The sequence below is a fragment of the Dipteris shenzhenensis genome, chromosome 11 (genome assembly GCF_047967505.1).
Source record: "Dipteris shenzhenensis isolate YYH24624 ecotype China chromosome 11, Dip_SZ_1.0, whole genome shotgun sequence".
NCBI lineage: Eukaryota > Viridiplantae > Streptophyta > Polypodiopsida > Gleicheniales > Dipteridaceae > Dipteris > Dipteris shenzhenensis.
The window spans coordinates 51862744-51934832 of record NC_141606.1 but is presented as its reverse complement, the minus strand read 5'-3'; the positions used below and the strand labels follow the sequence as shown (position 1 = coordinate 51934832).

Genomic DNA, 72089 nt, shown 5'->3' with positions numbered 1-72089 from the left:
AAGAATCTGCAAAATCTGCCCCACATTGGAGGTAGAAAATGAGCAGCATGTACTCCAGCCTAAACACATCAGAGAGTGTTATGGGGACAGCAGAATTAGCTTGGAAAATCTGCTGAAACTAGGGAGCTACAGAAAAGAAGTCCTAGAACACCACAACAAAGTACTAGGGCTAGCCCACAAGCTAGCTGAGCACGTACTCAATATATAGCAAGTTCATGTACTATCTACTATCATTGGATGTAAGGGATCACTATTAGTTAATAGTGATCGCTAGTCCCATAGACCCTGAATGGTCTCATGCTGACTTTAATAGAATCATAATTATAATAATAATAATAGACTCTCTCTCTCTCTCTCTCTCTCTCAGGCCGCACGGGCTACTAGGCCCCCCCCGTACCTAGTGTTTAAGCTCAAGGCTGCTCCAGGCCTGCCAACGTCAAGGGGCTGCCACCAGTCCCTGTCTAGCCAGGACGAGGTCTCTGACCAAGACAAGGTTCACAGCCCTTACAGCCCTCATGCCTCGACTCCAGCCCTATACCTCTGCTCCAACCAGCTCCTGACCTGCAAAAATCAAGAATCAAATCAAGAAAGACTTGCTATGGGCAGCCCTTAGGTGGTGGGCAGTCCAAAGAGCAGAAAAATCAGTAAAAATCAGAGAAAAAAGAGAGGCCATGGAAAGCTCACCCGATCAGAAAACCAAAGGGGACAAAGACAGAAAATACAGCGTAATTTGGACCAAAGGGCAGAAAGTAGAGGATGGGAATGTAAAGCATGCCTATCTACTATCAAAGAGGTATGTAAGCTACAAGATGCTGAAATTAAATGCTTACAAAAGAAACTGGAAGAATACAAGAAGGATGAGCTTTCAAACATACGTGCTCAAATGAATGACGTTATGAAGGGATGGCAAGAAGAAATGCATGCAAAATGGGCAAAAAAAATTGGGAAAATGCAGATGGATATGATGCGGGATATGGATGTGAAAAACAGTCTTCTTACATCCAAGATAGAGAGCTTTGATTAGTCTTCAAGATGAGAATGCAAAACTGAAAGCAAACACACACGGAGATGAAGGGGAGCTTCAGCCATCCCTACATGAGGAGCTGAACATCATTAGGAGACAAATGAAGCAGCTCAAAGGGGCAAAGGGGACTTCAGAAGAAGGATGCAAGATCATAAATGAACTGAAATCTGAGAATGAAAAACTCAGAAAAGACTTGGCATTCTTGCAAGACACTATGAAGGGTAAACGTGCTGAATTCACCCAGAAAATCAAGAAAGGAGAGGCTGCAATCTTGGAATGGAGCGATGTCATCAAGAAAGGTACTGCTGTCCCCAAGAAAGAGTTCATTTCAGAAGCTCTAGAGGAGGATAAAAGGAGAAACAGTAAAGCCCTAAATGTCTTAGTCCGAGGCCTCATAGTAGGAGATATTCTTATGGCAGATGCAAATGCTCTGTTCACCAAAATGGGTGTGAACCTGACATGTGAGACAGCTTGGAGAGTTGGTAAGCCTGATGCACCCACAAGGCCACTTGTGATGAAGCTCCGAACAGCCATGGATAGGAAGACCCTCATGAGCACAAGGGTGACCTTGAAAGGAACCCGGAGTTACCTGGACGATGACCTCACCCTCCTACAACAGGAACACTGGAGGGAAGGTATGGTACACGTCATGGCAGCGAGAGAAGCAGGAAATGGGCTGCATACAGAGATGGTAGGGTGATCATCCGAGAGAGAGGAGATCAGGACCAGGGGGAGAAGGAAGATAAGGAAGAAAAAGAAGAGGGTGAATTATGACAGTGTCGGGCCAGAGGGACACAAAGTGGACTGAGAATTGCAGTGTGGAATTGCAATGGCACACTCTAGTCTAATCCAGGTGGTTTCTCGGAGACATACACTGATAGAGACATGGTCTTCTGCACTAAGACACATGAGAGCCCCGAGAGAGGACTGCCCACCGTGACAGGATATACATGGGAGTCATCTCATAGGAAGGAGACGAGGAGAGACACTGGTGTGCGGGGTGCGGAGTGGCTATCCTCTTTAGATCACACATGAGACCTCTCATATCAGTGGCATGGAGAGAGGAGCATGCGTGACACATGTGGATAGGAGTCCAGCTACCAAACGCACGACCGATTCTCATAGCAGTGTGTTATTTCCCTCCACATACTTCATCCTATGCACGTGAGGTCACCACAGAAGGGCACAGCCCATATGAGTCGATTCATGATGATATCATTGAATTCTCCAGGCAGGGGGACATCCTTCTTCTTGGTGACTTCAATGCACGCACAGGGAATAGGCAAGTAGGCCTACTGGACTTTGCATCGGATTCCCTCATAGTACCAAAACTGAATGCAACTGAGCTCGGGATAGTGAGACACTCTGCAAATGCACCACAGGTGAAAGAGTATGGACGACATCTACTTCAGCTAGGGGCTCATAATTTGATCATTTACAATGGTCTACAGAGATGGCCATCATCCGGTGGTCTCACTTGTTTCCCACATGGCGGAGGGACAAGCACAGTAGACTACCTATTGGGTCCCTTGGCCTTTACCTCACGGATATACGACTTTATTGTGCCCCCTCCCCCACTCGGTGCTGATCACTCGTACCTAGCCTTTTGTATCTCTACCATTATGCCAACCACAGAGAGGGTCCCCCCCGCGCCACTCGTGTACAGGTTCACTTTGATCGTGCCCTGGACCCCATCTATGTGAGCAACTTGGCAAAGGGACTTCCAGCCATACTACTTGGAGATGTTGTTGACCTCGCCCACGCCCCAGACACCCTTTCCACAGTAGTCATGGACGCAGCCATCAGGTCTTTCCCCACGACTCGATCTGCACGTGCCTCACTAGGGAAGATGCCACAGAATCCTTGGTATGGTGATGAGTGCAGAAAGAAAGAAAGAAAGAAAGAAAGTTTATTAAAGTCTTCGGAAGACCGATGGGTCTATGAGATTGTGAAAATCGTGATACAAGCTATGCTAGTGAAGCTACTAAACGAGCAGCAAGATATCAGGATGGATCAAGCAGTGTAGGCATGAAGTCGGCAATAGAGTGCTGTCGGCCACTCAGAGCTACAGTCCTGGCACGTCTCCTGGTTGTAGCTATGCGTCTGACCAGGGCTACTGTGACCCCCGTCGGTCGGGGTACGACTCTAAACAAGGAGGGGATGTCCCCAAGTGTGATCTGTGTGTCGACCCTCTGTCTGAGCTGTCGGGTCATAGGCTCTGAGTCACGGTCATGTCGAGGCCTCGTCTCGTGGGGGTCCATGTGATCTAGCTAAAAGAACTCCGTGATAGAGCTCTGAGAGGGATCAGCCGAGGAAGAAGTCTGCTCCTGTCTCCGTGCTCGGAGTATCCTCTTGCGGTGTCTAAGTGCTCATGAATGAAACCTGCCAAACAACGCTGGTCTAGGTAGAAGAGGAAATGGGCCAAAATCCCATAACTATCCCTGAAGAGGCAAGGGAAATGCCCTCGGATCTCATAGTATACATGACACGTTGATAAGGAAAAAAAACGAAAGACAACCAAGAATTATGTACTTCACCACGTCAGATAGCTAAGACTTCATAGGGATCAGCTGCAATGTGGGCTCGTAGATGATGAGCTTATGAACCAGGTACCAGAGCATGTGTCTTTGTATTAGGCAGCGAGACAAACCCCCCACAAAAACTGACTGAACATGGATCACACAGACTCAAAGAGAGCCAAAAGACTACACAGTCCGAAACAGATAAACTTAGAACTGAACTTCCCCCCAAAACTCAGAGAACAGTCAGCCTCAGAACACTATGAACCCACAGCCCACACTCCTAAGCTTCCATCAAGAACAACAGCTCGTAACTCCCACCAAGCTGCAACAACGCCACCTCCTCTCCTTCTCTATCAGTACCCAGCTCGTTTAGGACAACCATCATCGATGAAAGGTCACGTTCCATTGCCCTTAGCCTGCAATTTCTTAGTCCCTCTATCTCTTGCATACGGAATTCATGGAGTCTCTATCGCTAAGATTACTCCATGCTGCATCGTAGCATCACCAACAGTCCTTTAGATGATCTTCTGTTCATCAGCTCACGTGCAAATGACGACTGTCCTGCCTGTGTGGTAGCCATGCTCAGCCAACTACAAACAGCTCGCTATTTCTGGAGATCTCCAGCGCACACAAGCTCACAAATCCGCTTACGTGAAGACAATCAACAGCATCCGCAATAGCCCTTCTCTCCCATTCGATCTAAATTCATCACGTAGCTGTAGCCTAAGAGCACCCAAAGCTTATCCTTTCCAAACTTAGAGTCCCTTTGTGCCAAGCATGCAGTCGGAAATCCCCATCCCATCACGTACGTAGGCCTTTTTTTGATGGGCGCTTAGCCTTTCGCTTATGCACACCCTCTCTTTCATCTACGAGACTCCCCAAATCTGGTTGTCCAGCCTTCTCTTCAAGGAGCCCCCCTTGCATCATAGATCCTTCCAGCGTAAAACCGAATCAGCAGCTCCCACCCGCCATCTTCACGTAGCTCCAGCTCATAGTCTAGAAGCTCCGCTTCATCCTTTCACGTAGCCACCTTGCATGTGCACATTCCCTTCCAGATTTTCCAGCCACGTCATCACGTGGAATTTACCACTCTTCCATTTAAAAATTGCAAATATCCCCCCCCCAAGGCACATTACATGCACATTTTGGACCTTTAGTCACACAATTCCCACACACATTAGCATGCACATTAAAGCTTGCATGCACCCTTGTACACACACATGAAAAGCCCCTTGACGTGGGCACCAAAACATGTCAAATTCCCGTAACATGCAAGTGCACATTGACTTAGGAAAATATTAAAAAACCCTTCATGACTTGACTTTACATGACCCCAAAAACATTTCACTTGACCACACGCTGGACACCCTTGCGCTGGAAGTCTAGTACAACCACATTGCATTTCATCATTTCCCATGAAGTCCCTGCAAAACATACTTTATTGTCTCAAAAAACTATACATTAGCCCATCATACTTGTGAAAGAAAATCCACAAATGCCAAAAGCCCACACCTACCCTAGATGTGTACAACTATGTGCCTACCCACAGCTATATACAGTGCTCAAAAACTTGATATAGATTTTGTCCTATCATTTTGCCCATCCCCAAGTCTGCAGACATTCATGTCTTGCAGATAGGGGTATATAAGATTTGCATTTCTTCAGAGATATCCTCATCCATGAGGTCTTCCGGCTTGTCTGGTTTCATCACAGTAGGTCCACAGCTGCCCACACTCATGATCCTATGAAAGTATTTCTTTAGTTCGAAGCCATTGACTCTATTCTTATGCTGTTGACCATCCAAATTCTCAAGTTGGTATGAGCCATTTTTGAATTTCTTCGTCACACGAAAAGGTCCATCCCATTTGGTCACAAATTTCTTCTTCAAGGGGAGAATCTAGACTACTGTTGTATCTCAAAACTAGATCACCCTCCTCGATTTTCTTATCCCTGAATTTCCTGTTTGCTCTCTTCTGATTCTCCTCTTGAATTGAAGCATAATGTTCCACCACCTTTTGTATGTCTAGTTGTGCTTCCTACAAATCCAATAACCGGTTCTGGAAAGTAGAATTTGAATCCTCGTTTATCTTCATTAACATCTGTAATGCAGGAATTTCTACTTCCAAGGGTAATAGAGCTTCTTTCCCGTAAACAAGATGAAATGGTGAAAACTGGGTGCTTCTTTTACTGCAACTCTGTAAGCCCATAAAGCCCAGTGCAAAGCAAGGTCCCACTCCTCATGTGTTCTCATGATCTTTCCCATGATATTAGTACACACACCATTAAATTTTTCATTCATCCCATTACATTGGGGATAATAGGGACTTGCATATCTATGTTTAATCTTCAGCTTACCACATAATAAATCCATTAGTTCACTCCTGAAACCTGGACCTCTATCAGAAAGCAACTCCAGTGGCACACCAAATCTACAGCAGATATCCTCATACACAAATTTACATACAGATTTTGCATTGACAGCCCGCACTGCTCGTGCTTCAGCCCATCTCGTCAAATAATCCACAGCTATCAGCACATAACAATTTCCCCTGGCTGTCATGGATAGAGGACCGATGGCATCTATTCCCCATTTCTCAAAAATATTATAAGCAAGCATGATATTTCTGAGTTCTGGATGTAAGATTCTCTTACTCATCTGCTGACACTGTAGGCATGACCTGCACCAATGCCTTACGTCTCTCTAGAGGGATGGCCACACATACCCTTTTGTAAGTATTTTCCTCAACATGATTTTGAAAGCAAAATGTCCTCCACATACTCCCTCATGATTAGCTTGTAGAATATGAAAAACTTCCTCATGCCAGGGAATTCTTCTGAGCACCAGATCAGCCCCTTTCATGTAAAGAACATCATCTATCAAACAATAATAAGTACAGCTTTTAATAAATCTGTATTTTCTTTGTTTCGGAACTTCTTCAGGCACTTTACCAGTTAATAGGAAGCTTTCCTCACAAGCCAATGTCTCCCTTCCTTTGTATAAGGGCTCCGGCACTCCTACTGCATCAACATAAGCTGCTGTAATTTCCTGCGCAGCATCATGTGCATTTACATTCTTACCTCTTTCAATATGCTGGAGTGTCCAAGCATCCAATCAATTTAACACTTTCTTCACCACGCTTATCCATCTCTTGAAATGAACATGCTTAACCTTCCAGACACCTAAAGTTTGCTTCACAACCAACAGAGCATCTCCCTTAATCATGAGTCTCTTTATACCCAGACTAATGCATACTTTCAAACCTTCGAAGAGGGCTGCATATTCAGCTTCATTGTTACTGCTGGCTTCGAGCTGAATTCCCATTTTTTGAATCTCCTTTCCTCCAGGATCATAAATGGCAATTCCTCCTGTACTTTTATTCAAACTTTTTTTGTAAGATCCATCAAAGTGTAAAACAAATGCATCCTCTAGTACTTTTTCTTCATTCATGTCAGTGTTCTTCTCCACATCTTCAACTAAAATAGGTCCTTCCTTATAGGTGAGGAGATCAACCAAGGAAGCTCTCGTAGAGTTCTCAACCGAGAAGGTAAAAGAGTACTCCTGTAACTCTACTATCCATTTAATCATGCTCCTGGAGATGTTTGTACTATTCAACATATGAGGCAGTAGTGAACATGAGGTGAGAACCACAAAAGGCCTTGACAATAGATAAGACCGAAATCTCCTACAGGCATACAAGAGGCTAGCCAGGACCAATTCAGCCGCTGAATACTTCACTCTTCACCCTGCTGGCATAATAGACTAGCCTCATATATCTGGAACCCTCTTCCTGCTGCAAAAGAATAGCACCAATAGCATCTGGTCCTACGGATGGATTCACATAAAAAGTCCTGGAATAATCTGGTGGCTTTACACTTGAAATATGAGTCAAGGATTCCTTAACTGCCTCAAACACCTCTTCACTCTCTGTCGTCCATTTCAAAGGCTCAGATTTTACCACTTGTTGAAGAGGATACAAAATCTGAGATAACATATGAATAAATCTCGACAGATACTTCACCTTCTGAAGAAAGGTATGCAACTGCTTGGTATTCTCAGGAGAGGACAGCATAACTAAAGCTTTCACTTTACCTGGATCTGGCTCAATCCCATTCTCAGATACAATATGCCCCAATATTTTATTGCTGGTCTGAGCTAACTGAGTCTTCTTAGGATTTAATTGACCACCATTATTATCAATCTCATAGAATACCTAATCCAGCTTGCCACAGTGCTCCCTTCTTCCACTGTAGACATAGATGTCATCAATAAACACTTTACAAAATTTATCCAGGAAAGGTGATAAAATCAGATCTGAATTCTCCTAATAGTGCGAGGGGCCATTGGTAACTCCAAAAGGCATTTTCTTGTAACAAAAACAGCCCCAGGGGGTAATGAAGGTAGTCTTGATTTGATCTTCCTGGGCTATGGCTATCTGGAAGTACCCTGAATATCCGTCACACAAGCTGTACATTTCATGACCCGCCACTTTATCAAGAATATCATCCAGAAAAGGCAGAGGATAGTGGTTTCTCTTTGTCACTGCATTCAGAGGTTTGTAATCGACACAAACTCTCCATTTGTCTACACATTTTGGCACTATGACCACAGGACTTATCCAATCAGAGTGAACTACAAGATAAATTATTCCTGCCTTGAGAAGCTTATTTACCTCTTCCTTCAGCACATCTCTCTGTTCCGGGCTTAATCTTCTTATTTTCTGAAAAACAAGTTTGGCACCTTCCTTCAGCTCAATCCTCAAAGGCTTCCCTTTAAATCCCCTGATCTCCTCATAAGAGGTGATAATTTCTGCAACATCTTCAAATATTCTTCTTTCTCCTCAACATTGAGATTAGGATTCAATGATTGCTCAATCAACACCTGGGTCGATTCTTGAGAACATTTGGGCTGCATTAAATCCTCGATAACCTCAAACCTATCCACCTCTTCCTCACTGAACCCTGCTGACCCCACAAAATCTACCTGTGAATCCTTCTACCAAATCCACCAATGTTATTGTTCCTTCATCACTTTCTGAAGTCACCGAGCTCTCATCCTCACTGCTGGTTTCACTTCTCTCTTCCTCTCCACTTGTTGAATCTGAAACTTCAGCCCTGCTTACCATATCGAAATTCAATTTCTTCCCATTCGTATGTACAGAAAAGATTCCTCTCTGCCAATTCTGAATTGCACCTACCTTCCTCAACCACGGCCTTCCAAGAATCAAAGGATAGGCTCCCAACCCCGCAGGCATCACATGACAATCCACTCGACATGAAACACTGAATGCCTCAACCTCCAAGCCAAGTACTATCCCTAAAGTCTTCACCTTGGAGTGGTTTGCCATTCTGATGCGATAACTAGAGGAGCGGGATATCTTCAATCCTAATCTCTCCACACAAGCCTGAGTAATCACACAAATCTATGCACCCCCATCTATACAGGCCTCTCCAAAACCCTTTTCTTTATGCCAGGCTTCTACAGCAGGTAAAAGATCTGGCAACTCTGAGACAGACATCAGCTTCATTGTACCTTTATGAGAGTTCTTCTTTGCTGGATTCACAGCCCGCCTCCATTCTTTTTTAAGCTTTGGGCATAGACCATTCATTTGGGCAAATGTAATGTCTGGTTTCCCCGCTGAAAGATCTTCCACAAAATCATAATCTCCCCACTCCTTCCCCATGGGATAATCTGCAGTTCTGTACTTCCTTCTGGGCTTCCTGCTCTTCTTCTTTTGGTAGGTCATCATCTCCTCAGAGTGCTTCCCCTTCTTTGCACTCGGACCAACCTCCTCTTCTCTATCTCTCTTCCCTAATGGCATGACATCTTTAACTTCCTCCGACTCCAACAATCCAAATGTAACTGCCTTACCTTTCCCTTTCTCTTCTGCAGTGGCTTTACGGATTCCAGAGGTACTAGGCTGACCTGCATCTTTTACTTCTACACTATGATCATTCACCCTATTATTTAACCCTGTTGGCAATGGATAAACATCACCTCCAACACGAGGAGGCTTATCACAGTGTGTGCTGTAATATCCCCACTCTCCACAATTAAAGCACTGGACACAAGGTGCAAATGACCCTTGACCTCGTCCTGCCTGCCACGGGCCTGAATTATTTGAAGAAGGCACGCTACCTCTGCCATAACCACCTGATGATCTACCTCTTTCCCTACCGTTCATCAAATTCAAACTCAAACTCTTCATAAGCTCTGACATTTCATGAATTTCTTCTTTTATATTCTCCTCCTTCCTGACTTCAGGCTTCTGTATTTCTGGCTTCACATGAGAGATAATTTCAGGCACATGCTGAACCATTGGCATCTCCTGCATCATTTGTGACAATCTTATCGGCTTCCTCTCCTCTTTTGCTACCCTGAGAGCATCCTCATAAGTGACCAGCTCTTTACATTCAATCTTTATCTTAATCTCCGGCTTCAGACCAGCAACAAACCTATCCTTTTTAATGACTCTGGGAGGAACTTAAGGTAATAAGGCCACCTGCCATTTATTCCACAACACAGTGAACTTACCGACATACTCATCCACTAACTAAGTCGGCTGTTGCTGCAATAAACATAGCTCTCTCCAAATGCCATCAGGATCTCTAACACACATAAGCCTGTCCAGGATAGCTGTCCTCACCTCTGGATAAGTCGGGTTTTTGTGAGCACCCTGATCATCACGCATCCTTGCAGAGAAAGTCTGCAGCCAAGTTCTTGCTTCTCCCAACAGACAAAAGGATAGAATCTGAAGAAGGACTTCTGGAGCATTCCTGTCTTTAATAAGAGCTGTGAACTCCAAGCACTCTAAAAACCTCTCTGGGTCTTCATTGGGCAACCCGTGAAATCGAAGCGAGCCACGATCACATCTTATGGACAAGCCTTATTAGATCTATGCAGGATGTACGTATGAGATTAACCTCCTAGCCCCGATCTTAGCAAAGCTCTTTAATGAAGCTGTTTGTTTGGGGTTTTCACATACCTAGACTGCTAACACTATCTCACCCATTCACAAGGCAGGGGATCCCATGAGCCCACCAGAGAACTAAAGAACCATTATGATCAGACATGTCATGTCCAAGATTTATGCATCAGTGCTTGATTCTGAGGTCAGTCGATTCGCAAAGTGCCGGGGACTTATAGCAACCAGACAAGCCAGATTCCGACGCGACCATGGGACCATGGATCACATTCTCACACTCAGAGGGCACGGAAGCAGACAGTATAATGTTGCTTTGTGGATTTTTGCAAAGCCTTTGATATGGTTTCGAGAGCCCGTCTCCTCCGATGCCAATAGAATTTGGGGTATGACCAGGAGATCATCTGGGCCATGAGTCTCACAGGCAGAGTCCAGACAGGGACAGGGTGGGCAGAGGAGATCATGAGCACTATTGGGGTCAAACAAGGGTGTCCTTTATCACCCACCCTATTTGGCCTCTACATTGACAAGCTTGAGACAGTTATGCACACACTGGGAGGAGATGGGTGCTCTCTAGTTGGCACGCTGATTGGGATCTTGCTATATGCAGATGACGTGCCACTTTTGTCTTCATTGGCACAGGGCCTCCAGAGACATCTTGATGCAGTACAGTCCTTTTGTGAGTCCCATGATTTGAAGGTCAACCTTGGTAAAACCAAGGTCATGATCTTCAATACATCTCGAGCACTTATGTACAGCAAGCCGTTCATGATTGACGGGTCGTCTATTGAGATTGTTTCATCATATACATACCTTGGGGTTATCTTCTCTGGACCTATCTTCACTATGAGACCCGTGATGCACGCCCGCCTGAGCAAGGGATATGCTTCATTGGTCAGATTAGAGAGGCAGTGCTTCCGCTCACACTTTTAGGACCCGCGGACCAAGGGATTGCTATTTGACTCTTGGTCCGTCCAACAGGGATGTACGGTAGCCCTTGTTGGGAGCCGGATCCATCATATATACAGTGGGCTTGTGTGGAGCGGCTACAGGTTCTCATGCTATCGCGGATGATCCACGGTAAGCTGTCCGTCCCTCACCAGATTATTCAGACCGAGTTTGGGTCATCCCCACTACAATAGGATGCAGTATTTCAGTTTGTCACCTACCTTTACCGGGTCAAGGGATACGGAGATTACACTTCTGAACACAGCAAATTCCCATGGCTAGCATTGTCCCATTCTATGGCACTATCAACAACAGGTGACCAAAGATGCTGGTATGCAAGCACAGAGAGATGGTTTGAGCGACTGGGGCTCCACATGAATAGAATCCCTCCCTTCCAGTATAGCATTGACGCGCCGTTCTCTCCTCTCTTGTCACACGAGGTCAACCAGGTCATCCGCAAGGATCTCTTACAGCTACACACATTTCGCACCTGGTTAGGACCGAACAAGCTTCCACTGAAGCTCAGCTTCTACAAGGATCATATCACAGAGGAGGGTTTCATTGACCCACTAGGATATACACAAATTCACTTACCCCACTCACTGAGGATATCTATTGAGCAGTTTCGGGTCTCTTCACATAGGTTGCACATTGATAGTGGCACGGCAGAGGGTCTAGCCTGAGAGAGATGCATATGCACATTATGTGATACACAGGAGGTCGAAGGAGCATTTCATTTTCAGGTGCCCATTTCATGTGATATTATGCACATTATGTGGCACACACAAGGTCGAGTCGAAGGAGCATTTCATTTTCAGGTCGAGTCGAAGATGTAGGCCATCCTCTGGTGGTTCTAGTGATGCCCTATAGGCCATGGTATGTGCCTTGTAGGCATAAATAAAGACACTTATAGTGTTAGTGTCTTTTAGGCCACATAGGACACTTAGTCCTATGTGACACCTAGGATACTTAGTCCTAGGTGTAGGTACTTGTACCTTGTACTCTTTAGTTTTGGATAATCTAAGTTTGACATGACGGGTGTTCTTCTGCGACCCCTTTGCTACCTGCACTCTCTCTCTTCTATTTGATCCTACAGTGGTATCAGAACTCAGGGCTTGACTCGTCTTCCTGCTGCAACTATCCGTACTTCTTCCGTACATCTGCCCGTACATTTGACGATGTACAACAATACCTGCGCCATTGTACGTCCGTACCTTCACTCGTACAGGACTGTACCTGCATCGTCGTACGTACGTTCCTGTGTACGGAAGGTGCTGTAACTTGTTCGTACACTCATCGTACAAGGCTGTACCTACGCCCTACAGTGGTCCGTACTGTACCTGCGACGTACAATCACGTATCTGCGTTGCTGTACATCCGTACAGATCTGTACCAACACTCCGTACTTGCCCGTATAGGTATCGTACTTATGCCGTATAATAATACGTGCATCGTCGTACAGTCGTCGTACCTGTGATCCATACACTATACCGTACCTACGTTGTACTTGCGTTGTACTTTCGTACAATCGTCCTTGCAACTGTTCCGTACAAGATACCTGCTGTATTCCGTACGGGTATTTGCAGTGTTGGGGCTTTTGCAAGACATTGGCAAATTTGGGGTTTTCAATACCTTTCATTTCCTCTAGTTGCGACTTCTTGCAAGAACACTAGAGTTTTGGGATTTGGTGTGCAATTTCTTTTTTGATTGCAATACATTGGTTCAAGTTGCAGAACATTGAGTCACATTTGTAGGACATTGGGTCATTTTGTAGGACATGTCATTTTACAGGACATTGAGTCACTTTTGCACTCTTTTTGGCCTATTTGCCCTCAATATATATTCTTGTTGCAAAGCATTTGTGGAATATTGTTTCTGGGGCTTATCTGAGGCCAGCCAATGCTACAGTGGTTGCCTTTATTGCTGGTCCTTCTGCAGGGGGTACTCCTAATGCCTCTTCCTCTAGCACTCCTGCTACTGCTCTTCCAACTCAAGAACAGTCAAGATGGGATGCAAGAGATGCAAATGCACATTCATGCATTGCTTTATCATGCAAGAGAATCATTATTCCACACATCCGGTCTTGCAGGACAGCAAAGGATGCTTGGGATAAATTGGCTTCTCTCTATCAGATTCGCAATGAAGCTCGTGTTGCATATTTGAGAAGGCAATTACAGGAAGTCAGTATGAATGAAGGTGAGTCTATGGATGCATACCTGACACAGGTCAAGGACCTCATGGAACAGCTTGCCAACATTGATGAGGTGGTGCCAAATTCACAGCTTGTCAGTACCACATTGAATGGACTGCCAGATACATATCAAGGGTTTGCTACAACCCTTCGATTGGTGGCCATGGGTAATCCAGACCACTATTCTTTTGATCAGCTAGTTACTTTGCTTTTGCAGGAAGAGCAAAGTAGAGCTAATAGACAAGCCATTATTCCTGATCATGCATTTGCTTCACAACAGACAGGAAGAGGCAAGGCTTCCAAGCCTATGGGCAAGCCAAAATCTGCGCATAGCAGCTGCAATTCCTCCCATGCATCTAAAAATACAGCAGATAAGTCAAAGAAGAAAAGATGCAACTATTGTCGCAAGTGATGCACCTCGAGGGGGAACTGTTACATGTGCTAATAATGCTTCATATGCTGTAAAAGGAGTTGGAGATGTGCAGCTCACATCCATTTCAAGCCATCCTGTCACTCTGACAAATGTTCTTTTTGTGCCTAGCATTGAAGTCAACTTGATTTCAATTTCAGCAATTGCTACTTCAAGTTTCAGAGTGATTTTTGATGGCTACAGATGCCTAGTTTATTGTTAACGACCTTCTCTGTTTCCTACTGCAGATCACGGGAGTAGCACCGATATTATTCCACCCAGCCTTTCTTGCTGAAACGTGAGAGCTAGCTAAGAATCAGAAATTCCAAAAATCACGTAAAAAGCACCATCTCCTTCTCTCACTCGCTCCAGCAAGCCCCAATCTCCCTAAATGGATCTAGATGCCACATGTCATCATTATAGGGCCTTACTAATGCAACATTTCACCCCTCTCTTGGGATGCTTTACTTTCCTTTGCCCCTAGGCACATTTATTGCATTAGACCCTTAGCCTTAGATCCACCTAGTCTGGTGCTATCAACCCTCACCTAGGACCTTGACATTAATTCCCTCCCGATCATTTACATGAAGCGCAAATAAATATATTACAAATATAGATCCTTTAAGGGAAATGTCGACTGATTCTTTCGAGGTCATGCTACCTCGGCTAGAGCGTAACATTCCTTCCCTCTTCAGACATCAGCGTCCTCGATGATAAAGTCTGGGAACACTCTCCGCAATTGGTATATGGATTCCTAGGTAGCTACGGATAGAGGCTGACCATGCCATGCAACCAACACCGTGGGTATCTTCCGATTTCGTATTTGCATTGTTCCTCGGTCCAGGATTCTTGTTGGTTTGCGCCTCGCATTATCCTCTATCTCCTGAAACAAAACCACACGTTCGATTAGTGAGTCACCTGTATGTAAAAATTTCTTTAAGCGCGAAACATGAAAAACCGGGTGCACCTTACACCCCTGTGGCAATTCTAATTTATAGGCTACCTTGCCTATTCTCTTTAGAATTAACCACGGCCCACAGTATCGAGGTGATAACTTAGCACACTCTCCTGAAGTTAACCACTTCGAGTGCGAAGGAACTCTGAGAAAAACTTTTTCTCCTTCCTTAAATACTCTTATAGACCGGTTTTCATCCGCATACACCTTGGCTCTATCCATAGCCTGGCGGATATTAGCTCTCGCAAGTGCTAGCATCTCTCGCATCTGAACCACAAAGTTCGCGGCACTAGGCACTTTCTGAGGTACTCCAACTATAGTTGGATTTGCTGGTCTATAACCATAGTTCAGCTCAAACAGACTGAACCCGCTAGAGGAATGTTTTCTATCATTGTAGGCAAACTCTAATAATGGCAACCACTTGTCCCACGTATGTTGCCTCAATGACACATATGCCCTCAGCATATCCTCTAAAGTCTGGTTGACTCTCTCCGTCTGACCATCCATCTCAGGATGATCCCCACTACTCATTCCCAACTCAGTCCTCAGTGCCTCCAATACCGCTGTCCAAAAATGACCGGTAAATCTGACATCTCGGTCTGACACTATGGATCTAGGCAATCCATGCAGACGAAATATATGTCTAATAAACAAATCCGCCACTTGCGGGGCACTAACAGACTCCCTAGTCGGAATGAAGTGAGCCATCTTGGTTAGACGATCAACCACCACAAGGATAGAATCATACCCTCCTTGTGTTGTAGGCAGCCCTACAATAAAGTCCATGGAAATGCTCTCCCACTTACTCAGTGGTATTTCCAAGGGCTGTAAAAGTCCGGGTGGCTTCACCCGCTCAGCCTTGCTTACCTGACACGAAAAACACCGTGTCACATATTCATGAATATGCTTTTTCATCTTTGGCCAAAAGAAATCTCGCTTCACGAGATCATGTCTTCTCGACTCCTGGGTGTCCCGCACATGGGTTATCATGGCACTGTCGAATGACTCTCTGCCTGAGATCATTCTGACTAGGTACTATAACCTTGCCATTGCTTTTCAACATACCATCCCTTATGGTATATCTTGCATAAGTTTGGCCTTTTCTGGATGCCAGGTCATCCTTTTCGTTTTCCCCGGGTTTTAACACATGAGCTTTAGGCCATAAGCTCTGGACAAACTCGTCCACCTTTTGAGTTTCTCTGATCTCGATCATTAGAGCACTCTCTAATACCGTAAAACTCATATTGTGCATAATGCAAGACAACGCATCAGCAACCTTATTATCCTTCCCTCTTCGGTACCGAATCGTTAAATTAAACTCCTACATGAGCTCTGCCCACCTAGCTTGGCGGCCCCTCAAGTCAGGCTGTTTACAAAAATGCTTCAGAGTATCATGATCCACATCCACATAAAACTCTGAACCATACAAATAATGCCTCCATGTTTTCAAAGCATGGATAACGGCATACAACTCCAATTCATGAGTTGGCCAATTCCTTTGAGAGGGAGAAAGCTTCTTGTTTTCAAAGGCTACTGACCTTCCCTCTTGAAGGAGAACTGCTCCTACCGCAATGCCACTTGCATCGGTTTCCAGGAACAACGGTTTCTGGGGATCAACTATTTTTAACACCGGTCCTGTGACCACAGCTTGTTTTATGGTGTTAAAACTTTCTTGTTGATTCTGTCTCCATATAAAAGGTACTTTATCTGAGGTCAGATCAGTCAATGGCGATACTATTTCGAAATATCCTTTGATATGCCTTCTGTAAAACTGGACAAATCCCAAGAATGATCGCAACGTGGTCAGACTCTGAGGGATTGGCCAAGTCAGTATCGCAGCCACTTTCTTTGGATCCATTTCTACCCCCTCTGGAGTAATTATGAATCCTAAATATTCAAGCCTAACCATACACAGTATAGTTTTCTTTTTATTTACATACAGACTGGCTTTCCTGAAAGTACTGAACACTATTCTTAAGTGTTCACGATGCTCAGTAATACTTTTACTGAACACTAAAATATCGTCAATAAAATGTACTACAAACTTTCCGATATACGGACGTAGTAAATCGTTCATAAGCATGACGAATGTAGCTGGAGCATTGGTAAGTCCGAAGGGCATTACCAAAAACTCATAATGACCAAACCTGCTTCTGAAAGCGGTTTTATGCACATCCTCGGCTCTAATCCGGATCTGATGGTAGCCACACTTAAGATCTATCTTACTGAAAATCACGGCTCCATGTAATGCATCTAGCAAATCATCAATCCGAGCCATCGGATACCTGTGCTTAACAGTGATATTATTCAATGCTCTGTAAATCTATACAGAGGCGAAACGTATCATCCTTTTTCTTCTTTAATATCACTGGTGAAGCAAAAGGTGAGAAACTTGGTTGTGCCCCAACTTGAGGTATTCTTCCAGTTGTCTACGCACCTCCGCCTCTTCAGTAAAACTCATTCTATAGGGAGGTCTATTTACAGGTGCTGTCCCCGGAATCATTTCAATCTTATGCTGAACATTCCGCTCTGGAGGTAACCCATAAGGTAGTTCATCCCTAAAACATTCAGAGAACTCCTCTGTTATAAGATTAGCCAGCTTGGCTATCTCACCATTTTGCGTAACATCAGTGCTAGCCGAAGAATCATCAACCGGCTCTACCGATGCTGTGCAAAGGAATAAAAACTCTTCTTGAGCTTTTCGGATTTCCATCACGGAAACCAACGGTCCCTGAGGTATATCTTTCTCACCTCGCAAGACATAAAGCACATCATTCATCTTGAATTGATATTAGTGCTTTTTCCAATTAATGGCTGGATTCTTCCTAGAATGCCACGCCATACCCAGGGCTATATCTGCATGAGCAAGCTTGGTCATTTCAAAATCAAGCTTCTCAGCATAGTCCTGAATACGAAGCTCCAACTGGGTAACCCTTTGGTCCCATACTTCAGTTGAACTTCCATCTGCCATCCTGACTGTATACGCATAGTCAGATGGACTTGTCTTTAATTTCAGCCTCTTCACGAGCTTGGAGTTAATCACATTTTGTGAGTTGACGCTGAATCAAACAACACAATGACATCATGATTGGCCACTTGCCCTTTCATTTTAATTAACTCCGTATCATTAAAGGCTGTATACCCCGTTGCTGCGGGCTTAGAGAGGATGTTATCAGGTGCACTCGTTACTAGCTTAGCAACAGACACACATAACAAACAAGGTACTGACCTCTGAGAAGATCCCGCTAGCTGAATCTGCATCTCTTCTGCTCTGGGACTTCCCTCCATTTCCACGTCGCATTCTGAGACTACCATCTCAGCCATCCGACGATCCTTATTACGTGGACAATCCTTCCACTGATGAGGTTGAAGGCAACCAAAACACAAGCCTTCTCTCCTCGCTTTTTCTCTTTGTTATGGGTTTAAGGGAGACTTTGACCAAGCCCGGGCTGCCATTGGGGTTACTTTCCTCTTCACTCCAATGGTGGTACTTGGTTTAGGAGTTTCAGCTGGTTTCGCCTGCTTGGTTTGACCACTCGGCTGAGAACCACTCCCTTTACTAATCCATTTCTTCTTAAACCCAGATTTCTTTTGGTACCCATACTGGGTTCCGACCTGTGCAAACCCACTTGGCCTGCTGCCCTTGGCATCCTCATAGTTCAAGGCTATGGCTATTGCATCATCTAACGTGTTCGCGTACTTAGCCCGAAATTCCATTTTTATCCGATCATTCAATCCAAATATGAAATCTTTCACTTGGATTGATTGAGGCAGGGGTTCATCGACCTTCATTACGCTCTCTCGGAACTTATCAGTGTATTCTGCCACTGACAAATTTCTCTGACCAAGGTTCCTATATTGATCCCAAGCTCGGGATGCTTCGTCAGGAGGTAAGAAGTATTTCCTGAATTCTCTTTTAAACCCCTCCCAAGTAGTGGATGCTATACCATCTTTTTGTTGCTTAATCCACCACCGATCCGCTGCCTCACTAAACATGTGGGTGGCCTCGCGGATCTTCTTGATGTCATTTCTGATTTCACAAATGGCGAACGCCTCGTCCCATTTGTGTAACCAGGTCTCAATGACATCAGAACTACGGTCGTTCATCCGACCAGAATACTTTTCCGGCCTGTAATTAGCAATATTTGGTACTTTAGCCTTCCTAAGCTTGACCGTATGGACACTAGACTCCGGTTCCATTGGAGCCTTTTCTTTCTCCTCTCGAGAAGGTCTGGCAGACATACTATGTATTGCTCTTCTAAGTTCAGACTGCCCTGCATTTGTCTGTAACTGTTGCGCTAATAACTGCTGCAAGGCATCCTCAAGTAATGCAATCCTGTCAGATAAGGTGTGAGCTCCTGGGCGCGACACCTGCTGGGTTGGCCGGACTCCTGACTCACCAGGGTCCCTCCTGGAAGCCCCTTCTTCTGCTTCCATTCAGTTCAATGGGTGTTTTGTTTTATTTTGTGGGGGTTTTTTTTTTTTTTTTTTTTTAAACACCGCTAGAACACTGTTTTTACAAACTGACACAATTCAGTGTACTGACACTCTGACACAATTCCCTATACTAGGGAATACCTGCAATCCCAGCTTCACACTAACTAGGCATTTGACACAGGCATATATCCAAATCCCACTTTTCCCTATACTAGGGAAATTCCTGCAAACTAACTCTGACTGAAACACACAGGTACATGCACAGGCATAATCTGTCCCTGCTATAGCATCGTAAACTGCAAACACTGCTACAACCACAAAAGCCTAATCTGTTTCTGACAAAACAGGAATGACAGAACAAAAGGGAAAATGAGTAAAGTGCTCCCTGGTCTAAATCTGTCTCAGCTCCACATCGCAATTCGAGTCCCCGAAGCCTGCTCTCTGATCGAAATGATAAGTCTCTGCCTCTCGATTTGATATCCCAGTGATACCAAACGAAAAAAACTGTATACCTGCCTCAGCTCCGCAAACAATGATGCGCTCTTCTTTTTTTCTCTACCAAGGCGTAGCTCTCTGCTTAGAATCTATCTCAGCCTACGAGCTGCCTGCATGGCCTTGGAGGGTTCTGACTGTAAGTCCGCTAGGGAAGCAGGTCGAAATGTACTACAGGCCAGACAGCCACGTAGCACATCGAAGGCTTCCCGTAACACGAGCCCCTGTTAAGCCCGAGCAATTATTACGAACAATGCGGGAGGACCACCACGTCATTCGTCGTCACGGGCAACCACCCCTCCAAAGTTCGTCGATAATGTTTCGTGGACTGTTCACATATCACGTCGTAGATCAGCGCCGATCAAATCTCACGAACAGTTCTATCTCAAGAGAGGGGAATCTATCTCTGTGATCCGTCAAATCAGCCCGTCGCGTGGAGGTCACGAGTAGCCGAATCGTCATGCACTCCTTGTACCCGACCGCTTCAGATCACGCTGCAAGAGATCACACTCACGATGCACTTCACGCATCCCTCTCTTCTTAATCCCGTTCGTCCAGCCTGAAGCTCTGGTCTTTCGTCCGCTACCAACAATCAAAGATACGTTCGTAGCTCTCGTCACAGCTCACGAACCCCTTCAAGTTCCGTCAGATCAAAATTCGTCCATCGCTTGACCTCTTCCTGGAGCTCTGATCTTCCGTCACCCAGATCCTCTCTCTCACCTAGCCTTTTGGCTCTGATACCAATTGTTAACTACCTTCTCTGTTTCCTACTGCAGATCACGGGAGTAGCATCAATATTATTCCACCCAGCCTTTCTTGCTGAAACGTGAGAGCTAGCTAAGAATCAAAAATTCCAAAAATCACGTAAAAAGCACCATCTCCTTCTCTCACTCGCTCCAGCAAGCCCCAATCTCCCTAGATGGATCTAGATGCCACATGTCATCATTATAGGGCCTTACTAATGCAACATTTCACCCCTCTCTTGGGATGCTTTAGTTTCCTTTGCCCCTAGGCACATTTATTGCATTAGACCCTTAGCCTTAGATCCACCTAGTCTGGTGCTATCAACCCTCACCTAGGACCTTGACATTAATTCCCTCCCGATCATTTACATGAAGCGCAACTAAATATATTACAAATATAGATCCTTTAAGGGAAATGTCGACTGATTCTTCCGAGGTCATGCTACCTCAGCTAGAGCGTAACATTTATGATCTTTGTGATGACAATGCCATAGTTCTCACTGGCACTTTACAAAAAGGGCTTTATCACCTTGATCATCATTCAGCTGCACGTTCTATTGAAGCATTGGCTATTTGAGACTCACAGCTTGCTGAAACTCATCTTTGGCATGAGAGAATGGGCTATCTCAATTATAGAGATCTTGCAAAGCTACATTCACAGCAGATGGCAAATGATGTACCTCAAACTCACACAGTTTCCAAACATGTGTGTGAGGGTTGTCTTTTGGGTAAGATGCATCGATTTCCTTTTCAAAAGAATTGTCCAAAACTCTCACAAAGGAAATTGCAGCTAGTACACAGTGATGTCTGTGGCCCAATCAGGACAAATGCCATTGGGGGGTATAAGTATTTCATGACTCTCATTGATGATTTCACAATTTATTGCTAGGTATATCCTTTAAAAGCCAAATCTGAAGTTTTCTTATGCTTTCAGAGATGGCTGAATATGGTTGAGAATGAATCAGGATGCAAGCTTGTCACCCTCAACACAGATAGGGGGGGAGAGTATATGTCAAAGGAGTTTGATGCATTTCTGTCTTCACGGGGCATTATTCACTCATGCACCACTCCTTACACTCCTCAGCAGAATCCTGTTTCTGAAAGGAAAAACAAGTCCACAATGGAGATGGACAGACGCATGCTTAAGGCCAAGTCTTTGCCCAATAAATTTTGGCTTGATGCAGTAATGTGTACCAACTATGTGCTGAATAGATCACCTACACGGGCATTGAAGACTGTTACACCTTATGAAGCATGGAAAGGCAAGAAGCCTTCACTTTCACACATGAGAGTTTTTGGGTCTCTTGCATATGTTCATGTACCATCTCAGCTGAGACATAAGCTTGATGACAAGGCAATTAAATGCATATTTATTGGTTACAGCCAGGAGAGCAGAGGGTATCGATTATATCAACCAAATACTGGGAAGATTATTGTAAGTAGAGATGTAATCTTTGCTGAACATTCAGCTTCTCCTCTTGTGGACTGCAAAGCAAAGCCAGATGTTGACATGTTTGATGCCTTTGAATCTTGGTTACCTCTGCCATCATCAGAAGAGGATTTTGACCAGCAACATGAGCCTCCTGCAGGCCCTCCACTAAGCAATAATCAGCCACAACCTCATGCTGATTTGCAGGTTTCTCTTCCGGCACAAAATGATCCCACTATTCCTGATGCAGTCATTGAAGAAAGAGCTGTCAATAGACAACAAAGGCAAGTTCCCAGATGGCTTCTTGATACATTGAGGGACAGCAAACAAGATCAGCCTTTTGCTGCCCGGACAAGATCAGGGAATAGACAGCATGGTCACTTTCTTGAGTTTGCACTCCTTGCTACAACTTGCAATAAAGAGCCTCTGTGCCATAAAGATGCTTTTGACAGCAAAGAGTGGATGGATGCAATGAGAGCTGAGTTACAATCTATTGCCAAAAATGACACATGGGAATTAGTAGATCTCCCTCCCGGCAAGCATGCCATTGGAACGCGGTGGGTCTACAAATTAAAAAGGAAATCTGATGGCAGCATAGATCGATACAAAGCCCGTCTTGTTGCAAAAGGGTATGCCCAACAACAAGGCATTGACTTTGAGGAGACATTTGCTCCTACATCCAGGATTACTACCATTAGATGTGTCATTCCCATTGCAGCCCATCATCATTGGCAAGTGCACCAACTTGACATCAAAACTGCTCTTCTTCATGGGGATCTGCAGGAAGAAGTCTATGTCACACAACCTCCTGGCTTTGAGGTTGTTAATTCTGAAAATAAGGTATGCCGGCTTAAAAAAGCCCTTTATGGTTTGAATCTTTATGTGCGTGGGAGTGGATCTGATTTTTTAGTGCTGATTTTATATGTGGATGATATGCTCATCACGGGCCTAGATACTCAGCCAATTGCAGCTTTCAAGGCTGATTTGCAGCAGATTTTTGACATGTCAGACATGGGACGGCTCCATTATTATTTGGGCATTCAGTTTGCTCATGTTGAGGGGGGTATCATGATGTCTCAGTCCAAGTATATTGGACAGCTCCTTGATCGTTTTCAGTTTGAGGATTGCAAGCCAATCTCTACTCCAGTGGACCTTGGCTTCAAATTCTCAGCTCATGATGGGAGCCCACCATGCGATATCACTCTTTATCAGCAGGCTGTTGGATGCCTTATTTATTTATGTCACACCAGACCTGACTTGCAGACCTGACTTGCAGTATGCAATATCTCAGCTCAGCAAATTCATGCACATGCCCAGTTCACAGCATTGGCAGGCAGTGAAGAGAGTCTTTAGATATCTCAGAGGTGGAATCAATGGAAATCAAGATCTTCGCATAATGAAGACTACATATAGATGATGATGGAGGAGAAGCACTCCAATGATTACTTCTAGGGGGGAGCGCTGGTTAGCAACCCACCCTGTGCTCACCTGGTGGCCCCCTCTCCAAAGGAGAAGGAGGGGTTCAAGCAGCTACCAGGTTTTCCCTCCAAAACCGCCACCCGTGAACCCAATTCAAAATCTAAAGTTCATGTGGTAAGCAAACCGCCCCCTCTCGTGTCTTAGTCTGGTTTCAGACGCATTGGGATAGGTGCACTCAATATCCTCATCCGACCGTCAGTCGCTTTCACACGCATCCAGATAGACAAGCATGGAAAACGTTTAACGATTGGATGTAGCAATTCTTATGTTTAACGATTAGATGAGTCCACCATTTGTCCTAAGCAAACTGCATCATCAGCTCACACGAGTTTTGCCAATTATGTTGTCAAGGCCGAAAGCTACAGTCAAATAGAATTTTGCCACTATAGAAGAACACTCTTGCACTCTTCTCCCATCCAAACAAGTGTGAAAACTCACCTTAGCAGAACACACTCAAAATTAGAGCTTTTGGTCATCACATGTCATTGAACGATCTTAACTGATTGCTTGTGTCTTTCTCGAAGCAACAGTACCTCATACGGTCGGCCACTTGAACTAGCTACCTGCGTTCAAATCCCTTGAGATGCCTTTTCTACCTCCTAGTGTAGGCCACGAGTGGATGTGCCTCTTGTAGATGGCCCTGTGTGTGAGTGGGTTTTTTTTTTTTAGGAACATTTCAGTTGGGAATGCTCTATGAGAACACTTCTAAGCATGCTCACAAAGAGTAGTGTTGATTAAGTTATGCTCACATGTTGGTTCCAAGTCCCCTCAAAGCACTCTATCACTTACATGGTAGCTATGCTATGATTCTAGGTTGGAAGGTCTAGTTGAAGGGCAACTACGATGAAATTTTGGTACCCAAGCATTGAAGGTCTAAGAAGGGCTACTAGTATGTATGTTCAACCATATAAAATCGTCTAGAAAATGCATGTCCTATGCTAAGAATTATTGCATTCCTTTGCACCTTCATAAGCTCAGCCTCCATAAGCATTGCTAAGGCTTACGCCAAGTGGCGCTCTAAAGACCGCGTTATTAAAAGGGTACGAACCCACGTCCCAGAGTCATACAATCACAACATAACCATCGTAGGAAACTTATCATCCACGGACAATTAGAAAAATCATTGCAACCCTTGCAAAGGGGATAACCTCATTACACAAACCAACAAAGGGGATACTTGCATTAAACAAATATCTCGCCCGACCTCACTATTGTGTGCAACTCAATATCATAGTGCGCGATGCTTCTACATTGAAATAGCTTCCACTCTGCTCCCCTACACACACAATACTATCACAACATACCCATCCCAAGCATCCATGCATAATCGAAAACATCATTATAACCCTTGCAAGGGGGACACTAACCTCACTCTTGCGTGCAACTTAAATCACAATGCATCGTGCTTATGAATTGAAATATCTTCCACATCACTCCCTCTACTTGCACAATGAAACCAGAACATACCCATCCTAGGCAACTTACCATCTACGGATGATTGGAATGTCATTGTAACGATTGTGTATAACTTAAAATAACAATGCACGGCGTGTTTGAATCGAGATATCTTCCACTCCATTCCCTCTACACACACAATACAACCACAACATACCCACCCTTGACAACTTATCATGCATACATGATTGGAAACATCATTGTAACCCCTGCAAAGGCGCACACATGATTGGAAACATCATTATAACCCCTGCAAAGGCGCACATCATACACATGCTTAACACAATGTAGGTCAATAGTCAAACTTGAAATGCTAAAAATTGGCTATCTTTTTTCCTCGCAAAACATTATGCTGGTCAATTTCCATTTGCATCTTATGAGATTTTTTTTTGGGGGGGGGGGGAGGGAGAGAGAGAGAGAGAAAGAGAGAAAGAATATTCTTTTCCAAGCCGAGTGGTTGAAACAACAACCAATCTATTGGTTCTATTTAGGGATCTATGTAAAAGTGATACATTAAATGTGCTAAGGGATATATGGTATGGGCAAAAATTCTCAAATACCTTCCTCAAACACTTCAAGTGCACTCCAATTGGAGTTCACAAAGGTCATCGAAGAAGACCCATCTAGGAAGCTATAATCCTCATTGCTTTCCTACCTCTCTAGCACATATTCCATGTATGGTAGGGTGTAGTGATCTTGCCTTGTGGAAGTATTGACATGCGGTCAACACATACTCTAATCTTTCCATTCTTTTCAATGACAATAACAATGGGAGGTACCCAATTCATGTGCTCTATTACATATATGAATCCTATGTCAATGAGCTTTTGAAGCTCTTCCTTGACAATGGTTGCATACATTTTCAATGAAGGAGATTATGTGTTTTACTACTTCAAATGGAACTCCCTTCATATTAGTGTTCCTATGTCCATGAGCTTTTGAAGCTCTTCCTTGACAATGGTTGCATACATTTTCAATGAAGGAGATTATGTGTTTTACTACTTCAAATGGAACTCCCTTCATATTAGTGTACTTCCAAGCAAAGCAATCCTTAAACTCCTCGTGGAGAGCTACTAGCTCTTCCTCCTCCATTTTCTTTAAGTCCTTGTGAATGTAGCCCGGTTGAAGGTGTTCATATTTGTTTGCCAAGTTGACTTTTGAATGTAGGCCGGTTGAGGGTGTCTTTTAACTCGACTGGCCCATCAAATGAGTAGCCCTCTTGCTCACCTACGATCCTCTTGGCTTTCTCACAGGCTTATCATTTGGTCTTGGAACATGTAATATTTGTAGTGGAGGAACTTTTTTAAGGTCCTCCAACTCCTCCAAGTCATCTTCCCTCTGTTCTTCCATGGCAACAATCCTTTCTTGTTTCTTAGCCTCTAGGCCCTTCTTCTTCTAGCTAGCCTTTGGATATTTTGCTACTTTTGCCTCCTTGCACCCAATAAAAATGGTAAGCTTGACAATATGCCAACCCGGCACTAGTGAGAATTCTTAATGATCAATAGAGACTTCCACATGTTCAAGCCACTCATAGCTTATGGCCTTAGGGCTTGGGTTGGAGACATGGATCTTGCTCAGGGATACACTGGTCCTAGAGATATGATCTTCTAAGCCCATACTTTTTTTTCCCAGGGTGTTGTTAAATTTGGCACCACTACCTAATATGCATCCAATTCTCTCAGTCCTTGGGCTCAAGGAGTTGTGCATACATTGAATCTTGAAAATCCTAACCTCATGAAAATCACGTGTTTTCATGAAAATCAAAGAAGTAGTCCTTTTTATGGTTATGGTCTCTTTGTTGACAAAGAGGATACCACTCATGGGGTGGGTCCTCCATGTTGTTGAGTCCACTTTCATGAAATCGTTCCTCAAATATATACAATCTAAGTACCAATCATGCATGAGCTAGGAGATCCTAGAAGTATGTCATATGTCCTTGGCTAAATTTATAAGTTCATGATGACAAAAAAGAACATTAGGATATATGGAAGGTTGTAAATCTTGACATCCTTCAATATTCTAATACCTCAATATAGTGCAATGTGCTAGCCTTACCATTAGTGTGGTTGCATCCATCTTGAGCTCTCGCCACCTCTTCCAACATTGTTTGGTGATAATGCTGACTCCCACCCCACCGTCCAAGATGGTTGTAGCTTCTTGTCTTGGGAAGTAAAAAAGTAATAGGGACCGTAGTGTTAGATTCAAAGTAGTGACCTCGTAGTAGTGACCTAGTTTATTCAATGGCACCTCAGTGATAATGCTGACTGCCTCCATCCAAGATTGTTGTAGCTTTCTTATCTTGGTAAGTAATAGGAGTCATAGCATTAGATTCATCACTTTCAAAGTAGTGACCTAGTTTATTCAGTGGTACCTTAGGTATATGACATTCCATGACAAGGTACCCAAACTGCGAGTGGGTTAGGGTTGTGCTTGAGACTCATTGGTCCCATCTTGTAATTGAGCTATAGGAAGCCACCCATTCATCTCGTTAGAGATATCTCTCTAAAGGGTTGTACATCCTTTTAATAAGGTTTCTATGCACATTTTCACCACAATGGATAGCAAGGTTATGAGTCTTGCAATATCCGTGGGTCTTTTGCATGGCCCATTTGTGATGGTGTTGGCTCTTCAAACCCATTAAAGGATATGTTGTCCTTTTCTCCCAATGCTTGGATTATAGGGTCCTCTTAAAAAATGCAAGTGAGCAAATCATGATTTCCATCCATCCCTTTTATATACATAGGTTGCACAAAGCCTTGTATGACTTGAAGCATCCACCTAGAGAACATTCAGATAAGATAGCACAATATCTTGCTACTATTGGCTTTTATATTGGGAAAGTATACTTCTCACTTTAAGTGAGGAATACAATAATAGGGATCAAGTTGTTAATCATATATGTTGATGACTTGATCACGATGGGGGCTCGTAATGAGGATATCCTTCATGTGAACATGCTTTTGAAGTGAAAATTTGAGATGAAGAATTTGGGAAAGATGCATTATTTCTTAGGCGTTGAGGTGATTAGATCCTCAAGTGGGATATTGCTAATATAGAGGCAATATAGATTGGACATGCTATCCAAATATGGTATGTCAAGTTGTAAGCCTATTGTAGTTCCTTTGGAGTAGAATCTAAAGCTCATTGCATATACAGGTGAGCTATTGGAGGACCTTACTATCTATAGATGCATAATAGGAAGCTACTTCTAAGCCATCCATTTTTTCCCCTCAAGGGTTGTTAAATTTGACACCACTACCTGATATGCATCCAATTTTCTCAATCCTTGGGCTCAAGGAGTTGTCCATACATTAGATCTTGAAGATCCCTAATGATATGTTTTCATGCAAATCACAGAGGTAGTCCTTTTTATGAAAAGAATGATGGGACATGGATTCCTTTAGAATGTGATGTTAGTAGAATGGACATAGAGGTATGTATGCCCATGATAATGTTCAATACATTAAAGCATAAAGAATTGAAATTTTGTCTACATTTGAAAGCAATTATTCATGATCTAAAATTGTCAACCCCATTGTTTCTTTATATTAAATGAACATTTGGTGTGAGGAGACCATTGGCGAGATGAGAAAAATTGAAAATAAAAATAACGTTTTTTAGATAGCTATGTGTTCTTTACGCATAGCCTTATATTCAATATGCATAGAGTTCTTTGACTGAATATAGATTATCATTTTTAACATAATGGCTTTAGGTCTTTGCTACATAATTTATATGGTATTGGTGTTTTTGAAAATGTGCTATGTTAGATTTAATTATGTGTGTTGAGCTTTTATTTGTTTAACAAATCCCAATGGTGTGCCAATCATCCATGAAATGTATCAATTCATGCATGGATGAGAGAACTTTCTAGGTATTAGGTTGTGTGTGGGACTTTATTTAGATAAACACTTTTGGATGAAGTATGTGTAGGTGTTTGAAAGTTATAATGACTTGGACTTTAAGTCAAAATCATCCATGATCGCATGTGATTATTCCTATCTCTCCCTTACATAGAATGGAAGTTGAAAAGTTGGAGAATGGAACCTCTATCTACATTGGTAATACATGCTTTGATGGAATACACCAAGTAACATTCTTTTGCAACAATGGGTATCAAATTTTTTCCTCTATAATGATGGTATCGATGCTTTGAAAGTGTTCTACTCTTTGACATTGTGTATACTTAGTTGGTCATATTGAATAGTTATTTGTTTAATAGCTCTTCGTCAAGTGGACCCAAATTTTTTTCTTAAAATTTAATTAGATCAAATATATGGATCTAATAAACAAAATGCACCATTTATAAATTTAAACTTTGTGGCAATCAACCATGAAAAACTTAGTAAGAAGATACAAAAACATCGGGGAAAAGTTGTTAATAATCTTTATCAAAAGAAGTGGAAAGTATGGTATATAAGTTTAGTATATAAGTTTTTAAAGGTTAGGCCATCCTAATGTTAGAATTCAAAAGCCATTGCATGCATCATAGGTATATAATACAAAAAGTTTTTGAGCATCTAAAAGAAGCGTCACATGTAGATCAATTGTACCATAAGCATATGACATGTGCATGCATACCCTTGCTGTGTGCATATATTAGGAATTGAGGTGAGAGGACTTAACTAGGGGATATGTTATTTTATTAAGGACTAGGTTATGTAATATTGATGATGCTTGTACAAGGATAACATATATTTGTAGTGATAAAATTCCTCTGAATGTTTAAGAGTGACATTTCATTCTTATTGGTCTAAATACTAGAAAAGGGCATATTTTTTTTGTAATAGACCAACCTTGTAGAGCATGCAAAATAAAAGGGATTCACATGGGATATACATACACTATAAATTGAAAAATAAGAATTTGTCCGTTAACCTTGTAACAGATCAACCTTGTAGAGTATAAGATGTGTACATTTTGTGACTACCCATTGTAATCTGTGAGACCCTAGCTCACTACACCCTATTTTTTCTTCCATGTTTCATATTTTCACATTTTGTGATATTTTTTGTCATCGTATTGATAGCGATCAGCTTTAAAAGGCAAATATGTATGAGAAGATGATTTATTTTGGGAAAAGTTTGTAGGAGAGAATTGTAGATTTTTTAGTAGGCTTTAGTTTTGATACTTTGTAATTTACATGATTCAACCATTTGGATGCGGAAACAATGGCTCGAATATCAAGAAAAGGTGTTTTGGACTACTTTTTCAGCTTGGATTTACGTGCAAGATTCTAAAATGTAGATTTGAGGCCTAAGATGGTGGATTTTGGCAAAAAGTGATGATACTATAAGGAATCAAAAGACAACCCAAACTCATAATATTGATTATTTCCAAAATCTGCACCGTTTGGGCGATATGGGCCTTGGAACACGACTATTTTTTTTCGTGTAAAACGAAAAAGAAAAAGAGAGTACTTGCTAAATTAGACAACCAAGACACACTCGATAGAGAGGACACCAGATGGAGAGGGGGAAATGAAATAATTTTTTAAAACAAAATTGGGGGGATGTGCACTCAAGTGTGCATTTTGGCCAGACAGTGTCACCATCTGGCCCAAATATGCGCATGAGCGCATTTTCCTCCAAAGGTCTTTCTTAAAATTTTTTACCCTCTTGACCAAGTGTCTAACTTCCTTCCCATAAAAAAATTTCTTGTTTTGAAAGGAAAAAGGACCACTTGTTAGAAAAGACACCTAGCGCGAAAAGGGGGGAAAGGAAAAAAGAATTACAATTCTTTTGGGGGATGTGCGTTCAGGTGCACATTTGGGCCAGACGGCATCATCGTTTGGCTAAATGCCCCCTTAGCGCACATACTCAAAAAGAAAATTTTAATTTTTTAAACCTCTGCCAAGTGTTCGACTTCTCTCATTAGCAATTTCTTGATAGGGCCTTTTGGCAGAGAGGAGACCCGATGGAGAGGGAGAATTCTTTTTATTGGTTGAAAATCCCCGTCCCTCCCCACATACTCACACGTAAACCCAACTTCCCCCTTGCCCTTCCACATGTGTATGCATGCACGCACATGCGCGTGTGCACACATACACACACAAATAAAAAATTTTAAAAATTCCTCCTAGTCATAATGTGCAAGTGGGTGTGCATTTGGGCTAGAGGAAGATGTCATCCAGCACAAATGCATGTCCATGCACACATTGCGACTAGGAGTCATTTTTTAAATTTTTATCGGTAAACACTAATAAGTAACAAGAATAAGATAGCTCCCTGTAGAATTGAGATATGAGGGATATCAACACTGGCTACACTTGGAACATACTTACACAGATTGCATACACTTGGACATGAGAAGGAGTATGGACCTTTGACCATATTTACTTAACTCTACAATGGGATATATATATATATATATATGGGATTAAAAAGGAAGCCCTAGGACCGGAGATATTTGGGTGAAATTAATCTTATTAGCAAACCTCGAGGGATTCTTGATACAAAATCCCTTCACTTCTAGCTTGGCTTTATTGCTCGAAAAGCCATGGTACAAGGGGCCCTAAATCTTGAATGCTCACTCTCAAAGCCATTAGTACACTTAACTTCTAAGAATCACACCTATTTTAGAAGAAAAGCTAAGGCTACCCAGAGGGCAGGCCAAAAACCATGCTCAAAGGAAAAAGGATAAGCCATGAGAAATTGACCCATGGAGAGTGCACCATACTGATGAGGTAAAGATCTCCATAGGAGTTGATACGAGATGGTACTCTACAGAGAGTTAAGGGGAGAGCTTGGATAGCATTTAAGGCCCATGCCTTGAGCCCATAAAAAGGCACCTGTAGAACACATATGAACAAAAAGAAAGGAGGGGAATTTATTACCAACTTTCTCGCCCAAAATGGCTAACTAGGATATAGGGTATCCAATGCTTCACTCCTCCCCTCGAGATCTACCAATGGCGAACCCTCCATTCAAGATGATCATTGTGAGTATCGAGGGAAATCCAACAGAAATTGAGGATCATAGTTGTGACCTGCACTGAACTCAGGAGAGCCAAGAAGCTCTCTAGAACCGTGCAAAGGAAGACACGAAACTCCCTGGAGAATAGTGAGTCGTGAAGGAGTGGCAGAACCAAGGCACACGGTTGGTGAGATGAGTCAGCCGACTTCATCTCTCCTGACAATCCAAGCCTACACAAAACCCATTTTGGGAGCTCTACGACACTCCTTGATACAATGGAGCATACCTAGGTGCAGGCATCCTACTCATATCACAATGCGGGCTCCTTCTTACTCCAAGGTTGGCCACCTGAGTCACTTCACTCCCAGCTGCTTTTACAAGGCCCAAGCTCTATCTACAGCTTATTGGACATCTTCTTTCTCTCAAGCTCCAACTCAGCCATTCTTCTATTATTCGAAACGCCCCTTGTTGTCGCATAGTTCTCGGCCGATGGCAGCTACGTTGCAGGATTGGTGCTGTTATGGATAAATTTGTCTAAGGAAAAAGGCATTAATATGTGTGTGTTTGCATGTGTGGCAATAGTATAATAAAATATGGTGTGCATAGGGCCCAGGGTTGAGGTGGCAGGGCATGACCATGTGCCACCCTTCCACGTAAGAGGACCCATAAGGTGTGATCCATGGTAGTAATATTATAAAATGTAAGGTGGCATGGCTCCTCCATGTGCCACCCCTCCACCTAGGCTGCATTTAGTGAGATATGGCTCAAAGTCCATGGGAGAAGTAATATAAAATAGGTGGAGATGGATATTATATTGGGTTATTCCCTCCATATAGGATAGGCCCATGTGGGGGAGGTATAGATAGTCCAAGGATGCAAGTTAAATTATGGGGAAAGTAGGATGAGGTGGCAAGATTCCTTGTGCCAACCCTCCACTTATCCTCCTAGATGTTTGAACGTATTATAAAATTGGGAAAAGACCAAGGGAGTATCATAGACTTGGGATATCGGAGTTGATATATGTGGAAAAATGTGGCCAAGCATTATCGCACACAATCGAGAGTGCATAACCGCCTAGCCCACATGGGAGACTCTTCCACACACACCATGCATGTGGGAGGATGCATTTATTGGGAGAGACCCTCTCTCTTGGCTATAAAAGGAGGGGGCGATTCCTTGATGAGACACGCTCATTCTTGTAAAGCCACCTAGCTAGTACTTTGATTTCTCCCTTCCCTTCCTTTCAAAATAATGCATGGTCCTCTTCCCTTGATGTCTCCATCTTTACATTCCTCCTCCCTTCATGTACACGCTTCTCTTCCCCCTCTCCCTTTCCCCTTGTGTCATAGTCTCCCTCTTCATTCCCTCCCCTTCTAATTCCTTTTCCCCTCCCATGATAACGTTTTGCCCTCACGTTCTCCTTTCCTCTATGGCCCTCGAGCGTCGCCATGCTTAGCCTCTAGCCTCTGGTCCTGATTTCTTTTCCGGCTAATAGAAATGGTGTGCCTGCTAGGATCGAAATCTCCACGGCTAGTGGTATAAAATATGTTACTCCTACGACTGGGTGCGGCGCTGTGGCCTCTTCCGTGCACAGTTCTCTTCTTTTGTGCCTCTAAATTGCGTGCATTCCCTGTCTCTGTGGCTGCAAAACCGCCATGCTTCTGCACTTCCAGTCGGCCTGTTTTCTGCTTGCGGTTCCCACGTGTATCCTGGCTGGCGAATCTTTTGCTCGTACCGATCGCAGTAGTAGAACTGCAACATCTGTGCTCCCGCGCGCGCATTCGCGCATCCACTGTGTACACCCGCGTGCATCGCGGACAGATCGCGATGTTTTTCTGGGCTCTTGCATCTTCTGGTCGTGGATTGTTTTTTCGAGTTTCTGCAAAACTGTAACAAATCCTGCGCCCCCCCTCTCTTCTCTTCTTTCCCTTCTCTTTCTCTTTCTCTTTCTCTTCTCCTTCTCCTCTCCTCTCCTCTCTTTTTATTAAAGAGTGGGATTTGAACCCAAGACCTCCCCCTTCGCAAAAGGGAGACTTACCATTGGGTGAGTAGATAAGAAGTGATGAAAATGTAATGATTCTTGCTTATATATTGAAATCTCGAAAATTGTAACTCTCTAACCGTAGGGAGTTTTCACATGCTATAAAAAGCAAAAGTACTTCACTTCACGTGCTCTACTCATATCTCCTACTAGATCGCAGATTCTGAACTTTTTCAAGTTCACTTCACGGACGCACACCACACGAAGAGGGCGGATATTTATGTCACTTCTTGATGAGTTCAAGGATTTGGTGCCTGGTCCTTCGCGCCTTACGGCTACCAATGGGCGAGATCTCTTTCTTGATCTTCATGTTGATCTGCAACAACTGATTGTACAGTGCATTGCTCAAGGAGACGACGAGTGAGATGATACACCGTGGATGATTCAAGGTGAAGAACCACTGATACGCTGGGAGAACTTTAATTTCAATTCTACTCATTGTACGGTGATCGAGCTACTTGCTGCTTCGGAGGTAATTAAAAGCGTCTCCTTCTTCGAAGGGTGGGATGCTCCCCAAGCTTAGGGGAGAATTGGTGCATCTACTTATTAATTCTTGTGGATAAGCTCATCTTGAATGGTTTATTCTCAATCTCACTACAAAGGTTTCTAGGCCTTGGCTATGGTTGGTAATGTTCCGACCAAGGAATCCATTTGTACCTAATCAACCCTTTGTGCCTCATTTTGAGCTTCAAGTTGTAATTCTTTTTGGTCTAAAGATAAACTATCAACAAAGGATTGCCAGTTTATTTGGTGCTGAACGTTTGGCTCAAGTATTGAATTCGCTGAAGAAGATGTGCTTAAAACCACATTTGCCACACCCTGGGGGACATTTGCATTCAAAGTAATGCCATTTGGCCTCACCAATGCTCCTGCTACCTTTCAAAGATTTATGCAGATGGTGTTTGCTCCTTATTTGGGGGATTTCTTGGAGGTGTTTTTAGATGATTTTTGTATATTCTCGTCATGTAAGGAGCATGTCATGAAGGTTAGGTTGGCCTTCCAAAGGCTCAATGATGCGAATGGCAATCTCAACCCGGAGAAATGCACCATTGGAGCCACTCAAGGGAGGTTACTTGGACATATTGTCTCATCCGAGGGTGTCAAGCCTCCGAGAAGGTAGAAGCCATCCTCAAGCTCTCCCCGCCAACAACCAAACGTCAAGTACGCTCATTTGTCAATCTAGTAGGATACTATTGCCGCTTCATTGATCAATATGTTGCTTTGACATGACCCATGACTATGCTATTAAAAGATGGGGTTCATTTCTCTTGGGATGAGGATTGTGATCATGGGTTTGCACAAATCAAGAATGCTCTGGCTTCAGAACCCATTCTACACAATCCAGATTGGTCAAAGACTTTCTATATCAATCTTGGGTTTGGTGAGCACACTCTGGCAGGTATTCTTCTCCAACAAGGGGAGGATCTATTCATGTATCCCGTTCGATTTGCTTCTTGACAGTTGCTTGACACCGAACGACGCTACTCAGAGGCTGACAAGCATGCCTTGTCTTTGGTTTTCTACATTGAGAAATTTAAGCATTATGTGGCTGGAAAGTCCTTCATTATAATCTCTAGCAATGGTCTTGCAAAGCAAGTTCTTCAATCACCAAATCCCATGGGCTGGTTGGCCAAATGGTTGGCAGTTCTACAAGAATATGATTTTTCTTTCAAAATTGTAAAAGGGGGTTGTTCCAACTTGAAGAATGCTTTGATTGATTTAAAGGAGTGCCTCGATGTCCTTGTAGCAGCCATAGAAGTGGGGGATCCATGGTATGGTGGTATCTACAGGTTTCTAACTGCTTTCTCCTTTCCTCCAGAAACTACTAGCTATGAGAGAAAGAAGATCCACAGAGATAGTAGGCGCTACACCCTCTTTGATGGGGTGTTGTATCATCAAGGCATGGATGGGATACTAAGACGGGCCATTGATGCAGATGAAGTACCTAAGGTATTGAACCATTATCATGATGGATTTTGTGGAGGCCACTATGCCAGTGACTATACAGCTAAGAAGATTTTACATGCTGGATACTATTGGCCGACCTTGTTCAAGGATGTCACTTTGTATTGCAAAACCTGTGAACCATGCCAATTCTTTGGTAGGAAGGATTTGCATCCTGGGCAACATCACCCAGTGATGTCCATCCATTCGTTTTAGAAGTGGGGAATAGATTTTGTCGGGCCCTTGCCCATGACTGCCCGCAAAAAGAAGTATCTTTTGGTAGCCACTCAATATGTCACTAAGTGGCCTGAAGCTATCGCCCTCCCCGCTGCAAATGGTAAGGCAGTTTCAAATTTCATATTTAAACGTATCTGCACAAGGTTTGGGACACCCATGGAAATAGTCTCCGACCATGGGAGTCCATTCTTAAATGAAGCAGTGGAGTTACTCATGGATCGCATGGGTATTGATCATCGCACTTCTAGCATCTATTATCCAGCATCCATGGGTCAAACGGAGCGGACCAATGGCCTCCTTTGTAAAACCATGGGAAAAATGGCCACAGGGGAAGGAGCCAATGGGATCAGAAGGTCACAGAAGCCGTATGGGCTTACAACATTACTCATAAAACATCTACAGGTCACACTCCTTTTGAGTTGGTATATGGTACTGAGGCCGTTTTACCACTAGAGATAGAGATTCCAGCTTTGAGATTGGCACAAGAACAGAGGATGACAGAAGATAAACATGTAGAGGCCCGGTTGGTGCAACTTGAGAAGCTAGATAAAACTCGACGCCTTGCCCTACATCAAACAGACATTCAAAAGAATTGACAAAAGGCCCGCTTGGATGCTAAGATTCACAAGGGATGGGAAAGACACTTTGTTGAGGGGGATGTTATGCTATGCTTTGATAACAGATTGGACCACCAAATGGATAAGAAGTTTCTGCCACTATGGACAGTCCATACAAAGTCATCAAGGAATGTAGCAATGGGTTTGTACAAGTTCAGGAGCTGCATGAGCCATAGGGCAGGAAGATGATCAACAAGCATTATCTCAAGCCCTTCTTTGCGCGTGATGGACCCAGGCATGGAAATGTTGTGCATTCCCTGCCTGGGGGGGGGAATTGTTATGGATAAATTTATCTAAGGAAAAAGGCATTAATATTGTGTGTGTTTGTATGTGTGGCAATAGTATAATAAAATATGGTGTGCATAGGGCCCAGGGTTGAGGTGGTAGGGCATGACCATGTGCCACCCTTCCACATAAGAGGACCCATAAGGTGTGATCCATGGTAGTAATATTATAAAATGTAAGGTGGCATGGCTCCTCCATGTGCCACCCCTCCACCTAGGCTGCATTTAGTGAGATATGGTTCAAAGTCCATGGGAGAAGTAATATAAAATAGGTGGAGATGGATATTATATTGGGTTATTCCCTCCATATAGGATAGGCCCATGTGGGGGAGGTATAGATAGTCCAAGGATGCAAGTTAAATAATGGGGAAAGTAGGATGGGGTGGCAAGATTCCTTGTGCCAACCCTCCACTTGTCCTCCTAGATGTTTGAACGTATTATAAAATTGGGAAGAGACCAAGGGAGTATCATAGACTTGGGATATGGGAGTTGATATATGTGGAAAAATGTGGCCAAGCGTTATCGCACACAATTGAGAGTGCGTAACCGCCTAGCCCACATGGGAGACTCTTCCACACACACCATGCATGTGGGAGGATGCATTTATTGGGAGAGACCCTCTCTCTTGGCTATAAAAGGAGGGGGCTATTCCTTGATGAGACATGCTCATTCTTGTAAAGCCACCTAGCTAGTACTTTGATTTCTCCCTTCTCTTCCTTTCAAAATAAAGCATGGTCCTCTTCCCTTGATGTCTCCATCTTTACATTCCTCCTCCCATCATGTACACGCTTCTCTTCCCCCTCTCCCTTTCCCCTTGTGTCATAGTCTCCCTCTTCATTCCCTCCCCTTCTAATTCCTTTTCCCCTCCCATGATAACGTTTCGCCCTCACATTCTCCTTTCCTCTATGGCCCTCGAGCGTCGCCATGCTTAGCCTCTAGCCTCTGGTCCTGATTTCTTTTCTGGCTAATAGTGCGCATAATAATTCATTAACAAAAGTATTTGAATAGTAGCTCTCTATGGGCAAATATGTGGCTGCCTTGTAGTCACAATTCAGATCTTTTACTCTTGAATACGATTCAGGAGCTCTCCTTGGCTACACAAGACTCTGTTCAATTTTTAATTTCTTTGTCACAACTCTTAGCCTCTAGGTTTGACTCATGGCTTCTCTATTCATCCTTCATTGAGCCCTTAGAGTCATTGTAATGGGTTTTTGCCGAGACTTCTTTCTTGTGAAAAAAGCTTATAACTTGTTCTCAAGCTCCCAAGCTTCTAACACTCTTTCTTTCACTCTCTTTCTTTGGATTATTTGAACTTGCAAGTCATGTCTTGGATCTGTTACAAGATATTAATCAAGTTCTAACTTGATCTTTTTTTATAGCTCTATACTCAACTTGGCTCCTTGCTTTTGCTTCCCATACAAGCTCTAACTTTACTTAGTTTTTCTAAAACTTTAGAGCACTCTAGGCATCCAAAAATCTACCTAGAAGAATGTCCCTTAAAAACCTCTCCTTGAACTCTTCTCTTTCCTTAAGGTTTACTTGGGTGAAGTTGGCTTTTTTAAAAAGAACTCAAAATTTGAGAACCCTTACCATAGAAAAGAAAATATAGTGAAATATCTATCCTTTACTTAATGAGAAATGTCAAGAATCATTGATGCTATTATCTGGACTTCCAAGCTTATTGGAGATTGAATAAATTACATGGGTTCAAGGAAATAGATTGCATGGGTTCAAGGAAATAGATTGCATGGGTTCAAGGAAATAGATCTGAAATGATTTTTATACTGGACTGATCCCCCTAATAGATGAATGATAGACCACTTTTCCAAGGATTCATGATGCAAAAATCTCACCACCACTTTTCATGGATGGTCCTATTACAGAAAGATTTCCTCATAATAAGTACTCTTGCACTTTAGCTGTACTATGTATTAACATTCTTTTATATAATATTAAGATTGGACGGGTTTGGGTTACACCATAGAAAATGACATTAGGATAGTAGTGCTTGCCAACTGCATTTTTTCGATTCCCATGCACTATATGGTCTAGATGGGTTTATAATCCATCATGAATTTGATGTGTACAGTATGAAAACCATTATCCTACTATGTGAATACATTTGGTTAGTGCAACTAAGTACTTATCTTTGATGGATTATGACAATTTATGTAAACCCCCCCTCCTCTTTTTCTCGAAATGTTGGCATTGACAAGGATGACAACCATGGTTGAGCTATGAAGCTTGCGACAGTTACAAGTTAAAGACAACATTCCTAACTCTTGTTTTTACTTGATTGGCGCAGTTGAGTTTGGCCACCCTTCCTAGCATTTTGATGCATAGAGATAGAGTGTGGACATATCATCTACGACAATACAGCACTGTAAAACTACTTTTTGGAAGCTTAGCAGAAGCTTATTTTTGCAGTTATACCCTATGTGAACTTTATAGAGAAGTAGAAATAGAATCTTCTTCAAAAAACTCAGTTTTGGAACTTAAAGATAGTTGGATTATTATACAGTAGTATGTTTTAAAAGTGGATAAAAAGGATACATGAGAGTTCATGGATATTTTTTTAAAAAGAATTTGGAGAGATATGGCTTACGATTGAAAAGTCTTGATAAAAGGCTTGGTATAATGATGATAGCAATTATAAAAATGAATTTATGTTTGCAATGGATAATTAGAGTCTTATTTGAGGTTCCCTCCATGATTTGATGAGAAGAAGTAAGGTAGGCTAAAAAAGGAAGGAACCTCCTTGTTTCCCCCTCTTGTGATGATTACTATCACAAACAAACAGATTACATATATAAGAAAAAGGGGTGACAAGAAAACCTTAAAATAATTACTATTTTTTGGGATGTGATTTTATGGTCAGGGATTACAAAAAAAGAGGGGAGCTATGTGCTTTGTATCATATGCATGGGCTGACTGGCTTGGGCTATAGGATATTGTGTCTCTTGATAGTTCACCCCTTCTTGTAGTTCTCATTGGTATCCTTGATGGGCTACATATGTTGTCCATGAATTTTGGTGTGGTCCCATCACGTTGTAATGAGGCATGGATGCCTCTCTATGTGGTATATAGTGAGGGTCCCAAGTTTGTCTCCCAAAAAGTGGTTATGCAAGGATATAGGATCCAAATGATTCTCCACCTTGCACATATATACTATGGGGGTCCTTGTGCTTGGTTGATTAAGTAATGTGAACGTTTACCCTTGACCTAAATGCCCCCAAACATCATGGTATATTTGAAAGGCTTTGACAAGGGCTACCTTAGTTGTGGTGTTGGTGGTTGCCATGGGGTCCTACATAGTTGTAAATGTATTAGCGAATCAAGGTGGGGTTGTGGCAATGGGACTAGGCTCAGATCTCCTTATTGTTACACTAAAGAGCTAGGTGATGGAGGTACAATTGAGTTCTTCTTAGGGTCTTTGGAGGTTCCATGTGTGTATGCAAGCTATCACTATGATGAGTATCGAATGCCGATGATAGGCATGGAAATTAGGATATAGGCTCGCTTGCAAGCTGCCTACTCTATGAGAGGCAAAGCTCGACATATGGATGGGGGTGAAGGGAACAAGGATGGTAAGTTGAGAAGGCTAAGCATTTGAATGATGATGAAAAACTTCATAAAACTAAATGGGAAACCATAGCCTGTACTGTGACAGAGTTTGACATGGATCGGATATCATTATGGCCTCCTTGTTTCTTACCACTCAGGATACCTGAGTGCTCAAAAATATCATTGGTATGATTCTATTCTATGTGTGTATTACTAATGGGTGTTATACTTTATACACATCTTAACCTTATATATTAAAGGCATGTGCAAAGCATCATACACATTGGATATCATTTTCATGGTTGGGCATGCATACATCCTTGTTTCTTACCATGTATAATGCTTGCATGTTGAAAAATATGCATTGGTGTGCACCTATGTGTGCATCCTTGATGGGTATGAGACATTGCACATGCCTTAGTCCTATTTAGTTTAAGTCCTATGTAGAATATCATACCTATCAAATATTATTTTCATGGTTGGAATGCATATTTCCTTGTTTTTTACCATGCATGATGCCTAAGGGTTGAAAAAGATTCATTAGTGTGCTTCTAGAGTATATGTGTATCTCTGATAAGATATTATTGTCATGGTTGGCATGCATATTTCCTTGTTTGTTAACCATGCATGATACCTAATGGTTGAAAAAGATTTATTGTTGTGCTTCTAGATTAAATGTGTATATCTGATGGTATGATACTTTGCACTAGACTTAATCTTACTCAAGGTAAGGCCTATACAATCATATCCATTGAATATCACTTTCCTGGTTAAGCATGCAAATTTCCTTGTTTCTTACCATGCATGATGCGTGAGTGTAAAAAAATATGTTATGATGTGCTTCTAGCCTATGTGTGCATGCCCTTGGGTATGATACTTTGCATAGGCTATAACCTTTCTCAATTTAAGGCTTGTGCAAAGCATAATACCCATTTGATATCATTTTCATGGTTGTGAATGTATATTTCCTTATATCTTACCACACAATGATGCCCGAGTGGTGAAAAATATGCATTGGTATTCTCTTTGTGTGATACTTTGCATGGGCCTTACTATTAGTTATTTCGAGACTTGTGAAAAGTATCATACCCATTAAATATCATTTGCATGGTTGGGCATTCATATTTTCTTGTCTCTTACCATGCATGATACCCAATATCTCTAGTGAGTATGATACTTTGCACAGGGCTTACTCATACTCATTTTAAGTCCTTTACCCATCGGATATCATTTTCATGCTTGGCATGCATATTTTCATAGTTGGGCATGCAAATTTTCATGCTTCTTACCATGCATGATACCCGAATGTTGAAAAATATGCATCGCCATGCTTCTAGCCTATGTGTGTATCTCTAATTGGTATGATGCTTTGCACAAGCCTTAACTTTACTCATTTTAAGGCAAGTGCAAAGTATGATACATATTGGATATCATCTGCATGGTTGGGCATGCATATTTCCTTGTGTCTTATCATGCAAGATGCTAGAGTGTTGAAAAAATATGCATCAGTGAGATTCTAGCCTATGTGTGTATCTTTGATGTGTATCATACTTTGCATGGGCCTTAATCTTACTCATCTTACATCTTGCGCAAGGTATCATATCCATCAAATATCATTTTTATGGTTGTGCATGAATATTTCCTTGTTTCTTACCACACATGAAAAGGCTCATTCTTCAATTTTTCTCTATTGAATCCTTCTATTCTTCTTGCTAAGAATCTACTTGCTGCTTATGTATAGCTAGCCATATAGTTTACTTCCATGTCAATGTCCTGTTGCTACATTTATTCTAGTTTCATCTTTTAATCTTCAAAAAGTAGGTTCGTTCTTGGATGGTCCCAAGCATATTGATCACATTTTAATGCATATTGTAGAATAGACATAATTGATGTCGTACCATGCATATTTTTTAGTGTACTTAAATTATCTTGAACATTTTTCTTCCTAATAAGTATTAAATGGCCCCACATCATATGTGGAGATGGGCACACCCTCTCTCATGTAGCCATAAGTTTTGGTATTGTTTGGAATTGCCTCGCCAATGTTTGGCTAGAAAACCAAATTTGGGTTAGGGAATATGGACTTGAAAGATGGGAGGATGGTGAGATGTGGTTCCATGGTTATCGAATGGGGGTAAAGTCTAAAATGGGTTTGTTCTTATGATGACTCATGCTACCACCAAGTTTCATTGGATTCTAGAATTTATAACCCCCTCTTTAGCTTCACCCTATAAAATTTTTTCTCATCATCAGTGAGTTGAAGAAGCTTTCCAAACACATAAAACATGGTAAAAGGGCCCCACATAGGGTTCTAGATTTTAGTATATGGGCAACATTGTCTAGAATCATGTTTATTATACTAGGAAATCTTTTTGAAAAATGTTTTATATAAAAACTTTGGCAAATTTTCATGGATTTCATTTACTATTGAAGGTTAAAATTTCTTTTTTTCAAAAATCTAGTTTCAAATCTTTGAAATTATATGAAGCTTTGATTTTCATAGGAGCATATATATTTTCACAAGCCTTATAAAATTTTATGATTTTTAAATAATAACAACCTTATCATTTATAATATTGAAAAACTTACCTTTTAAAGCTAGTTTCAAATGTTGGCATATATATATAACTTTTATTTTTATAGGGGCATGCAAACTTTCACATGCCTTATAAAAGTTTCACTTATTAATGAAACTAACATGAAAAAATCATCCTCTCTCTCTCTCTCTCTCTCTCTCTCTCTCTCTCTCTCTCTCTCTCTCTCTCTTTCTTTGAGTTTGGAAAACTCTTATCCTTCTTCATTATTAATCATTTACAAAGCTCACAATGAGCATAATACAAAGACTAAAACATATTCATCATTCAAATGATCATGACTTGAGCTCTAAGGAGTAGAATTCTTAAGCCAAAATGTTGTGACGATTCCTTCTTTAATAAGGCAGTGAAAGATGCAATCCTCTACAAGTCTTTTCTAACCATATCCATTGGGTGACAGAGAATTGGTAAGAGTGTCTTGATAGAGAGGGGCTCCGGTGATGATCAGTGCTGTGGATACATGAAACCCATGATAAAGAGTTGGTGTCAATCATGGTCTATTGCTATCGCCTAACAAAATCTGTCTATCGGAACAAGTGCCATTATCCCCCTTTTTGGTTGTCTCCTTGGTCTAGTGAACATGGAGGGAAGATCCCCAAGCCTCATCTCTGCAGCAACACATTCGTGGGTCTATCATGGCTCTTGCTCTAGGACTAGATTACGTCGTCCCCTTGGGATTGCTAATCTATGCTATCTGACAAGAAAAAATCAATAATCATGCTCTAGGTGGAGTGTAGCTAAGCCCCTTGATCTTGACTTTATGTCTTGAATAGATGGTCTCTGTGTCATATGACCTCATGAATGAAGATCACTAAATCGTGTCAAGAGGTTTGAGAGGGGTACGAGTCCATCTCTGAAAAGACAATGGTGATGGCCTCAGATCTCATAGTATGCAGAGCATGTGAAGACAAAGTACTCATCTAAGTCAATCTTCTATAGACATAAGGTGCAGATGTAGCCCTCACCAGGTATGCCCTCATCCCATAAAGAGAGAGAGAGAGATAAAAATCTATTAACTTTTGTAGAAGACCTCATGGTCTATGAAACAAAGTACAAACACCAAAAGTGACTTACTGCATCTAGATAGCCAGTGAATTGAGAGAGTGCACAAGGCTAGCTCCTCTTGAGTTATTATAGGGTAGAGAGAGAGAGAGAGAGAGAGAGAGAGAGAGAGAGAGAGTACAACCATAAGTAGAATGAATATGCACTACATGGAAAGTGAAGGAAAACATGATAAGAGTTTCTCCCTTTCAAATCCACATAGTCCTCTTGGGATTGTACTATGTAGTGCAATTTACCGAATGTTCTAATTACAAAGTCAATTCTCATTGGTTGCCTATTACACAACATGGCCATCATAATTGGAGCCATGGAAACACCATATAAGTAATTTTGGAAAAATCCCAATATTTTGGGAAAATGAAATGGGAGAAAGAGCCTTACATTCTCCCTTCCTCACATTGTTCTTATCTTTCTAGCAAATCTTCATCCTGGATCAAGCATATCAGTGTCATTAATTAATCTCTTGTTTCATTAATATTGGCTCTTTGGTTTTATTGTTTTAGAAAATGCATCCATTGTTTCATTAATTTTGGGAATCTCTTGTTTCATTAATAGTGGCTCTAAGACTTGGTTTTGTTTTAGAGAATGTATCCATTATATTTAATTAATTTTGGAAATGATGCACATGATAGTGATTGGAATTTTTCTCTCACTTGGGTTTGGCTTAAATCTCATGCCCAACTTGGTGGAAGTGTGTGGATAGCTCAACAAAAGACTCACTCTTGTAGCCCTAAGGTTGTTTTGTTGGGATTCCTACTCCATGTAGGGTGTAGAAGCATATGCCAACAATAATTTACTAGCAAATTGGAGGTTTATGTTAGTGGGCACACTATATGAGGATGGGTGGTCTTTTATACAAGTCGAAATGCAAGTACAGATATAGAATCAACACAATTCAATACATAGCCAACTATATTAATCTCAATAGTCTATGATTACCAATAGCTTGTGGTTGCAAACCATAACCCTAGACTATTTTCTCCCTTCTGCTCGCCTTGGCTTAGATTCAGGACTCTAGGAGCCAACAGCTTAGACTTTGCCTTCCTAGCCTCTACACACCACAACAAGACTAGTTGGGTTAAAATACTCATTACAACTCACACTCTTCTTCCTATATACTAAGACTCTTTTCTTGGATTGAGGCGGTCAAGTTAGCCACCCTCCTAACTCATCCTCTCTCACTGTTGTTGGAGCACTCCTACGAATTTTCCTTCAATTTCTCCTTGGCTCTTCGAGCCTCCGTGAATTCTGGAGGCACACTACTCTCCTCATTGGTGTCATCCAAATCATTTTTTCTTTATCTTGTATTGTCTTGACTCGAGTGCTACTAACCTGACTCAAGTTGCCTATTAACCAGAGGGCTAAAAATGATATTTATTTATCCCATTAATTTTATTTTAATAAGAAAATATGTGAGATGTTTCATTAATTTTGGGGATGAACTATTTGTCACATGTAAACTTTAGATTTTTGTTCAATTACAACACTGTGTACAAGTAACCTTTACACCTTTATTTAGAATTTGATGGTACTATTTGTCACATGTGAACTTTAGATTTTCTTTCAATTACAACATTCTGTAAGTAACCTATACACCTTTATTTAGAATTTGATGGTGAAAATGTTAAGATATATTGCATACTAGTGGCTTTAATCATGCCTTAAATAGACTAATAGAAGAGTTTGTTCAATTCTTAACATATTATAAGTGGTACAAAGATCCACCATTAATTTGGAACAATGCCCTTATCGTTCATTAGAACAAAATCAAGTGTTACACATTCAATACCTCTCTTACACAAAACTCAAGTGATGACCCAAAAGGACTATGTTCGACTCGGATTCCTAACCAAATTGGATATATATTTTCACTTGGCTTCACAAGAACAAAGTCACTCTTTTTTATATCTACTAGTGGCTGGAATGTATCTTTGGCTTGTTACATTGTGTGTGTGTGTGTGTGTGTGTGTGTGTGAGAGAGAGAGAGAGAGAGAGAGAGAGAGAGAGAGAGTTTTGAATTATATAAGAGTGTGATTTTGGAAACATTAAAATTTTGAAGGGAATATGCTCAACAATTGTGATATGATGGAAGTTAGTATTAGTGGCATTATTGTAGCACGCGGTACAATATTCAATAATAATGTGCTACAAATCGAGCCTTCACATGTATCCATGTCAATTGATGTGAGTTTTGATCCAAAAATTAAACTTCCATTCTCACAACAATGGATACATGCAAAACTTGGTGATGCAATGGGAAGAAATCTTTAGCACTATAAAGGAGGAGGAATTGAAAATAGAATATATTGCTATACAGCTTGTTAGATTAGATGGATATGTCACTTGGAGAAGTTATGTTACGATCAAAGAATAAGACACAAACACCTGAAGCAAGGGTAGTGTTTCTAGTACATTTTGTAAAATCCCAAGATTTGGGTGAAAAGACATATGAGTGATAGTCAAAGATTTTATACCTCACTTAGAGAACTTGAACAATAACATAGATGAGATTTTGTTCTAAATATAGAGGCATGGTCTATAGATTAGATCACATTTGAGGATGGCTCGATGTGACAACCCCTAGTCTATGAAACATGCATGGATGAATTGTTAAGAAATTACAAAGCACAGATGGGAGTACTGAATGTCGAAGCCCTTCATGCAAAAAGAAATATCATGTGGTCAATCACAAGCCTAGGAAGGACATTGAAACTACTTGGAAGATGGAGTGCACGTATAAAAATCATCAACTTGTGGCACTTAGTCTATATACATGACACTAATGATCTAATATTGCGAAAACAACATAATTGAGGCATTATCAGAACTGACTATCCAAAGTTTGTATACATGTAAAGGCTTTTGGCCGCAGACAACACATATAGTAGGACAAAACACCAACACTGACAAAGAATGTTCATGGGTTTAAGGGCACTAGAAGACTAAATACCTCTCTCTCTCTCTCTCTCTCTCTCTCTCTCTCTCTCTCTCTCTCTCTCTCTCTCTCTCTCTCTCTCTCTCTCTCAATTGCGTATGCATTAGTCTGACTCGTCCTTTCATCCTCCACCAAGATTGGTTCTAAAAGCAATCTTGGCTATGAAATCCATGGTCGGTTTTTAAACCAACCTTGTTGGAGGATGAAAAGGCAAGCTCAATTTAAAAACCGTGCTTCGTGGACGAAGAAAAACCAAGCTCAGTTTGGCAACCAAGCTTGGATTTTCAACCTCCACCAAGCTTAGTTTTAAAATCAAGCTTGAATTTTCATCCTCCACTAATCTTTCTTTAAAAACAAGCTTGGTGGAGGATGAAAAGCCATCCACCAAGCACAATTTTAAGTTGAGCTTGCTAGAGGTTGGCAATTATCCACCACCAAGGCAGTAAGTTATAAAATCAACTCTAGTGGAGGATGAAAGCCAATAAAGCCAAGATAAATTTTTAAACCAAGCTTGGTGGAGGATGAAAAGCCAAGCTTGGATAAAAACCACGGTTTGTGGAGGAAGAAAAATCACACTCGGCAAAATTGAGCTTGGATTTTCATCCTCTACTTAGCTTGGTTTTAAAACTGAGCTTGGTGGAGGACGAAAAGTCATTCACCAAGCTTTATTTTAAACCACGCTTGATAGAGGCTGACAAGTCATCCTCCACAAGCTCGGTTTTAAAACTGGGCTTGGCTTTTCATTCCCTGACCATCCGATCATCCTCAACCTTCCACTCCTTTCTTTCCCCTAGGTTAGGCTAAACTATGCTAGGTTGGTTTAGATAAGGTGAGGCTAAATTAAACTTTGCTAGTTTAGGTTAGGCTAAATTACACTTGTTTAGGTTAGACTAAACTATTCTAGATTAGTTTAGGTCACACTAGGTTAAACTAGAAGCTAAACTAGGTTATCCAAGCTTATGTTAAACTAGTTTGGCTAAATTATAGATAGGTTATGCTATTACATTTGTTAACCTATTATTAGCCTATCTATTAATTCTATCTAGTAACCTATTGATGAACCCTATCTAGTAACCTATTGATTAACCCTATCTACTAACCTTGGTTAGTACTAATATTAACATATTACATGGATTATTTATCTAAATTTAATAGGGGTTGATGTAAATTAGAGGAGGAGGAGAGGCCGTTTAAATTTAAATTTAGGAGGGGGAGAGCATGTAAATTTATATTTTGAGGAGGAGAGTGCATATAAATCTAAATGATTAATTTAAATTAAGGGGGAGATAGAGCATGTAAATTTAAATTTAGGAGTTGGTTTTGGTGTAAATTTATATCTAGAGGGGAGGATTTTAATTCAAATTTAGGGACAGGGGGAGAGAGACTATACGTTAATTTAAAGGGAAGGGGTGGGGGGCGTTGACCTAAAAGTAGACTTAATCGTTAACCCTCCTAAGCTACCGATGCTGCCTAAGCTAGAAGTCACTGCCATGCTCTCCTTTGCCCATGACGTCTTTGCTCCCCCTCCCCCACTTATCTCGACCTGCCTCCCCCTCCCTGGATCTTTCGTGACCTTGCTCCCCCTTTCCTTTGCTCTCACCTACACTCCTTGTCTCTCCCTGACTCATTTCTTGCTCCCTCTTGCCCTCCCTGGCTCTCGCTTGCGATGTTCTCTCTCCACATCCCCCTTTCTCTTACCTTTGACCTTGCTCTCACTCCCCTCAAAAGGGAACCACACCTAGAATAAAAATATGCTCGCAATCTTCGAACCAGTATTATGAATCTTCACCTTGGATAGAAGCAAAATGAAGGTCTATGCAAAAAGATTGATATGTGCTACTGCTATGACAAGGTAAAAAGTCCAATGCCAATAATTGACCAACAGGTGTGCGATATGGTCAAAACTCATGGTTTTGTTGTAAAACTAAAAGCGCAAACAAGAGAGGACTTGGAAGAAACATTAAAGAGGGGAGTGTATTGCAAGTTAGGACCGTGATCGAGGCTATTCCATGAGCATTGTGGTTGCGCTTTTTGATCCATTTGTCGATGTGAGGCTTGCCTAGCAATGAAGAGTGGCTAGAATCATGCTGAATCTATCCACATTGCGACCATATGCAGCCAAGTAAGCAGGCACACCTGAGATGCTTACCAAAGCTATCAGGGACGAGCACATTAGCAATCCAAAGGGGACATGATGAAGGCAATGCAAAGGTAAATGGAGAGATACTTGCAAAAGATGCCAAAGTTTCAAAGTTTTTAGAGTGCTATGATAATCAAAAGAGAGGAGAGAGACATGGTAATCAGAGCGGGTATTTGGGAAGGAAGACATAAGAGGAAGGGGGGATGGAAGGTGAGGAAGGAGACGGTGACATCCTAGCCAGAGGCTGAGGAGGGGGAGGTCACCACGAGGATGAGAGGGGAGCCAGAAGGAGACATTGTATAGACATCTCCATGGATGGAGATCGAGAGGTCATGGGGGGAGGAATAGACATAAGCTAGGTGGAGGTGATGGAAGGGATGGGTTGAAGGGGCTTGAGATTGGGGTTCAACATAATCATCGAGCTCCAAGCAAGAAGAAGATAATGAAGATGATGATGAGTCTTAGCTCTACCCAAATGTCTTAACCCTTTGCTTAACCTTTCGCTAATCTCTTCTTTCTTTTTAAATTCTGCCTATATGACTGTTAAAAAAGAAAGACCAGACTTAGGCTACGACGACACCCAAGCTCCTTTTGGGAGGGTGATTGTCATCGTGCCCATGACCTTGATCTTGCTCCCTCTTCCCCTTTTACAAATCTAACTTGGGTTGATTTAAAATTGCTTGGTGGAGGAGCTAAGCCCATTTTAAAAATTGAGCTTGCCTTGGCAGAATGAAAAGGCTTGATTTTAAAACTGAGGTTGGTGGGGGATAAAAACCCAAGCTCTTTTAAAACCGAGCTTGGTGGAGATATCTCCACGAGTTTTTTTAAAAGGAAAATGTTAGAAAATTAGTCTCTTTTTTGTATTTGGGATAGCAAGATGGGGTGACCATGGCATTCAATTTTTTTGGAAAAATCTATGTCGATTGTTTCTAAAAGTTGCCAAACTTTCAAAGTTACCTATATTTTGATTAACAAATCCAAATGGAATCAGGCAACATATCAAATCAATGGCAAGACATGATTTACGTATCTATCCTATTTGTTGGATAATTTAATAAAGTTACATGTATCAAAATAAGCATTTTATGAAGTTATGGTTAATATTTTCCACTAAGTTTAGAGCATGACTGCCCATTTTAGGTTATCATTTTTTATGGGTGAGGATAGTAGAATATCCCAGTTAGGTGCTCCTTTTCCAAGGGGGGTCTTTGAAAAAAAACTTTATCATCTACCAAGCTCGTTAGAGGCTCTTCCACCAAGCTTGATTTAAAAGCAAAACTTGGCTTTCCATCCTCCACCAAGCTTGATTTTAAATGGAGGATGAAAGAAAAGGTCAGTTTTGAAAACGACATTGGCTTTCATCTTTTACCAAGTGTTTTCTTTCATTTTTTACCAAGGGTTGGACTTTATCCTCCACCCAGCTCAGTTATAAAAACTAAACTTGGCTTTTCATTCTTCGTCGAGCTCCTTCGCCAAGATTGGTTTTAAAATTGAGCTTAGTTTTCATCCTCCACCACCATTGGTGTTTTAAAACTAAGCTTGGCTTTTCATTCTCCACTCAACTTAGTTTTCAAATCGAGCTTAGTTGAGAATAAAAGGCCAAGCTCAGTTTGAAAATTGATCCTGGTAGAGGATGAAAGATAACCCTTAATGAAGGATGAAATCCAAGGCCAATTTTGAAATCACCCTTTTCTTTCATCTGGTATCAAGCTCAGTTTTAAAATCAAGCTTAATGGAGGATTAAATGCCAAGCTTAGTTTTAAATCCAATCTTGATGGAGGATAAGCATTCAAGCTTGGTTTTAAAACCGACATTGGTGGGGAATGAAAAGCCAAGAGACCTTAGTGGATGTTGAAAGGCAAGGTCAATTTTAAAACTAACCTCTAGAGTCATGGGGATGTTTGTAGATTGCATTTTGATGTTAGAATATGCATTTGAGTTATGATCTGTTTTTTTTCATATTGCAAGTTAGGGATTTTGAACAAATGTATTTAAGTAAGAATGATTGAGGTATACTCAATAGCATCAGTTAAGAATGTGTTTAAGATAATAAGCATGACTGAGAAGCGCACACAAAAATTTTCATTTTGAATCAAAATTATGGGCCAAGAGTAATGCGACATACACCTTTTAGACCTGGGAGGGTCACTCATAAATATGTAAGTGTAGCATGTGGGTTTGACATAAGGGATTCTTAAAATCTTTTTTTAAAACACATTTTTAACATACAGAAGGGTACCATTTAAAGGGGATATTCATAGATTGAATAGGAAAAGGACACGCTTTATTCATGAAAAACTCATATCTGTTTAAGAGGTTTGTAAATCCTTGAGAACATTGTATATATCCAGATAATTTTATGATAGATGAGATTGATGACATATCGAATAATGAACTTCTCCCTTATCTACTTTGATGGAGAAAAGTTTCAATATCAATAATATTATTAAGCTTGATCATTAGGGCAATGAACCAATACATATCAATCATATGTATTTTCAAGGAGTGATTTTGGAGTGGAAGGAGTTTACTCCTAAGTACATCAAAAATTTCTTGGAGGAATCTCTAGTATTGAGTTTGACTAATTCAAATTATTTTGGGATTATCACCATAGAAATAAAAGTGGAGATGCTTGTGAGCTAGACAAGAAACAATCAATAAACTTTCAAGAACAAGAGATCAAACCAAGCCGAATTACTTTGGAAAATCCAAAAAGAAACTGTTCACTTGGAACCCTAAATTTTTAGGTTGGAATATTATCTTCCAGTTTTCCACTGATCCATAAGTTACACCAAGAAAGGATAGGCAATACATCATGGGAGATGTGTTGTATGCATACATCAATAATTCTATTAATTGTAAGGATAAGACGAATGTCATATATGCATATGACCTTGATTCACTACCTTGGATTGAACACAAATGAGATGTTTTGATACTGATATGTTTGGGTATATTTTTGTACAATCCCATATGGATATCCATGCAGAAGAGGAGTTGTTATGTGAGTATGAGTTTTAACATATAACACTAGTGTCCTTTTGTTGGCATACTCCCAAAGATATTTGGATTTATAATTTAAGGTTGGTAATTTGAATATCAAATGTGATTCATAACTCCACCTTTACCTTGAGAGAATTTTGATCTTCTCATTAAACTATCAAACATATCATTTGCAACATGAGACTTGTAATATATGAACATGTTCGGGTTCACAATGCATTGTAATTTGGTAATTCACATGCAACATTCTCAATATCCCAATAGAATGATATAATAGTAAACCAAATCAAGTTGTAAACTTTTCAATTAGATTGAATTTATACAAATCGTATGAATTTCTCAGTTCAATTTCTTCCAAATAAAACAAAATGCCACCAATTTTTGGGTTTTGGGAAAAGTGAAAATTGGGATGTTACCAAAATTACTAATACGATGTTTGGAGGCTAGTGAGGAGGCTTTGTATGTGGTACTGACAACTCCCCATTAACCCCCCCTCATACTGCAATGCATTTAATAGGGCATTAACCAAGAGGGACTCTTCAGCTATGTTGTGTAACCATGATTTGTCGTTCTTTTCTGTGGATAGATGGCCTAATGCCAATACTCTTATCATGTGTGGGAGGGTAGTTAATCTCCATGTATTGCCATGTTCGGCCGTGTATTCTTGTTTGGTATGGAAATTGTTCCCTTTGTTCAAGCTCTTACATTTCGAGGAGTAATGCAACAGCTCAGATAGTAGGGCATCTACCCACTTGAGTGGTTGCCCTCATTTGAATCCTGACGGATGACTCCTTATTGCATGGCAATGTAGGTCCCGAGCGGATGTGGCCCTCATAGTGGACCCATGGGTGTGTGAGTGGGCGAATTTGATAAAAAATTTTATTACATTTGAGTAACTCAAATTTACACTTCAATAGCAAACTTACGTAAAATAGATCAACCAATTCACAAACCTCCAAAGCCTACGATCATTTTTACAAAAACGAATGCACCAAATTGCCACCAAATCTTTTCATCTTAAAAAGAATCCGATGCACATTGAGGAATATAGTGCAGCTAAAATTGAAAAATTGGCAAGAAAGCAAGCAAGGCAAGGAAAGCGACCCATCAACTCGACAAAGAGTAGCCAAAAATTTTGCAAATGCGCGAGGGGCTGAGTTGCTGCTACTGCGGGAGGGAGGCTAGGAGCAAAAAGGAAGGTAATAGGTGAGAGGGAGCGAGGAGAGGTCGAGGGGAGGGAGGAGAGCTTGGGCACTTAGATTTCCATAGGCAAGAAGATTGAAAGGGGAAAAAATGATACCTGTTGAGAGCACAAAATCGATATCCACAATGGTTTGGCTCGAGAGGTAGTTTGGCCAAGAGCGCTGCGGAGGCATGCCACATGGGGACATGAGTGCAAAGAATAGGTGCCACATGGCATAGCTCCTTGATCGACACCTCAATCTCAGAAGGAGAGGTCGAGGGGAGGGAGAGCTTGGGCACTTAGATTTCCACAGGTGAGACGATTAGAGGGAATAACTGTTGAGAGCACAAAATTGACAGGACATCCACGATGGTTTGACTCGAGAGGCAGAGCACTATAGAGGCATGCCACATGAAGAGGCATGCCACATGAGGGTAGGAGTGCAAGGAATAGGTGCCACATGGCATAGCTCCTTCATCGACACCTCAATCTCAGAAATAAGTATATATAGAAGTATAGATAGATTTGTGTGTGTGTGTGTTTGTATTCATATATATATTTATTATTTTCTGTTCTATTTGTTATGTCTATTCGAGGTTCTTTTGCATGTTTAATGTAAGTTTTAGTTTCACTCTTTCTTTTTTAATTCATTTTACTCTCTTTTACTTTATAACTCCTCTTTTTATTTTTTCCTACAAGGTTAATTCTCTTGTCGTAGTGCTTGACCATCTATATAGATGTATATATAATGTAATTTATTTCCTTCTAGTTTATTGTAATTTCTTTGGTTGTATAGTAACTTTTTTAAATATTCCTTATTATTTAGTACATGATTAGTGCTTGATCCTCCATATATACTTAAGTTAAATGGGTAATTTCACTATTTACTTAATTTCCCTATATATATATATTACCCCTTATTCCTTCCCTACCTCCTCTCTCCCTTATATATATTTCCTTTAGCTAAAGTTCCTTCTCGCTCTCTTTCAATTCTATTAATAAATACACTTTGTGTAAGGGTTTGGAATACCCTCCTGGATAAATTCTCTGCCAAAAATTTTCTTCGATCACTTTCTTAATTATTTTGTTTAATTAATTGTCGTAATTAATTTTGATCCGTCATGTAAGGGTGTGGACTACCCCCCTTGAGTGTTATTTGGTTATTAAAAAAAAGGACCTTTACCTCTCAAATAAGAGTGTGGACTACCCCCCTCTTGTAATTGTCGATATTAGAAGGTGGAGTAATCATGGCACTTTTTTAATTATTACACTTTTAGAGGTTGTTTTTGTTCCTAGGTAAAGCAATAACAAGCGAGGGAACACATGCATTACTTATGTACCCAAATCAAGCTATATTGTTCTAAAATATGGTTTATTTGGATCGTGGTAGTAGGAAAGTGGACTTTGACCTTGGAACTTGGACTACTAGATGGATTCGATACCTTTTTACCAATCTTGTGTTTTTTTGCAAACTCAATATTAACAAAAAATCAATTTCATGATTTTTTTTGCAAACTCTATATAACAAACACCTCTCAATGTGTTATAATTTTGTTAAAATATTCAATTTAGTTGTGTAGAAATTTTTGTCTCTGTCTCATTTAAAACCTTTATATCCAAATGATGGAATTAATTGTATGGTTCATTTATTGATAAACACACATATGGATTTCTGAGCTAGCCCTTGGTCCCCCTACTCCTCCCCTCCTCCTAAAAAACACACACACACACACACACACACACAAGTTGGGGGTGAAATCCATTAAGGATTATGTTACAAGAATGAGTCCCGAACTCTAGTTACAAGGATCGAAAGATATCATTATATGACAAGAAAGCACTATGATTTGGATCCCGTGCATGTAGACAATCATAAAGCGATTATCGTAGGGATGCTCGGAAGAATAGATACTGAGGAAGAGCGAGATGAGCAAAGACCGGATGGTTGCTTCCATAGGGTCCATAGAGTCTAATAAAGAACCAAGTAAGAAGATCGAAGGGAGACAGACAAGACAAGAGAGACACACACTTTTCTAGCATAGTGAAACCAAACCCCCTTTCTGCCCTCTCGTTGAGCCACGTGGCACACTATAAAAAGCAATCCCAAACCCACATGAGCGAATCCTATATTTGATGTTGCTAGATATTGCCTCCCCGGGTCTAGTTTTTTCTCTCCCTCCTTTTTTGTTGCTGAGTGCCCAATTCTAGTATTGTTGAAAAAGAGACACACACACTTCTTTTTTTGGTGAAAGAAAAAGGGAGAGAGAGAGAGACACACACACACTCACTCACTCACTCAAGGGAGACTATGACCTCTTGGGCACAAACTCACGGGCTCCCATCAGGCCTTCCAAGGAGGATGGCTTGTTTGCGCTGCCTTTGAGAGATCGATCGGTGCGCGATCGACCTTGGCAACCTGGAGAATTGCGTGCAATTTTTGGTTTGGCAATGCTTGGCTCCCTCCTAATTATGCATTCTCAACTTATCGCTCTCGTTTTGTGTGACAGATCTGGTCGTCATGAGTTGGTATTCGTGGTGGACTGGCAGAATCGGGCCTCATGCGGTACGCCTCCTCCCCATTTTTGGGTTTTGTGTGACGTGATATTTCGAATCCTCTCGCTCCTTTCCGCCGCGTAGCCAAATATGCCGTGATCTTGTATGCAAACCGATTCGGGGATCGTACGCAAAAATCAGCTGCTCGTAGTTCTCTGATTTGTGAATTTCGTGGATCGTACGCACAGAACAATTCCAAGCGCCGACAGGAAGCGGATGATGGTCGACCCAAAGTTGCTTTAGTCATTGGTGTCACCGGCATCGTTGGGACAAGCCTGGCCGAAATGCTACCTCGCTCTGATGTGCCAGGAGGGCCGTGGAAAGTTTATGGAGTTGCCCGGAGGCCTCAACCAAAGTGGTTTTCAGACTCACAGATCGAGTACATCCAGTGTGATGTCCTGGATCAAGCTGACGTTCTCGATAAAATTGCGCCATTAAGAGATGTTACGCATCTTTACTGGGTAGTTTGGGTGAATCGTAGTAGCGAAGAGGAAAATTGTGCGGATAATGGCAAGATGTTCCAAAACGTGCTGGATGCATTGTTGGCCAACGCTCCCAACTTTCGACACATTTGCTTGCAGACGGGTAGGAAACATTACCTTGGACCCTTCAGCGTAGCAGGCAAGATCCGCATTCATGAGCCTCCTTTCCGTGAGGACATGCCTCGTTTGCCGCTGCCCAACTTCTATTACACCCTTGAAGATATCCTCTTTGATACAGTGAAGAAAAAACAAGATTTGACCTGGTCGGTTCATCGTCCGAATGCTATATTTGGTTTCTCACCTTGGAGTTTAATGAATCTTCTGGGTGGTTTAGCAGTATATGCAACGATTTGCAAGCATGAAGGGTTGCCATTTCGATACCCTGGGAATGAAATTACTTGGGAACAATTTGGGAGTGCATCTGATGCAGAGCTGATAGCCGACCAGGAGATTTGGGCTTCTATTGATCCCAATGGCAAGAACCAGGCCTTGAATATTAACAATGGAGACGTCTTCAATTATAAAAGGATATGGAGTCTTTTAGCAGAGACGTTTGGGCTGGAGGTTCCTCCTTTTAATGGTCAGCCAATAAGTTTAAACGAGATGATGAAGGGCAAAGAGGTTGTATGGGATGAGATTGTTGCAAAACATGAGCTGTTTCCCACGAAACTTGAAGAGGTAGGGAATTGGTGGTTTGTTGATCTGTCATTAAACTCACCGATTCCAACAGTATCGAGTATGAATAAGAGCAAGGAATTGGGGTTTTTGGGGTTTCGCAACACAGAAGCTTGTGTGCTGCATTGCATCGACAAGATGAGACTAAACAGAATCATCCCTTGACCTCTTTTCGGAGTTCCCTTATATTTGAGGCATTAAGTCCTCTTTTCCTAATTGCACTCCCCCGTGGTTTGTGGGGGTGATAACTCATCAGGCTTTTATTGCGAGCAGATCGAAAGCTAATTCAGAGTGAGCTCCTCTGATATCCATAACTTTTTTATGAGTTTGTCTCAAGATCTTCATCTTATCCGGCTCGCTTTTACAATAAGCATGTGAGCCTTCTTATAAACCCCTGCTATATAATCATAATCCCATTAAATGTTCCCCGTTTCTCGAAAGCAAGGCATTATTGGATCGTGTGTAATCTCTTCATGGACCGCTAGCGCCTTTGTCCTGTGTCATCTCTCCTTTCATTAAGGTAAGCTTGCAAATGAACCTCGAGTCTTGTGACAACCTCTAGCCTTAATGGATGCTTGTAAATTGACAAAATGAGGAGAACCTCACCCAAGCTTGCAAATGATCTTGCAAATGAACCTTGAGTCTTGTGAAAACCTCTAGCCTTAAGGAATGCTTGTAAATTGAATAAAAGAGGACTACTCCACCAATCATTGGAGCCCTCTACAAGAGATTCACTTGAAGTACAATTCATCTAGGACTCAAGCTTGGTTCATAAATAACATTCTAGAGTTGGTGGGAGATAAGTGGCCAACCAACTCAATAATCAATGAATCGGAATGGTGGGCTCGTTGGCATTTGGAATGGGAATGCGCCATGAGAAAAGCCTCACCAGTGGGCTAGTACAAGAAATTGATGCCAAATAGTTGACTAGTGTTAAGATGTTTCGACATTTGGCAAAACTCAAGACTTGAAACAATGGCCCTTTTCCCACTTTAAGTTCCTCATATTGAAGTTGCTGCATCAGTGGCTCCCACTAAAAGACCACTTGACAAAGTTCTTCCTAGTTGACACTTGATGCCTACTTTGTAAGGTTGCTAAAGAAACAAATTTCCATCTATTTTGACCATGCTTATAACCTTGTTCAATTGCATATTGGACATAATCTTATTGTATGGACATTGCCTCCTTTCACTCTTCTCTCCCACACCTCAATGCTTTCTCTCAACATTTCTTTTATTAGTACTAATTGGTACTTATTTTTGCTCAAACAATTTGAATAAATTCATTTAATCAATGTCAAGAAAGTGATGGCCACTTTACCAATCCTCAAAGAAGCGCGAGGTGATATCACAAGTTTGAGGAATTGATAAGGGGTGGGGGTTCACTAGAAGACAAGATAAACTAAATATGCAAGACATATCTTTACAAATAATTTAACAACAATTAGCCAATATTATGCATGCTTACAAACCATTTATGTAGGGATGTCAAGGATTCCATATCCCACATTTTTATACACAATTATAATCATGGATATAAGTAACGCCTTTTAATTCTTCCAAAACAAATTATGCCTTTTTAGAACGGTAGGTTTGGGAAGCAGCCAATGTTGACAATAATTACATATTGGTGCAAGATCTTGTTATATTATGAGTAGTGTGGTGTGAACACACCCTTGGGACACTTTTTGGTCCAGTTAGGAGGTTATTTTCTCTAGGGTTAATATTAGGGCAGTCTCCTATACAGAGGATATATTCCTCATTGTGGTTCTTCTCAATGACAATACAACTCTTGATTCTCAATACAATGCCATGTTTTTGTGTTCTCTCATCCCTAACATTTGGTATCAGAGCCCTACTTTCCTATAAGCTCAATCTAGTCCAGCTTTAGGAAAAGGTCCTCAAACAAAGCATTTCTCTTTCTTTTGACACATGAACACAAGATCAACCTCAATGTGTGATGGAGCAAGCAGGGGGTGGCCTTTGGCCGTTTATGTAACCATTTATCCAAAATGGGATATAATATATCTGGTGGGGCTTCCATACAGCTTTCCTTGTTTAAGAGAGCCACTTTGTCAAGGTACCATAGTGCATTGTCGAGACTCGCCATGCTGACCTACATCGTGTTATATAGCTTCACTTGCATTCGCTTCATCATCTAAGAGAGCCATTTCAATAAGGTATTATACAACAAGGCCTATGCTTCTAACTAGCACTACTTCATTGAGAGTTTACTTCACTATTCGCCAGGGTCAAGACAATTTACGTCAGCAATGTCAATCAGCTTCGTCGACCATACCGGTTCAAATTCTATACTGTTACTTAGATTTTGTACTGCGTTGGTAGAGATTTTGGGGGCCTAAGCTACAATTGTAGCTTTTGGGTTTAGTGTAGCCTAAAGGAAAATTTTGCAAACATCTAGACTCAATATGACTCATTTTTTTGAGACAGAGTACAAGCATTCCCTAAATTTTTCTTTGCAAGATAATGCATCAGAAATGAATAGATATCTTTGGGGTTTTGGCACCAAAGAACGAGTTGGATGGAACCAACTACTTATTCAGACCTATGGTAAAAAATCAGGATATGTCAATGGGAATGAGGCTCGTCTTATAGATATTGCACCTGCCAACCAAAGGTGGGAAGCAAAGCAGGACCTCCATCTATCCCACAAGATCAAAGGATGTGGGACTCACATGATGCTCAAGAATGTGATCTCTATATCAGTCAAGAGATCCATCATTCCTCACACCCGTTCATTTAAGACTTTGCAAGGTGCATGAGAGATTCTTGACACCATTATCAAGCCAAGAATGAGGCAAGAGTTACTTTTCTCAAGAAAGAGCTTGAGGATTTGGAGATGCATGAAGGTGATAGCATGACTGATAATCTTACTAAGATCCAGGATCTTCGAGAGAGGCTCCTATGTATTCATGAAGTCATTCCTAGGATATTGTCATCATTGCTAAATTCCTATTTAAATTGTTAATTCTAAGCAGTACTTGATTGCTCTTTTCCTACTATTTTGTGGTAGCTTTTTGCATTTTTACCACTTAGCACTCAGCACTCAGCACTCAACAAGGGCCTTAGTGAGCCCTTTGCTTCAACCCATGGTGGCTTGTCTAGGTTACATATATTTTGTACCTTGTCTAATAGACCCGCAAGGTCTAATACATCTTTTTTTCTTTCTTTCTTACTATCTTTGAGGGGTATTAGTTTGAGTTAGTGAGCTTGTCCTTGCAACAGGAATAGAGAAGACTTATAATAGACCATTCATAGATGTTCAATGTAGAGGAAAAAAGATAGTCCTTTGGATATGATGGCTGCACGCGGTTGGTAAAATTCTAAGCTTTAGAACCTATACCTTGTAACGAAACAATTGTAACGAAACAACACCTTTCTATTGATCAATACTTCCAATGTGAAATCCAATGTTGTCCTCTAGTAAGAGAAGGTGCGTGCTTGCATTCCATGTTAAACTCAATTAGTATAGGGAATGCCAAGTTGAACTCAATAGGATTTCTAGCCAAGGTATTCTATGTGGGACTCAACCTAAGTCATTAAACACCATATGGTTGAATATGGATCTGTATTTACTCCATATTTGGTTCAGCTTTGTACTAAGACCTGAGTAACAACATGAGCTACTTCAAAATAGCAACCATACTCAATATTTTTTCCAAACTCGATAAATTGTAAATATTTATACAAGGCAAGGGAGTAGCTTGCATTAAGTACGTACAAGGAATCTAAGAATTGAGAACACAGAATAAATCTTCCTCAATGGATAGCAATGATCAAGCAATTTTTATAAGGCCAAGGGCAAAAATACAACTACCTTTTAATCAAAGGTTAGCAAGCCATCAATGCAAAGGGTGATGCAGGGCAACCCAAGAAGAACTAGAAATTCTACTACTATAAAAAGCTAGATCACTATATTTATTGAGTGTAGCAAGCCTAGGATTGATTACACAGCAATGAGAGAGGCTCATGCTAGCTAGTGAGGAGTTGAATTAGTTGTTTGAGTAGCTCGGTTATCCGGTAGGTCCTGGTTTGGACACCAGATAGGGGCCATGTGTGGCCTGATGGCTGGGCGGCTTCAGATCTAGGCTACATGCAAGTGCGGGAAGGCATCCCTTGACTGACCGCACTGAGGGTAGATGGAGCATTTCCCGAGGCAACCCACTCTCGGGTTGCAGGGCCCGTTTGGAGTCCCAGATGATCCCGGATGGCTGTGGGCTGAACGAGGATGCAAGTTAGTTGCTCTATTTTGCGCACCGGTGTTCTATCGTGTGGTCGGTGGCCTATTTGGGGACCGACCCCCAATCGACTATTTTGGGCGGACTAGGTTGGTCACCCAATTGAGCCTAACCGACTACGACTGGTGGCTATATAAGAGCGAGCCCATGAAGCCCATTTCATCACTGGCTACAGCAACCCTGATTCCTTAGCATCCAGCCTCCGTCTTCTACTGTTTCCAGCTTGCCATCGAAGCTTCTTTCATAGGAGCGCACGGTTGGGAGGCAGCGCCATCTATTGTATCAGTTCTACAGTAATCAAATTTTTGATTCTCCATACTATTTGGTTTTCTCTCTTGTGTACGAGATCCTGTTATCTGTTGAGCACAGACATTGTATTATTTTCTTACACTATAACCCAAAACGCAGAGAATAGCTTTCCATAAAGAGCGCCCCAAGACTACCAGCTGTTGCTGATTGCATTGGAGAAGCAATGGAGGATGGGATCGATTAGAGGGATCCACTTCAACCCCTAGACTGTCCTCTCTCATTCTTGGTGTTGACTCAGTCACTGCATTCTGTAAACGTTTGTCATTGTTAGCAAAAGCAACAAATGAATAAACTTTAGTTAAGTAATGACACTAACAAAAGGGCTCCTCTTCAATAATGTGCAGTGTGCTCATGAGCATCATGATGTAAATGTAATAGACTTGTGTACAGTGCATGTCACCAGATAGCTAGTAGGAATTCCTCTTTGCTTGAACCACACAAAGGCCATATTTTTCAGTAACAATTCTATTACTTGACAGTTTTCAAGAGTGGCCTTTGTTACTTGACAGGTTTTGAAAGCTACAGAGGCTCCAAGCTCACATTTTGAAGAATTGGCTAGCCAAGCAGTACTACAGAAGGAGATGCAAAGGGAGGGGTGGGAGATTCGAGGGAGGGGAGCGACAACTGCATCCTCTCCTAGCTGGGAATGGAGAAAACATCAAGGAGGGCAGTTTTGTCGTCACTTTTCTATTTTTCATCAAGTATAGAGATTGACTGGCAAAGAGGTTCCTCGTCGTATAAACACAGACACGAAGTGAAATTCCCTAGTGAAAGAAAATAATTTCACATTGGCAGAGTTCGGACTCTGTAGTACGGCAAGATACACATATTTGGACTTGCCCAACCAAGGTAAAAATGCATTGCAATGCCAAAACGATACATAACTTGACGGATTTAAAATCATTGGGAGACACATCCTGTTCCCTCAGGAGTTGGGATGCTTAATGCTTGGCACAATGGAGAGAAATTTGAAGAGATGCGTAACACAAACAATTTTGTGGATCTAACAAAAATTGGAATTGCAAGAAGCGATCATGAAAACTCCATGGAAGAAAACACATGTGAAAAATGCACAAGGAGAGGAGGAGACTTACTAGATGAGATCAGGGAAGGGGCATTAAGCGGGAGGCTTTGTAGATCCAAAGGTTGATGAGGGGGTAAGCTACAAGAATTCAAAGAGAGTACAAGAACACAAGCAGTTACGTTGGATCACAAAAACGTTTTGATATTAAAAATGATTTTGAAATAATAACACGTGGCTTCACGAGAGGCCAGATTTTCATTGCATGGCACAATGCTACCTGCCTAATGATATTACATTTATGTTGCAAAAGAGCTTCATCTTTCATGAGGAGATAGAAAAACCCATCATTCATATGCATGGAAAAGAAAATAAAAAGACTCAAAGTTCCTTGTCCTTAACTTTGGAGCATGTCATGGCCTATTACCCGTTGTCGTTTACTAGTTGTGATCCAATTGTTCTTGTGCCTATAATAATGAACCAAAGAGAACACTTTAGGATTAGTAGAACTCTTTTTGAGATGAGAATGATAAAAACTTTCAAGGCTTCCTGGTAAGGGAGTTGTTGTGTCTAGTGAACTAGTTCAAAAATGCTTGATGAGATCATTACGTGCAAGTTATTCTTGCTGGCAACCCATACAAACCACAATGTGAGTGTTTTGACTTGAATCCACATGCCATGTTAGAGCCTAGATGCATCTCTTAGAAGGATGGCCTTCCAATTTATGGGTTCGCCATTGAAGTTTGTATTGGTTTCTAGACATTCTTTGCATTTGGACATGAGACAAAGAGATGGAAAATGTCCTCTTTATGTCCTAGAAACCTCTTGCATTTACCATCCCCTTTGCCAATGGGTTTTCCTCTAGACAACCTTATACAGTATTAGCCAAAGAGGAGTTGATATTTTCTCTAGAATGATCAAGCCAAAGCAACTAAAAGAGTGCTCAAAACAATTCTTCACAAGGTGGTGCATGAGCAATGAAATGATTGAGATCACAAGCTCTAAAGAGCACTATGGGTTTATGAAATTGAATTTTAGGGCACAACAAAGCACACTTCATTCTAGCTTGCATCAGTATTGATGCAATCATACCAAGGAAATTCCTTGTGCTAAGCCTAAGGGTGTCCGTCCAACATACGAATGGACAAGAAGAAGCCTTCGGGAAGTGATTGAACAAATTATCCAAGATCAATGCATCGAGGCTAGGGGTAGCCTAGATGTAAAGCATAATCTAGTGGAGGAGAAAGATTTGGCATGACTGCCACATCAAGAAGAGAACATTGAAAGATGGGATGCTCATGTTGTTGTATAGTGCCCCACTTGTTAGGATGATTAAACAAAATCTCAATCAACAAACAAAGAGATTGTTAATTTTTATCACAATTTGGTGGAGAACTTAACCTTTGGATGTTACCAAAGCCATAGTAGGAAGATTTGAGGACTTGATGTAGAGGAGGTTTCATTCTTTCTCTATCAATAGCCTTCTGTTACAGTGAGTCATCTAGGACCTAGAGAGAAGTAGGAAAGTTTCTAGGATGGGCTCTTCATTTCAGTAGTTTTTTATGGTCGAAGCAAGGCTTTGTCAGTTGGAGGTTAGTTGGTGCTTTGGCTTAGAGTAGTTTAGGAATAATGGCCTCAGAATGCAAAAGGTAACTTGTGGGTTGACCTTGAAAAGTAAGAAAAGCACTGACAAGGGAATAATTGAGCTGGTAGAATCAAAAGCAAATTCATCAAATCGACTAGGGTTTGGTATTTTGCAAAGAGCCGCTAGAAATCAGCAGCCCTGAGTCGCTTCTCATGATTGCTCCCTTGACATGAGTAGCACTCAACACCATTGCTTCTTCTTAGGAGATATACCATATTGTGGCCACAGAGGATTAGTCAATACGTATTTGATGACAAAGGTCAAAGTTTTCATGGTCTGCTGGGAGGATATTGGAGAGTGAAGTTGGAAGATATTGATCTTCATCATTTGATGAGATACATTAGAGAGGTCTTTTATGCAATCGTTGAAGATCAATGGGTTGTTTCCTACTGAGTCATTGATGCCAATGTTTTGTGCCTTTGGTTGTATCATTGGGAGGAAGAACCGAAAAAAATAATTCAGCTGGTGTGGATGATATCCCATTTGATATATGCAAGAACCCAATGTTCTTTGGTGTGCATCGGTGTATTATTATGGCAATGAATAGGTTGGTTCAACAAAGAGCTTCAAAGCTTCATCCTAATGGTCTACGAAGGAGGTTTGCTTATTACTGGCTATCTTGTTTCTCTATTTAAGATAGGAAGGAGCTATATAATGTCTTGCAAGGGGATTTCCTGCATGGATCTGATGCTATGGGTGGTTTTGTCAAGTAAGTGGTTTCCTTGTTTGCATGTTTGTTGTCCTTTTGATACAGTTTGATGATGTTTGAGGTTTGTAGGTTTAATCAAAGGCCGTTGAAGAGTTGTAAAGTAAATATGCATCATTTCTTAAGGATGATATGCAACCTCCTCTCTATAGGTTCATGAAGTTGATCTATTAATTTAGCATATGATCAGCTAGAAAAGCATCTTCTTGATGATTCAAATGGTTGTAATGAAGTTGTAATAGTCATATACATGTCTTCATGCAGGTTATCAAATAATTGTAGTGAGGTTGTAATAGTCATATACATGTATTCATGCTAGTTATCAACGATCTAAGGACTATGGCAATGTTTATGGTGCCTTTTTATTGTTTTGTTTGTGTTTTTGTTTGTTTTGCACTTATTTTTTCTAGTGTTGATTATGTTTGTGTGATTTCAAATTTGGTATAACCATAATCAAGTGAGTTTGAAGGGGATGAAAGAATTTGTCAAAATGAGGATGGAGTCAGTTGGTTTTGGTGGAAATTTGAAAAAATTAGAGATTTGGTATAATCATAATCAGGTGAGTTTGAAGGGCTGAGAGAATTTGTCAAAATGATGATGGAGTCAGTTGGTTTTGGTGGAAATTTGAACAATTATATAAGTCTGCGTGCAACACTTGATACAAGCTTGGGTTTAAGCTTGGGTTTATGTGGAGTGCATGTTGATGTTGTTATGAAGGTTAGTAGTTTGATAAAGTATGATAGAATCAACAATTTGAGGGTTGACACGGATTTGAAGTTGGATTCTAACCCATATGGCAAGAAAAAATGTTTATGGTAGGCAATCTATGGGGAATTTTGGGTTTCTTAGCCTCTCCTTGAGCCACGTGTCCTAATATAAGCCTTGGATTTAATTTTGATCTGAAGGCCTACAACACTTGATGAAAAGCATGTTTTTGGATGAAAAGCTCTTGATGGAAAGCATGAGCACTTTTGAAGGCCTCTAAATCTATATATTTTGCAAACTTCAACTCTTTGGTTCGTCTAGCTGATGTTGGCTCTGCCGCCCTCTCGACTCTGCCGCCCTCTCTCACCAACATCACTCACATTGAGAAACCGCTTCAGAGGTAGAGACGGGATTTTCACGAAAAATGATAGAAGAAATCATGACAAGAATTTGGTCGATGCTCGAGTTGGAATATAGATGTACACTCATCAGTGCACGGGGAAGGGCCCATTCCCTTGGATTATAGCTATTTGGGGAAGGAAGTGCGCTGCCTCCCCGGCCACACTATATGTGGTGTTATGGATAAAATTGTCTAAGGAAAAAGGCATTAATATGTGTGTATGTTTGTATATGTGGCAATAGTATAATAAAATATGGTGTGCATAGGACCCAGGGTTGAGGTGGCAGGGCATGACCATGTGCCACCCTTCCACGTAAGAGGACCCATAAGGTGTGTTGTACATAATCCATGATAGTAATATTATAAAATGTAAGGTGGCATGGCTCCTCCATGTGCCACCCCTCCACCTAGGCTGCATTTAGTGAGATGTGGCTCAAAGTCTATGGGAGAAGTAATATAAAATAGGTGGAGATGGATATTATATTGAGTTATTCCCTCCATATGGGATAGGCCCATGTGGGGGAGGTATAGAAGGTCCAAGAGAGCAAGTTAAATAATGGGGAAAGTAGGCTGAGGTGGCAAGATTCCTTGTGCCAACCCTCCACTTGTCCTCCTAGAGGTTTGAACATATTATAAAATTGGGAAGAGACCAAGGGAGTATCATAGACTTGAGATATGGGGGCTTGATTTATGTGGAAAATTGAGGCAAAGGGTTGTCGCACACAATTGAGAGTGTGTAACTGCCTAGCCCACATGGGAGACTTTTCCACACACACCATGCATGTGGGAGGATACATTAATTGGGAGAGACCCCCTCTTTTGGCTATAAAAGGAGGGGGCTATTCCTTGATGAGACACGCTCATTCTTGTAAAGCCACCTAGCTAGTACTTTGATATTTCCCTCTCATCCTTTCTTTCAAATAAAGTATGGTCCTCTTCCCTTGATGTCTCCATCTTTACATTCCTCCTCCTATCATATACATGCTTCTCTTCCCCCACTCCCTTTCCCCTTGTGTCATAGTCTCCCTCTTCATTCCCTCCCATTCTAATTGCTTTTCCCCTCCCATGATAATGGTTCACCCTCACGATCTCCCTTCCCCTATGGCCCTCGAGCGTCGCCATGCTTAGCCTCTAGCCTCTGGTCTTGATTTCTTTTCTGGTTAATAGAAATGGTGTGGCTGCTGGGATCGAAATCTCCATGGCTAGTGGTGAATCTTCTGCTCGTACCGGTTGCATTTGTAAAACTATACCATTTGTGCTCCTTCTAAGCTACTGTGCGTGCATTCGATTCGCGCGTCTACTGTGTTCGACCGCGCGACAGTTTTCTGGGCTGCTGCAACTTCTGGTCGCGGGCAGTTTTCTCGCTTAGCGCGTCTACTGCGTTCACCCGCGTGACAGTTTTCTGGGCTGCTGCGGCTTCTGGTCGCGGACAGTCTTCTCGCTCCGCGCGTCTACTGTGTTCACCCGTGCGACAGTTTTTTGGGCTGCTACGTCTTCTGGTCACGGATAGTTTTTTGAGTTTCTGCAAAACTGTAACAGCAGATCCCGTGCCCCCCTCTCTCTTCTCTTCTTCTTCTTCTGCTTCTCTTTCTCTTCTCCTTCTCCTCTCCTCTCCTCTCTTTTTATTAAAGAGTAGGATTTGAACCCAAGACCTCCCCCTTCACAAAAGGGAGACTTATAATTGGGCCAACAAGTTGGAAGTGGTGAAAATGTAATGATTTTTGTTCATATATTGAAATCTCGGGGACTGTAACTTTCTAACCGTGGGGAGTTTGCTCTTGCTGTAAAAAGCAAAAGTACTTTGTGCTCTATTCACATCTCCTGCTAGATTGCCGATTCAGAACTCCAAGCTCACTTTACGGACGCACGCCACACGAGGAGGGTGGATATTTATGTCACTTCTCGACGTGTTTAAGGAATTGGTGCCTGGTCCTCTGCACCTTACGGCTACCAATGCACGAGATCTCTTCCTTGATCTTCATGTCAACCTTCAACGGCTAATTGTCCAGTGCATTGTTCAAGGAGATGATGGGTGGAATGATACACCGTGGATGATTCATGGTGAAGAAATACTGATACGCTGGGAGAACTTTGATTTTACTTCTACTCATTGTGCGGTGATCGAACTACTTGCTGCTTCAGAGGTAATTAAAACGGTGTCCTTCATTGAAGGGTGGGATGCTCCCCAAGCTTGGGGGGAGATTTGGTGCATCTGCTTGTTGATTCCTGTGGATAAGCTCATCCTGAATGGTTTGTTCTCAGTCTCACTACAAAGGTTTCTAGGCCTCGGCTATGGTTGGTAATGTTTTGACCAAGGAATCCATTTGTACGTAATCAACCTTTTGTGCCTCATTTCGAGCTTCAAGTTGTAATTCTTTTTGGTCTTAAGATAAACTATCAACAAAGGATTGCAAGTTTATTTGGTGCTGAATATTTGGCTCAAGTGTTGAATTCTCCCCACCCTCTCCTCCTACCTATCTTGAACTACCGAGAAACTTGGGATGTCCGAATTTGTCTTGGTGTGATGACAACTTGGATCCTTCAATTTGATGGAGCTTACAAACCTTTGACCAACAAGGCTGCTGGCGTGGGCGTGAAGCTCACTTCACCGGGTGGTGAGGAGTATTGTTACAGCAAGTCTGCACCTACAAGTACTTTCAATCAAGTTGAGTACTCGGTGCTCATTTTTGGGCTACAAAAGGCACAAGAACATCATGCCAAGCAACTTGAAGTGCAATGAGATTCTCAACTAGTGTGTGAACAAGTTAGTGGAAGGTGGAAGGTGCGGAGCAAAGACTTGGTTCCACGACATCAACAAGCATTGGAACTTTGCAACCAATTTGAAGAGGTAAAAATTCAGCATATCCCTCGAACTCGAAATCTAGTTGCTGATTTCTTGGCACGTGAAGCTTGTACTTCAATCACGCATGACGCGAGTGGAAGCACCACCCCAACAAAGCCGCAAGCCACGAAGGAGGGTGATCATTTGTAAGGAATGCAAAGGTTGTGGTCATCATGAAACTAAGTGTTGGGCATACTTGATATGAGTTCACCGACTTCGGAAGATCATCAGAAAGGTCCTCAAGGACATTGCTCAAAAGAAGGATGCCAGACCGCACACCCCTTGAAGAAATAGCATGGCGACTACAAGAACTGGAAGAAGCTGAAGGTGATGTGCAGGCTCTCCAATTGTTGACATTTGTCATGGCATTCTTGTTTGCCTTGATGAACAACCTTATGCAGCGTCGTGGCTCTAACCCTCGCTTGTAAAGATGGATGTGATATCATGAGGGTTGGTCCTTTTAAGATTGTCTATGTGCTATTCTATGCTGAAGATTCTTCCCGTGTAGTATTTCACAATACACCAGTCACACCCTACCCTGCCTATGTGTGCTTTGTGGAGGTATCTTCACCCCGATTTTCTGTTCAAGCTTCCTCTTTCTATTGTTTGTCCATAGATAAGCCTCTCTTTTCCATCTCCCAAGCATGGTTGACATTCTCGCGTTGACAGGTGGAAGAAAATCCAAATGAGTATCTTGTGGCCTTCAAGCGCCGTTGTGTTTCTCTCAACTTTCTTACTGAAGACAGATGGCTGTTGGTTCTTCCCACATTTCTAGAGGGTTTGGCTCAAGTGTGGTATGAGAAGTAGGCCGAAGACGTTCGCCAAAGTTGGCCAAGGTTGACAGCAGCGATGATTGAGTATTTCGGCAAAGAAGAGGAGCCGGAGAATGTGTACCTGTAGGTGGCAAACTTGAAGCAGCCAGAAGGTGAGACGGACGTCGATATGTGGATCGAGCGGTCGTGCTCCTGGACCGTTTAATTTCCACGCAGGAGGACAATGCCGGATTTCGAGCTGGAATGACTCAGCATGTGCTGGGCTACCTTGTAGCAGAAGCAAGTGATGAATTCCACCTTAAGCTTAAATGGGAGAATCCAGAAACTATGGTGCTAGCACATGAGATTGCTTAAAAGTTTGATAAAGTTTAGTCTGACCCCGCTTCAAAGAAGACGATTGTCCCTCCGCAACCCCCTCAATTCCTGCAACAACAACCTGGGGGGTCTAACTCAGGGGCATACCGCCACCCCTCATCAGGGATGTATCCACCGCCTCCACCTCAAATGTATGGTCCTCCCTTAGGTCCTTACCCTCAACAAGGTGTATATCCTCACCCTCTGCCTCGAAGATTTCCCCAGCCTCGCCCACGAGCCCCCCTCCTCTCTACTCCTCGGCCCCTCCAGCTAAAGAGACCCCCCCTGCAACAGAACCTGGAGTCAATGACCTAGCCAAGGCCCTGAATGATCTTCGGCTTGAGATGGTGGGCATCAGAAATCAAGCCAACCGCCCTCCAAGAGACCATGCTAATGTTGTATGCTACGAGTGCCACCAGAAGGGTCATTATCGCACAGAATGCCCTAATATTCCAAGGGTGAATCTTCTAAGTGAGTCGGGCACTGAGGATTCTGATGTAGCGATCCCTTACCTTGGGAAAAGAAGTTTTGCCACCTCGGACCCCTCTCCAAACCGTGGACCGGGCTGCCCCAGGAAGAAGGTGTCCTTCTCAGAGCCCTCAGATGCTGAGATGGCAGACCCACCAACAGAGAAGACTAAAAGATATCGCAGGAGTAAGTGGTCACCCTCGGATTTTTCCATCGGCTCAGGGCAAGAGGACTATTCGGTCCTTCAGGACCTTGCTCATCGGTCTTTGAGCATCACGCTCCCTCAACTAATAGCATTAAGTCCTAAGGTGAGACGTGAGTTGCAACAAGGTCTCTCAACAAGGAAGAGCAAAAAAAAGGGAAAGGTACGAGAGGTATCTTCTATCTCTGAAGAAATTGATCAGCACCCACATACAGTAGATGTCATCATAGATAATTGCCGTGTCAAAAAAGGGTGTGTTGATGGGGGAGCTGCATGTAATATCTGGTGCCCCGAATCATGAAGAAATTGAATTTGAAATGTACAAGGCGTTCCTCCACTCGAATCAAGGTAGCAGATGGTCGACGACTCGCCACCCTGGGAGTCATTGAGGATTTGCCCATCACTGTCAATGGGTTGACCACCATTGTCAATTTCTATGTAGTGGACATTGAAGATACAGGTAGAAGTTACCTAGCCATACTCGGGAGACCATGGTTGAGAAAGAGTGATGCAGTCAGCTATTGGAAGACAGGACACATGTCTTTTGGTGCTTCCAAGGAGAAGATCCCGGTGCAATCCGGTGCCATGGAACCGGAAGAAGAAGAGGAGCAAGACAGTGATACTCTCTCATCCTCGGTATCTGAATCCATGGAAGAATCAAACGGGGGGGAGGAATTCTCAGAGGAGGAAGTTTACATGATAGGGGTGTCTCTGACCCCGCCACCTGCAGAAAAGGTAACAGCTAGTCCTCAACAGCTTGAATCTATGCTTTCCCCAGACCTCACTCCAAGTGAGAAAGATGAGTTCCTAGAAATGTTCAAAGATTTCCCTGACCTCTTTGCAACTAGCTACCACCACCTTCGCCATGTGACTGCCATAGAGCACAAGATAGAGCTGAAGCCTGATGCGAAGCCTGTGGCTCAGAAGTATCGGAGATTAGGGCCCCTGCAGATCAATGCTTTGCGCTCAGAGTTGCAGAAGCTTGTAGAGGCTGGGTTTATTGTTCCGGTTCACAATACTGAATGGGTTTCACCAGTGGTAGTCACCCCAAAGAAAAACAATAAGTGGCAGGTCTGCATCGACTATAAGAAACTCAATGCTGCCACCAAGAGGGATCATCATCCTCTGCCCTTTCAAGACCTCATTCTTGAGAAGGTAAGTGGTCATGAGATGT

The 72089-nt window shown here is 41.8% G+C and overlaps 1 protein-coding gene and 1 pseudogene across 1 annotated transcript; one reads left to right on the top strand and one right to left on the bottom strand.

The window, feature by feature from the left end:
• Positions 1-48934: 48934 nt before the first annotated feature.
• Positions 48935-49946, bottom strand: LOC147897152 (delta(8)-fatty-acid desaturase 2-like; annotated as a pseudogene).
• A 5858-nt stretch (positions 49947-55804) lies between these two features.
• Positions 55805-57656, top strand: LOC147897151 (3-oxo-Delta(4,5)-steroid 5-beta-reductase-like). Its single transcript, XM_087381391.1, has 3 exons — positions 55805-55916; positions 56030-56085; positions 56264-57656. The coding sequence occupies exons 2-3, from the start codon at positions 56041-56043 to the stop codon at positions 57395-57397; spliced, it is 1179 nt and encodes a 392-aa protein (XP_087237517.1). The 5' UTR covers positions 55805-55916; positions 56030-56040; the 3' UTR covers positions 57398-57656.
• Positions 57657-72089: the final 14433 nt, after the last annotated feature.

Bases quoted from the DNA above. Each gene is read 5' to 3' on its own strand.
- LOC147897151 (XM_087381391.1), top strand. From the start codon at position 56,041: ATGAGTTGGTATTCGTGGTGGACTGGCAGAATCGGGCCTCATGCG. The intron at 56,086-56,263 runs GTACGCCTCCTC...TCGTACGCACAG, and splicing joins GCAGAATCGGGCCTCATGCG to AACAATTCCAAGCGCCGACA.